Source organism: Cicer arietinum, chromosome 4 (assembly GCF_000331145.2).
Source record: "Cicer arietinum cultivar CDC Frontier isolate Library 1 chromosome 4, Cicar.CDCFrontier_v2.0, whole genome shotgun sequence".
NCBI lineage: Eukaryota > Viridiplantae > Streptophyta > Magnoliopsida > Fabales > Fabaceae > Cicer > Cicer arietinum.
In genome coordinates, this window is record NC_021163.2 from 48,418,423 (window position 1) to 48,482,046 (window position 63,624).

At 34.1% G+C, this 63,624-nt stretch overlaps 3 protein-coding genes and 1 long non-coding RNA gene across 4 annotated transcripts; 1 reads left to right on the plus strand and 3 right to left on the minus strand.

Annotated features, from left to right (window-relative positions):
• The first annotated feature begins 6,846 nt into the window (after positions 1–6,846).
• On the plus strand, positions 6,847–10,914 carry LOC140920093 (uncharacterized). The gene is made up of 7 exons (XM_073367407.1): positions 6,847–6,924; positions 7,162–7,320; positions 7,946–8,157; positions 8,330–8,505; positions 9,819–9,990; positions 10,163–10,324; positions 10,458–10,914. Exons 1-7 carry the CDS (start codon positions 6,847–6,849, stop codon positions 10,912–10,914), a joined length of 1,416 nt encoding a protein of 471 aa, XP_073223508.1.
• A 13,607-nt stretch (positions 10,915–24,521) lies between these two features.
• On the minus strand, positions 24,522–25,867 carry LOC113786136 (uncharacterized). The gene is made up of 5 exons (XM_073367408.1): positions 25,741–25,867; positions 25,460–25,666; positions 25,287–25,385; positions 24,793–25,086; positions 24,522–24,617 (listed from the first exon to the last, which is right to left on the minus strand). Exons 1-5 carry the CDS (start codon positions 25,804–25,806, stop codon positions 24,522–24,524), a joined length of 762 nt encoding a protein of 253 aa, XP_073223509.1. The 5' UTR covers positions 25,807–25,867.
• Positions 25,868–25,893: 26 nt separating this feature from the next.
• LOC113786345 (uncharacterized) lies at positions 25,894–26,817 on the minus strand. The gene is made up of 3 exons (XR_012162809.1): positions 26,618–26,817; positions 26,095–26,509; positions 25,894–26,006 (listed from the first exon to the last, which is right to left on the minus strand). It is a non-coding gene; the product is annotated as an uncharacterized lncRNA (long non-coding RNA).
• A 193-nt stretch (positions 26,818–27,010) lies between these two features.
• On the minus strand, positions 27,011–31,386 carry LOC101492979 (uncharacterized). The gene is made up of 5 exons (XM_004497776.1): positions 31,321–31,386; positions 28,378–30,542; positions 28,015–28,294; positions 27,794–27,898; positions 27,011–27,709 (listed from the first exon to the last, which is right to left on the minus strand). The coding sequence occupies exons 1-5, from the start codon at positions 31,384–31,386 to the stop codon at positions 27,011–27,013; spliced, it is 3,315 nt and encodes a 1,104-aa protein (XP_004497833.1).
• Positions 31,387–63,624: the final 32,238 nt, after the last annotated feature.

A 63,624-nucleotide genomic window follows, 5' to 3' on the forward strand; every position in this document is an offset into this window, starting at 1 on the left:
CTAATCTCGCTCAAGTTCCCCCATATCTGCGAAAATCTACGATACCAAAAAGACGTTCTATGAGAGTACAATATGGCATTGGAACCTCAACGACCTCCACCGTAAAACCATTCTACTTCATCATCTCTGATTCCGAGACTAACGATTCATCTGATACTCCCCTTCACATAACCGCTACAGAGAAAGCAAAAACCCAACCCATCACTCCATCAAAATCTTCTTTCTCCTCCGAACCTTCTCAATCAACTCCTCCAAATCAGAAAAGGAGACTGATCAATGAAGTCTTCTCCTTTCTACATAAACCATCCCAACCTTCCTCTCAATCCAAAAAACCAACGCCACACTCTATGAAAACTAAAACCACCATGACCATCGCCCAATTCCTAGCTAGAAACAAATTCAGAAATCCCCAAAGAAAGAAGACGCGTACACCCAAACAAAACTTGAAACTCACTGAACCTGCTTCTCCAAAAAATTCTCCGTTTCCCCAATGTTCCCCAGCCCTAACTCCAGAACGTTCTTCATATTCCCTCTCCTTCTCCACAACAAAAACGTTCTCCACATCAAGAACATTCTCCTGCTCGACCATCATCTCCTTCACATCCTCAAGAACATTCTCCAATCCTAGAAACTTCCCGAGTTCATACATCTTCCCCTTCACCCAAATCAAAATGTTCTCCCAGTCCAGAACGTTCATCTTCATCCACATCTGAATCATCTGAACCATCTCCACCCTCCAAAAAATAAAAACCAAACATACTTCCTCTTATTTCGCCCAAAAACTCCAAAATTTTCAAAGACAAATGGGCTCAACGCCTTATTGGAATTGGAAGAGTTTTTGTATTTGATAAACTTATAGTCGATGGCAATGCTGTCCAATATCATACTGATGCTCTAGGTTGGACCTCTTTCCTACAAACATATGAGTATTACTCTCCAGATGTTGTAAGAGCCTTTTACTGCAATGCCAAAACCTTCTCCGATAAATCCCTCATCATCTCCACCATTAAGGGAATCGAGATAAGGTTGACTCCAGATATCCTGGCTTCCATCCTTCAACTGCCTACAAAAGGACCTTCTATTTTTGGCAACAAGTGGTACTCAACTTTGAATCTCAAAGAGACTGAAGTACTCTCTGACTTGTTTCAAGAAGGGTCTACTCGCCACCTCTCCACATATCTCAAGCCCATTCCAAAAGTCTTCAACAACTTAAGCTAACATGCTCTCATTCCTCACTATGGAAGCCACGAGTATGTCTCTGCAAATGATGCTTTGATCATCTATCACCTCTTAAACTGTAAGCGCCTTAATCTTCCTCGTGTAATCATTCAACACATGATCTGCACCGCCACTAAAGATTACAAGAAAAATATTGTTCCTTATGGAATGATATTAACTAAAATCTTTAGGCACTTTGGCATTCCTCTCTCCACTGAAAAATCCCTCATAAAACTCCCCAAATTTTCCACATAAAATCTCTCCCACATGCGCAAAACATTCTCCGAACAACCTACCTCCACTATTTCCTCATTTCCAACTTCCTTGAAGAGAAAACGCTCGATAAGAAGAAGAACTGCCACCATACCTATCCCTTTCTCATTTCAAAAATCTAATCATTCAGGAGATGCAGTAATTGAAATTGCTCCAAAACGTTCTCCACCAAACCGAGAACGTTCTCCAGAAAAAATCCCAAATCCATCAACTTTCTCCGTTTTTCCTCAATCATCCACATTATCCTCCACAAATTTCCTCTCATACTCTCAAATACTTCATTCTCTTCCTCATGACTTCGGTACATTACTACACAGTCACCTTGTAAGTACCATGTCTCCACTCTTTGTATCCCCACAAAAAACAAACTCCTCCATCTTCGACATTAGCCAGTTTTTAAACTTTCTAGAAGATGTTGGCCCATCTGTTAGACACTCCACACCATCTGACCCTTTACCCTCCATGGCAACCTCTTTTGCCACTATTCCATCTATCTTCGTTTCCACCATTCCATCCAACACATTTGTTGCTGCCACCTCTCAACAATCCATTCACCTCTATACTCCTCCTCGCATGGCTGAACCTTCAAATAATGACATTATGGCTGCCCTTCAGACTATAATGGCATGTCAGCTTCATCAAGATTAGGAGACTACTATGTTGAAAGCATGGCTCACAGAACAACTCACACCCAAACTAGGAATCGCACCTCCTCCGCTTCATCAAGTTCCCCCTCCTCCGCAAGTTCCTAACCCAGGAAAATCCTTCTCTTTTGAAGGATCTTCTCCGTCACTCGCGTCTTAGGATCTTTCTACTCCTTACTTTTTGTAAGAAAAAGGGGGAGAATTAAGATAGTTTTTATTATGTTTTTAATCCCTTTTGTATCTAGGATTCTCTAATTATGCTAAAAGCAAACTGATGTTCTGTATCTCTTTTGAATTAATGAAAACAACTTATATCAAAATTATATGCATGTTTAAAATTCTATCAACATCACTTACTGTATTAATTGAGGGGGAGCTATTTGATGATTCTTCATCATATGCATATTTTCCCACTGTTTTAGTCTTATTTATCTTTAATCATTATTTAAACTAAGGAGTTATTTGATATATTTTGTTGATTTTTGTTCTTTGATTTAACAAAATGTTTTGTGTTTTTATTTCATTGATTAAGTAGGAATTTTTTTGTAATTTTACATTGCATTTTGTTTTAGTGCAGTGCTGAATTTTGGTGAGAAATCAACATGACCTATGTAGGGTATTTCAACCATATCTGGAGTTGGATGTCCAATTGGAGTCAAACCAAGGGCAAAAGAAGGCTAAGATCCATAGCTACAACTTTCATGAAGACACCGAAACCAAATTTAAACTCTAAAGATGAGTAAAATGCAATATACATCAAACAACAGATGTTGTGCGCCTGAGGCGCATTTCCAGCCTTTTCGCACTGTCCAGGGGCGCTCGGAGCGCAAATTCTGCGCCTGGGGAGCGCGACGCGCATCAGCATTCATAAAAACGCAATTCTTCACTATATAGGGATCTTTTTGACTATTGAGAATTTCAGAGACTTGTGCCCTATCAAAGAAAAAAAAGACGGCTGTTTCTAACGCCATTGGAGCAGTTTTATCAAGAACGATTCATCAATCTTTCTTGTAATTCTTCTCTAACCTCTATCTTTTATATCTCTGTCATGAGTAACTAAACCCTATTTGTTAGAGCTGAGTGTAACAAGATGAAACCCTTATTTTTATGATTTGATTTCTAGTTATATGAATGAGTTTATTGAATTATTTTTCTCATCTCTGTGCTTAATGCTTTTTATTACTTGATCAACACTAAAATGTTCTATGATTTGTATTTTGAAACGGAAGTAGACTTTACGAATGCTTGAGATGAGAAATTCATGAATTTGTAGTCTAGACATAGATGCAGGTCATGAAACCAATTAAATTAGTTGCAGAGGCAATAGTTTAAAAAAAGAATTCTTGTACGGTAATGCTTAATTCTAATCTTAAATCTACTAAAGAATTAGGGGTTACTTTGGAATTAAAGGTTCTATCACTAAGACATTAGGGCAAGAATAATAAAGAGAATTCGACAATAATTCAATAAAGGAATTCAATAACTAGGGTCAAATTAGACACCAAGGTTGGATTCGAAGTGAAACTCATCCCTGACATTTTTCTTATTATAAAAGGTCAATTTTATTTCTGTTATTAATTCTAAATATTGTTTCAACCAACTTGGGAACTTTTGTTCAATTTTAGTAATTAAATATAATTTGATAGTAAAATGCAATCCTTGAGTTTGACACTCGGTACTACCATTTTATTATTACTTGCAACGATTCAGTACACTTGCTGAAACGATATCAAGTTTTTGGCGCCGTTGCCGAGGAATTGCCATATCACTATTGAATTTAATTTATTTACTTAATTGAATTTTTTTGCTTCGCAATAAAATTTCTGCTTTTATTTTATTTCTAATTTAAAAAAAAAAACTGTTTTAAAACTGTTTTGTTTTTACTTTATTATCTATTTTTCTCTATTTTAAAATTGTTCATTACTCACAATTTGTCTAACCTTGTATGCGAGGTCAGTCCTCAACTGAAGTTTTCTTTGATCCAGAAATCGAAAAAACTGCGAAAGCAAATCGTAAAGAGGTTCGAGAAATGAGACAAAGGAAAAGACAGTTAGTAATGGAAGAAGAGGATTTGGGGGTTTTCTCCATATTTACAGAAATGGCTGATCCACCCCGAGCTGAACGTATTCTTAACGAGTATGGGAATCGGAATAGAAATCATGTTCGATTGCCCATCCATAATCAACCGATTACAGTCAACAAGTTTGAAATAAGTCCCGCTCTATACCGAGAGTTGAAGGAAATTCATTTTTCCGGTAGACATAACGAAGACGCCAATAGACATGACACAAATTTCTTTGAATTATGTGAAATAGTGAAGGTGGATGGTTTGTCTAAGGAAGGCAAGAAAATGAAACTATTTCCATTTTCATTGATAGATGATGCTAAGGAGTGGCTTAATTCATTTCCTGGCAATAGCATCACCATATGGGATGACCTTGAAGATAAGTTCTTGGAGCAGTATTTCCCCCAGCTATGTTCCTTAGAAAAAGGCAAGAGATTTCCAGTTACAAACAAAAATAGGGAGAATCATTTCGTGACACTTATAGGAGATTCAGAAACTTACTAGCAGGATGTCCTAATCATGCTTATGATGACACTGCCCAAATGCGAATATTTTGTAATGGTTTGAGGCCGAGCACTAGAATTATGTGGGATGCCACAACAAGTGGTTCTTTGAATTACAAGACCGCAACAAAAGCACGAAAGATTATTGAGATCATGACATCAAATAAACAAATGATGTTGTATGACAGAGGTGGTGGGTCACCAAGTGGTGTATTGGAGTTGAATGTTATGGATGGGTTGGCTCCATGCAGGTTACTCCCAAAACAAATAGAAGAGGTTATCGCCACTGAGATAAAGAATGAGATGACAGCTCTAAATATACAACCCCAAGTGGCCCTTGTCAAATTAATAAAGCATAGTAGCTGTAACCTTTGTGGAGGAGCACATAAAACTGGAGCTTATGAAGCACTGGATGACAATGAGATAGAAGAACTAGAACATGTGAATTTTGTAAGTAATAACGGGAAGCAGAATAATCCCTACCCTAGTACGTACAATCCTGGTTGGAGAAATCATCCAAATTTTTCTTGGAGAGATCAGCAAGGTGGATCTCAGGGTTAACAAGGAGCTCAAACAAACTAATTCCCACCTAGAAAGGCTGCTTGGGAGAGTGCTATAGAGAAATAGTGACAAACACAAGTTCTTTCATTGAAGAGTCAAGAGCCATCTAGAAAAATCACTCTGCATCCATAAAGAATATGGAGACTCAAATGGGTCAACTTGCTCAACAAATGGCACAAAGAACGCATGGAAATTTGCCTAGTGACACAGTTCCAAATCCACGAAATAATGTCAATGCCGTGACAACAAGGAGTGGCAAGGTAAATGGACAAGTACCACTTAAAGCCAAACAAAGTGGAAGTACTTCAAATTCGAACCACTCGGAGGAAATGGCACACCCACATCAGTTGAGGATCACATCGCTCTTGAAAATAAGGAAGAATCTGTGGTACAAAAAAGGGAATCACTGCCAAAACCAGAAATTCGACTTCCGTTTCCTCAAAGATTAAAAAAGGAAGAAACAGAAAAACAATTCGGTAAGTTTCTTGATGTTTTTAAAAAATTACAGATTAACATTCCTTTTGCAAAAGCACTAGAGAAGATGCCAACATACGCTAAGTTCATGAAGGAGATTCTGTTGAAGAAAAGAAAAATCGGTGGTGAAATAGTGATGCTTACCGAAGAATGTAGTGCTATACTACAGAGAAATCTGCCATCGAAGCTCAAGGATCCTGGAAGCTTCTCATTCCGTGCGCCATTGGAAATAGAACTTTTGGGAAGGCGCTGTGTGATCTTGGGGCTAGTGTAAGTCTTATGCCCCTTTCCATATACAAAAAATTGGGCATTGGAAAAGTCAAAGACACACAAATGATGCTACAATTTGCGGATCGCTCAATGAAACACCCCTATGGAGTGGTGGAAGATGTGTTGGTTAAAGTGGATAAGTTCCTTTTTTCAGTGGATTTCGTGGTACTAGACATGGAGGAAGACAATGACATTCCTTTGATTTTGGGGAGACCGTTCTTAGCAACATGGCGAGCTATGATTGATGTAGCAGATGGCACATTGACCTTAAAAGTAAATGAGGAAACCGTCACTTTTAATATTCTAAAAGCCATGGAACACTCAAAAGAAAGAGAAGGGTGCAATCGAATTGAGATCTTAGATGAGATAATCAACGAAGAAATAGAGCATCAAAAACCTAGTTTGCCATTAGGAAGAGTGTTATGCCTACACCAAGATGCTGTTAAAGAAAGTGAAGATCCAAAGATGAAAGAGGTTTAGCCATGTTAGAAGCATCACCATCCTACTCCCCCCGTTTTCCTACTAGATGGGAGGAGTTGAAAGGGAATGAAGATAAGCCCTCGGAGAAAAAGACACCACTGATTGAAATCAAGTAGTTGCATCTTCATTTGAAATATGTATTCCTGGGTGAAGAAGATAAGAATCCTGCCATAATTAGTGCAAGCTTGAGTGAGTTACAAGAAGAAAAGTTGTTGAGAATTCTGAGGAAGCATAAGGGTGCCATCGGTTGGTCCATTGAGGACTTGAAGGGAATAAGTCCGAACTTTTGTATGCACAAAATCCTAATGGAGGACAATCACAAACTGGTAGTACAACCCAAAGAAGATTGAATCCGTCAATGAAAGAAGTGATTAGGAAAGAAGTGGTAAAGCTCCTAGAAGTCGATCCCGTTTACGCCATTTCAGACAGCCCTTGTGTGAGTTTCGTCCAAGTTGTACCAAAAAAGGGTGGATCGACCGTCATCACAAATGAAAAGAACGAGCTAATTCCTACATGAACAGTTACAGGCTGGAGAGTGTGTATTGACTATAGAAGGTTGAACAGTGCTACGAGAAAGGATCATTTCCCGCTCCATTTCATTGATCAGATGCTTGAGCAGCTAGCCGGACATGAGTGTTACTGCTTCCTAGATGGCTATTCGGGATACAATTAGATAGCTGTGGCACCCGAGGATCAAGAGAAAACTGCATTCACATGTCCGTATGGGGTGTTTGCTTATCGACGAATTTCGTTTGGGCTGTGTAATGCACCTGCCACATTTCAAAGGTGCATGATGTCCATATTCTCTGATATGATTGAAAAACATATCGAAGTATTTATGGACGACTTTTCTGTCTTTGGTTCATCTTTTGATAATTGTTTGATTAATTTGTCTCTTATATTAGAAAGGTGTGAAAAATCCAACTTGATCCTAAATTGGGAAAAATGTCATTTTATGGTACGAGAGGGAATTGTATTAGGCCACCGAATTTCCTACAAGGGGATCGAGGTAGACAAGGCCAAAGTTGAAGTTATTGAAAAACTTCCCCCTCCTACCAACAGAAAAGGCATTAGAAGCTTTTTAGGCCACGCTGGATTTTATAGGAGATTTATAAAATATTTTTCTAAAATTGCAAAACCACTCACAAACCTACTTGTGAAAGACACACCTTTCAAATTCAATGAGGATTGTTTGCATGCTTTTAACAATTTGAAAAATAAGTTGATAACTGCTCCCATTATCACTGCACCTGACTGGTCACTACCTTTTGAAATCATGTGTGTTGCAAGTGACAGTGCTATTGGGGCAGTCCTGGGACAAAGAAAAGACAAGATGTTGCATATAATCTACTATGCTAGCCACGTTTTAAATCAGGCACAACACAATTATGCCACAACTGAAAAAGAATTATTAGCTGTAGTTTATGCTTTTGATAAGTTTCAATCATATTTATTAGGATCAAAAGTTATTGTTTACACTGATCATGTTGCCTTCAGGTATTCTATTACTACAAGAATTCGACATTGAGATCCCAGATAAGAAGGGATCAGAGAACACCGTAGCTGACCATCTATCTCGATTGGAGAAAGTTAAGGAGGATGGGGACATTAAACCGATTCGAGACCAATTTGTCGATGAGCACATCTTCGGTATTGTCATGGCACCTTAGTTCGTCGACTTTGCTAATTTTAAGGTAGGTGAGGGAATTCCATCTGATTTCACTTACCAACAACAAAAGAAGTTCATCCATTGATGGGTTGTTGCGAAGGTGTGTGCCCGAGGAGGAGCAAGAAAAGGTATTGTGGCACTGCCACAACTCTGATTATGGGGGTCATTTCAGTGGTGATCGAACTGCAGCAAGAGTTCTCCAATCGGGATTATTTTGGCCTTCATTGTTCAAAGATGCATTCAACTACGTGAAGAAGTGGGATCGATGCCAGCGCACTGGTAATATTTCAAAACGGGATGAGATGTCGCAAAATCCTATATTAGAAGTAGAAGTGTTAGATGTGTGGGGTATTGACTTCATGGGTCCATTTCCATTCTCATATAAAAAAGTTTATATTTTGGTGGCGGTAGATTATGTCTCAAAATGGGTTGAAGCAGTTTCTACTCAAACTAATGATTCGAAACAGGTCATCACATTTCTCAAGAAGAACATATTCACCCGTGGGACCTCACTTTCTAAACCAAAAAATGGATTACCTTCTAAGAAAATATAATGTGCGTCATAGGGTGGCAACCCCATATCACCCACAAACTAGTGGGCAAGTTGAAGTATCCAACGAGCAGCTTAAGCAAATCCTTGAAAAGACAGTGAATGAAAAGAACGAGCTAATTCCTACATGAACAGTTACAGGCTGGAGAGTGTGTATTGACTATAGAAGGTTGAACAGTGCTACGAGAAAGGATCATTTCCCGCTCCATTTCATTGATCAGATGCTTGAGCAGCTAGCCGGACATGAGTGTTACTGCTTCCTAGATGGCTATTCGGGATACAATTAGATAGCTGTGGCACCCGAGGATCAAGAGAAAACTGCATTCACATGTCCGTATGGGGTGTTTGCTTATCGACGAATTTCGTTTGGGCTGTGTAATGCACCTGCCACATTTCAAAGGTGCATGATGTCCATATTCTCTGATATGATTGAAAAACATATCGAAGTATTTATGGACGACTTTTCTGTCTTTGGTTCATCTTTTGATAATTGTTTGATTAATTTGTCTCTTATATTAGAAAGGTGTGAAAAATCCAACTTGATCCTAAATTGGGAAAAATGTCATTTTATGGTACGAGAGGGAATTGTATTAGGCCACCGAATTTCCCACAAGGGGATCGAGGTAGACAAGGCCAAAGTTGAAGTTATTGAAAAACTTCCCCCTCCTACCAACAGAAAAGGCATTAGAAGCTTTTTAGGCCACGCTGGATTTTATAGGAGATTTATAAAATATTTTTCTAAAATTGCAAAACCACTCACAAACCTACTTGTGAAAGACACACCTTTCAAATTCAATGAGGATTGTTTGCATGCTTTTAACAATTTGAAAAATAAGTTGATAACTGCTCCCATTATCACTGCACCTGACTGGTCACTACCTTTTGAAATCATGTGTGTTGCAAGTGACAGTGCTATTGGGGCAGTCCTGGGACAAAGAAAAGACAAGATGTTGCATATAATCTACTATGCTAGCCACGTTTTAAATCAGGCACAACACAATTATGCCACAACTGAAAAAGAATTATTAGCTGTAGTTTATGCTTTTGATAAGTTTCAATCATATTTATTAGGATCAAAAGTTATTGTTTACACTGATCATGTTGCCTTCAGGTATTCTATTACTACAAGAATTCGACATTGAGATCCCAGATAAGAAGGGATCAGAGAACACCGTAGCTGACCATCTATCTCGATTGGAGAAAGTTAAGGAGGATGGGGACATTAAACCGATTCGAGACCAATTTGTCGATGAGCACATCTTCGGTATTGTCATGGCACCTTAGTTCGTCGACTTTGCTAATTTTAAGGTAGGTGAGGGAATTCCATCTGATTTCACTTACCAACAACAAAAGAAGTTCATCCATTGATGGGTTGTTGCGAAGGTGTGTGCCCGAGGAGGAGCAAGAAAAGGTATTGTGGCACTGCCACAACTCTGATTATGGGGGTCATTTCAGTGGTGATCGAACTGCAGCAAGAGTTCTCCAATCGGGATTATTTTGGCCTTCATTGTTCAAAGATGCATTCAACTACGTGAAGAAGTGGGATCGATGCCAGCGCACTGGTAATATTTCAAAACGGGATGAGATGTCGCAAAATCCTATATTAGAAGTAGAAGTGTTAGATGTGTGGGGTATTGACTTCATGGGTCCATTTCCATTCTCATATAAAAAAGTTTATATTTTGGTGGCGGTAGATTATGTCTCAAAATGGGTTGAAGCAGTTTCTACTCAAACTAATGATTCGAAACAGGTCATCACATTTCTCAAGAAGAACATATTCACCCGTGGGACCTCACTTTCTAAACCAAAAAATGGAATACCTTCTAAGAAAATATAATGTGCGTCATAGGGTGGCAACCCCATATCACCCACAAACTAGTGGGCAAGTTGAAGTATCCAACGAGCAGCTTAAGCAAATCCTTGAAAAGACAGTGAATGCCTCACGAAAAGATTGTTTAACGAAACTTGATGATGCACTTTGGGCCAACCGAACAACTTTTAAAACCTCCCTTGGTATGTCGCCATATCAAATCGTGTATGGTAAAGCCTGTCATTTGCCGCTTGAACTGGAGAATCGAGCATTTTGGGCGACAAAATACTTGAATTTTGACTTGGTTCAGGCATGCGAATCAAGAATTCTTCAGCTTCACGAGTTAGAGGAGTTCCAGAATTTTGCATATGAGAACACCAAGATATATAAAGAATAAACCAAGAAATGACATGACAAAAAAATTAAATTCAAGGAATTCAAAGAAGGAGAACTAGTCCTTCTATTCAACTCAAGATTGAAGCTGTTTCCAAGAAAACTAAAGTCAATATGGTCGGACCCCTTCAAGATAATCAAGGTATTTCCATACGGTGCTGTGGAGTTGAAAGATACACACTCAAATCAGAAAATGGACGAAGGCTCAAATCTTATTTAGGGGTAGAGTCAAAACTTTCGATGAAGTCCATCCATCTGATCACCACTTGAAGAGTGGAATGTCAAGCTCAAGACACTAAACGAGCGCTTATTGGGAGGCAACCCAAATTCGTATCCTTTGCACCTTATTTATTTATTTATTTATTTATTGCATTTCAGATTCATTTTACTCCATTTAGTTCCAATTTTAATTTCTAATCGCTAGTTATATTAGTTCTTGATGTTTGGTATGAAGTGATTTTACTATTCAGAGCGGCAACATTCGCACTTGAAGCGCGTCCTGTGCGCTTGAAGCGAATTTCGCGTGATTTCTCATTGTAATTGCGCGCCTGAAGCGCGTCCCGTGCGCTTGAAGCGCATTTCGCGTGATTTCTCAATGTAATCGCGCGCCTGAAGCGCGTCCCGTGCGCTTGAAGCGCATTTCGCGTAATTTCTCACTGTAATCACGCGCCTGAAGCGCGTCTGAAGTGATTGAAGCGCGTCTGAAGCGCTTGAAGCGCATTGTTGGGTTTAAAACCCATGTATCTTCACATAAAGCTCCCCTCCCCCATTATTACCTCTCCAAACCTTCCTCCATTATCATCAAAGGTCAGTTTCCCTCTCTTCACACAATCTCAAGTAAGTTTCCCTCTCATATCCAACATTCTTCCATCCTCAAGTAAGTTTTCCCCAATTGCTAATATCAACTCCTCCTTGTTCATTGATGCATGTGGGTTCTTTAAATTCAAATTCGTGCTAGTATTAAAACTTGTTCATACATGCATGTTGCTTTCTGAGGTTGAATGTGTGTTAATGTTGCATGTTTGTGGATTGTTGATATATTTCATGCTTGTATTCCACCTGTTTGTCAAAATGACACAACCACTTTTGCACCTTAGTTACTGTAAGACCCATAATTTTAAAGTACCCTTTAATGTATTTTTGGTGTATTTTGGATTTTGGCTCGGAGGCTTTTTAAGCCAAAGTTAATAATATTTTGGAGTTTTATAATCAAAAAGATATTTCGATGCCAATTAGAATTTCTCGTCGATAAATAAATTGAATTTAACTGCGGAAAATCCTTTACGGAGAATTTGAGGCGTTTCGGGTGAAACGGTAATTTAATAAATATCTAGATTTTGAGATATTTGTTAAGTTATATTTATTATATTTATATATGTTTGTTTGGAGGGAAAAAGAAAGGAAAACTAGAAGGAAGGAAAAGGAAAAGAAAATAGTATATAAAGGAAGGAAGGAAAAAGGAAGAAAGGAAAAACAAAGGAAAGAAAAAGAAAGGAAGGAAATTTCCAATTTTCCATCTCCTTCGTCAGACCACCGTGAAACCAAAATCCATCCTTCTCCATTTTTCGTTTTCGTTGCTTCCTTTTCTTCAAAGCTAGTGACCCAAGGTTGGGTGAGAGTTAGATCAAGGTTTTCGCAACTCCACTATTCCTCTTTGATTCGAAAACGAAGAAAAACGGTTTTGAGATCCAAACACAAACCCCTCCGTTTCTTCTAGATCCAAGCTTCATTCCGCGAAGAGTTAGAAGGGAAAGTTGCTCACTACCACGCTACGGTGCTAGGGGACCAATTTGGAGGCGACGTTGCGAGCGGAGATTTTTACCGGATTTGCTCGCGGTACCGGAAACGCACGTTAAAGCTAACGTTGAGGTAAGGGCTCCTTCCAAACTTCTAGTTTGCATTTAGGGACTTATCTGTGGTTGTGTGGGAAGGAATTTGTTAGGGTTAAATGTATCGATTTGGGGAAAAACCAAACTAGTGCGTTATGGGTAACAACCTTAGAGTTAGGTTTTGTTTATATTGATGAATGTTTCGTGGTAAATGAATTTGAATGTCATTGTGTGTGATTATGAGTAAATGAAATTTGATGTATCTGTGTGTTATGTTGCTTTGATTTGTGTTCGTTGTTTTTGACATGCTCTTAATTGATATTGATGAAATTTGATATGTGTATGGTTGGATTTGTGAATAAATGAATTGATATGTTTTGATGTGAGAATTTGTTGAGTTTGTGTTGTGTGAAATTTGAAAACCATTAAGTTAAATGAGTATTAAGAATGGGGAATCTCTTAATGTCTCGTTTACTTAATGTGCGTTTGTTTGTGAAAAATCGTTTAAGTTAACTGGGCGTTAAGAATGGGGAATCTCTTAATGTCTCGTTTACTTAATGTGCGTTTGTTTGTGAAAAATCGTTTAAGTTAACTGGGCGTTAAGAATGGGGAATCTCTTAATGTCTCGTTTACTTAATGTGCGTTTGTTTGTGAAAAATCGTTTAAGTTAACTGGGCGTTAAGAATGGGGAATCTCTTAATGTCTCGGTTACTTAATATTTTGTTTTAAAGAAAAATCGTTTAAGTTAACTGGGCGTTAAGAATGGGGAATCTCTTAATGTCTCGGTTACTTAATATTTTGTTTTAAAGAAAAATCGTTTAAGTTAACTGGGCGTTAAGAATGGGGAATCTCTTAATGTCTCGGTTACTTAATATTTTGTTTTGAAAACCGTTTAAGTTAACTGGACGTTAAGGAGGGGGAATCTCTTAATGTCTCGGTTACTTAATATTTTGTTTTAAAGAAAAATCGTTTAAGTTAACTGGGCGTTAAGAATGGGGAATCTCTTAATGTCTCGGTTACTTAATATTTTGTTTTGAAAACCGTTTAAGTTAACTGGACGTTAAGGAGGGGGAATCTCTTAATGTCTCGGTTACTTAACATTTTGTTTTGAAAACCGTTTAAGTTAACTGGGCGTTAAGAATGGGGAATCTCTTAATGTCTCGGTTACTTATTATTTTGTTTGGAAAATTGTTTAAGTTAACTGGGCGTTAAGAATGGGGAATCTCTTAATGTCTCGGTTACTTATTATTTTGTTTGGAAAATTGTTTAAGTTAACTGGGCGTTGAGAATGGGGAATCTCTTAATGTCTCGGTTACTTAATGTTCGTTTTTGAAAATCGTTTCAGTAAATGAGTATTAAGAATGGGGAATCTCTTAATGACTTATTTACTGAATGTTTTGTCTTGAAAATCGTTAAGTTAAATGAGAATTAAGAATGGGGAATCTCTTAATGTCTCGCTTTTTTATGTGTGTTTCGGTAAATCGTGCTGACCCGGGATAGGTGGCACCTTGGTAAACAGTACGGGCCCGTGATAGGCAGTACGTTTACGATTTACGTTTGGTAAGTCGTGCTGACCCGGGATGGGTGGCACCTCGGTAAACAGTACGGACCCGTGATAGGTAGTACGTTTACGACTTACGTTCCTGAGGGAATTGTGTTTGGTAAGTTGTGCTGACCCGGGATAGGTGGCACCTCGGTAAACAGTACGGACCCGTGATAGGTAGTACGTTTACGACTTACGTTCCTGCGGGAATTGCGTTTGTCCGTGAGAGACTGCGCAGGGGTTTGTCCGTGAGAGACTACGCCCTGGTTTAAGTTAGATGAGAATTAAGAATGGGGAATCTCTTAATGTCTCGTTTACTCGTGTATGTTTTGGTAAGTTGTGCTGACCCGGGATAGGTGGCACCTCGGTAAACGGTACGGACCCGTGATAGGTAGTACGTTTACGACTTACGTTCCTGAGGGAATTGTGTTTGTCCGCGAGAGACTACACCCTGTTGATTTGTGAACTGTTGGTTCATTTTGTTTGTGTAGTAATGTGTTATAAATGCTAAGTGTTATGTTTTGGAATTTGGTGATAACATGTTTGATTGCAATACCATTTCGAAATCCATGATGTCGTAGTAATTGTGTTATCAGTGTTAAGTGTTAAGAATTGGGATTATGCATGAATGTGATTGAGTTAGTTTATGAATTTTTGAAAGAATACACAGGTAAATCGATTTCCCAATCGATTGGATAGTAAACAGGGACTTGGCCAAATGGACAAAATCGATTAGCCAATCGATTTTGTAATCAGTTTTTCGAAAATCATTTACGAAATCGATTGCCCAATCGATTGGGCCTAAGTCAGGGACTCATCCATATTCGACCAAATCGATTTGGAAATCGATTGGCCATTAAGTCAGGGGCTCAGCTACCCTGTCAATCGATTTCCCAATCGATTGAATCAAGCCAGAGTTCAAAATTTCACTAAAAACCTTCAGGAAATCGATTTGGAAATCGATTGGTATTAAGTCAGGGGCTCAGTACTCACTCAATCGATTTCCCAATCGATTGATTTCAGCCCAGGATTCTGTTTCATCAAAATCCTTCACCCCAATCGATTGCCTAATCGATTGGCTCAGTGAAAATCCTCAGTTTTAGTTGTATGACTGTTTGCTCATGAAACTATCCATGTCTTGATTTGTTATGTTATAATTAGGGGATTGAGAACCTCATTTTACTTTCATTTTAACTGGCAAAGTATTGTATGAACTTTTCGCATATTGAAAATCCTGCTAAGGTGCATGCTTAGTTGAAAAGTTATTTTAGCATTTAAAACTTAAATGTTATGTGTTAACTGTTATTTTCGGTTGGTGACCTTTACAATTATTGTGGAAATCTGGGCTTTGCCCTCAGATGAGAGTCAGGACGATCTTACCGGTTCGTACCCTACGGACGGAAATGGAGATGGGAACGCTTGACTGCAGCTACGATAGGGGGATCTCACGGGGCGCGTGGAGATTAGTCAGGGTGTTTAATTGTTTTGTAAAATGATCAGACTAGGTTGTCACAGAGGGAACAGATGTCTTTCTTTTGTATTGCATTTATTTTAAAATGGAAGAATGTACCTATACTAATATTGTCAACTTGACATGTTATTTTCGATGGGTTACATGTACCATTTGTTGTTGGGTAAATGGTTTGGATTTATAATTGGAGTAACTTTTCCGCTGCCTGTAAATTATAATGACTCAATTATTTATCCAAAGGCATTTCTTTATTTATTCCTCTGTTTTAGTTTAATTACTTTTAAAAAAAAAATATACCCTCGCTTTGAAAAACGGGGTGTTACAGTTACTACAAAATACATACTGCACTCCAACTGTTTGTTAAAATGACAAACCCAATGTATATGCACTGCTATCATTTAGAGTTTGGTTGGACAAACTCAAGGCCATTCATGTTGTTATTTTTCCAAGGGAAACCATGCTTAAACTAATTATCTCTAACTTGGAATATTTTGAACCCTGGGTGTGAATAATTGTTTTGCAGGACCTAATGGCAATCCAACAAAAAGAAAAACGAACTAAGATCGCAAGTACGTCCTCCTCCCACCCGCACAATACATTCTTATTCAAGACCATGGCAACACAAGAGTTTCATGTCAAACTCCCTACAATCAAGAAGTTTGTGAGTGAGAAAAACTTTAAGTTGGAAGCCAATGAATTTGTTGACATCCAGGCAATGATTGCGGCCAGAGGATGGGAAAAGGTAACCACATTCATCACCACAGCAAGCAAGTCATTAGTAGTGGAATTCTTCTCCAATGCCTTTGATATGAAGTTTGACAACCCAGTTCCACATGATCAATTTGTGAGGGAAAAAATGGTACCCTTCACGCCCCAAGTCATCAATGAAATTTTTGGTCTGTCGAACTATCAGGATTGCCGTTTTCAAGCTATGGTGGACCACATCATAAAAGTAGACACTTAGGAGATCCTACGCATTTTATGCAGACCAGGCACAAATTGGATTCGAAATAGGGATGACTCAGTTAGGAAACTGCGCTCATTGGATATCAACCCAATTGCAAAAGCATGGAGCACCTTTGTTCATCACACGCTACTTCCATGTTCCAATGTGTCAAATATAACATTTCACAGAGCATGCCTACTACTTGCCATCATAAAATGCGACAGAATCAATGTGGGCGTGCTACTAGCTGATAATCTTTGGGGGACAACAACTCTTGATCCTCCGACACGCTACTTCCATCAGGCTTCCCTGATAAGAAAACTATGTGAGCAGGTGAGAGTGTCACCTAAGTAGGTTGAAGAAATGGCGAAACCTGCTACACCAATCACTGCTAAGTGGATAGAAAAACACTCTATGATTTCGACAGACGATCCTGGTGCCCCACCAGCAGCGATGACAGCAGAGGAAAACACTGAACCACCTGAACCACATCACCACCCTCCACATCCATCACAACTCTCTACCGAGGAAAGATGTGGCAGACTGTAAACTATGATGGAACAATTGATGATTGAACAGCGAGATGGACAAGCCATAATAGAACTGGGGATGACCAATCTATATCGAGCCTTTGCTTCTTCTAAACAGACACCAGGAGGCATGTTTTATGCTGATCTATTTGCACCTCATCAATATACTGGCGACCAAACAGGAGCAGATGATCTAAACGAGAACCCCTGAATTTCTAAACCGAGAGAAGTTTTCTTTCCTTTGTTTTTTTTTTTTTTCGTTTTCTTTGTTTTATTTTAGTCTATTTGATTTTCTTTTCCTTACATATATTTTTCTTCTTTTTCCTTTCGCTAAATGTGTACTATGATGAAAAAGTTGTAATATCTTGCACTTGATCATAAAGTTTATGTTTGGGATTTCGAAAGTTAAATTTCATTTCTTAGATTATGTTATTGCTCAAGTCGACAAGCCTTCCTAATGCATACATTCTTGATTAGTGAATGGTTGTAGAAGGCTAATATGCCATCAATTTTTCAAAAATACAATTTTAACTTTTCAGAGGCATGTTTGGCATTATTTTGATTGTTCATACTCTCTATTAATATCATAATTGTGAGTTTTTGAGCCTAAACACTTAAATTCTTTGTTGTGTGATTATCTAGACATGTGTTATCCCTTCAGAACTTGCACTAATTCTGACTTGCATCACTTGTAATTTATGCATACATTGAGGCAATATTATTTGGTCGTTTGAGCCTTTCTAACTACTCTTTGAAAATGTTATCCTTTGCTAGCCTCTTTGAGCCTTGCCATTTTCTTTCGGTAACTAGCCACATTACAAACCAAAGACCCTACTTTAATTACATCACCTTACTTGGAGTTAGGTAGGAAAATTTTGTCTTGTGTTGGTAAAATTCTAAGTTTGGGGTTGCTCATGGGATAACAACCTTTTAAGTTTGGGGTGGTGATTCTCACAAAAAAAAAAGAAGAAAAAAAAATCAGTTTGTATACTGTGGAAAATAATATCTTCTTGGTTCTTTTGTCAATGTTTGAGAATCTCCAGAATGAGAAGGTGAGGAAAAAAAAATGGTAGAATAATTTGGAAATGTATGCCTAACTCCAAGTAGTAAAGCCTACTATCCCAAAATGTTCTACCCTTACCTAAGCCCCATTACAACCCGAAAGTCCTCCAAAAATGTATGTGTTTACTGCATTGTGATTGCTAACTAGAATTTTTTCAAGCCTATGATAGCGTGATGCATGTTCTAGGATTTGAGTGATAAATTCATAACCCTTTCTAAACTCTTGAGAGAAATTTTGGTGAGATTGTGTGAAAAGAGAGTTGAATTTGATAAATGAATGCTAAGGTGTACAAATCTTGTTGTTTTAGTAAACAACCATAGAGCATGATGAATATTCTGCAGTAGTAGGAACTTTGAGAATTGAGTTTGATTTGATTTGATTTGAGAAATTGAATTTAAGTTTGCTTTTAACGGTATCAAATATGAAATTAATTGTTGCTTGGGGACAAAAAATAGATTAAGTTTGGGGTTGTGATAACTCTTCATCAAATGCATATTTTCCCACTGTTTTAGGCTTATTTATCTTCAATCATTAGTTAAATTAAGGAGTTATTTGATATATTTTCTTGATTTTTGTTCTTTGAGTTAATAAAATGTCTTGTGTTTTTATTTCATTGATTAAGTAGGAATCTTATCATAATTTTACATTACATTTTGTTTTAGTGCAGTGCTGAATTTTGGTGAGAAATCAACATGACATATGTAGAGTATTGCAGCCATATCTGGAGTTGCAGATGTCCAATTGGAGTCAAACCAAGTGAAAATGAAAAGCTATGATCCATAGCTACAACGTTCGTGAAGACACCGGAACCAAATTCAGACTCGAAAGTGGAGTAAAATGCAGTATATATCAGACATCAGATGTTATGCGCCTGAAGCGTGCCAGCTGCGCCTAAGGCGCATTTCCAGCCTTTCAGCACTCTCTAGGCGCGCATGGGGTGCAAATCCTGCGCCTGGGGCACGCTACGCGTATCAGCATTCATAAAAATGCAATTCTTCACTACTTAGGGATCTTTTTGACTATTGGGAAGTTGAGAGACTTGTGCCCTATCAAAGAAAAAAAAGACGTCCGTTTCTAACGCCATTGGAGCAGTTTTATCAAGAATCATTCATGAATCTTTCTTGTAATTCTTCTCTAATCTCTATCTTTTATATCTCTGTCATGAGTAACTAAACCCTATTTTTTAGGGATGAGTAACAAGATGAAACCCTTATTTTTATGATTTGATTTCTAGTTATATGAATGAGTTTATTGAATTATTTTTCTCACCTCTGTGCTTAAATGCTTTTTTATTGCTTGATCAACACTAAAATGTTCTATGATTTGTATTTTGAAACGGAAGTGGACTTTACGAATGCTTGAGATGAAAAATTCATAAATTTGTAGTCTAGATATAGATGCATGTCATGAAACTAATTAAATTAGTTGCACATGCAATAGTTTAAAAAGAGAATTCCTGTACGGTAATGCTTAATTCTAATCTTAAATCTACTAAAGAATTAGGGGTTACTTTGGAATTAAAGGTTCTATCACTAAGATATTAGGGCAAGAATAATAAAGAGAATTCAGTAATAATTCAATAAAGAAATTCAATAACTAGGATCAAATTAGACACCAAGGTTGGATTCGAAGTGAAACTCATCCCTGACATTTTTCTTATTATAAAAGGTCAATTTTATTTCTGTTATTAATTCTAAATATTGTTTCAACCAACTTGAGAAATTTTTGTTCAATTTTAGTAATTAAATATAATTCGATAGTAAAATGCAATCCTTGAGTTCGACACTCGGTACTACAGTTTTATTATTACTTGCAACGATTCAATACACTTGCTGAAACACTATCACTATTAAGCTCTTCAAAATTGATATTAGAATCAGAATTAAAATCTAAATTAACATGTTTGTCATCATCAAAAAGGGGGAGATTGTTAAGACAAACTCTCAAATTAAAGTTTTGAAGAAAATAAACAAAGGTTAATTAAAAATGTTAATTATGATTTTAAAATGTTATGTTAATTTAACTTGTGCTTTTGAATGAATTAATTCAAAGATAGGAGTCAAGCAAAACAAAGAAAACAGTTAAAAACTCAACAAATAAAGAAACAAGAATATTATGGACAAAACGGAGAACGATCTCCAGGTTCAAGACTGATCATTGCAACCTCTTAACCAATCAATCTCCACTATTTCAACGAAGCTTTTACCTCTGAATTTTATACTAAGTTCATCAGTACATGGCAAGGAACAAGTAAGATCCATTTTAGTCAAAGAAGATTTTTCAAATCATTAAGATAAAAGGTCTCAAATCAAGCTAGTTGAAACAATTTGAATCTTCTTCAGCCAAACTGTCAAGAAAGTTTAATCAATCTTGATCTGTACAAGACATCATGAAGATATCTAGAATGATCAAAACTGATCCTCCAAATTGATCATTAATCTCCAGAGAGTTCAAACTGACAAAACCAGATTGATAATTAATCTTTGTTTCTGCAGAATTTTAGCATTGATCTCCTTACTTCTGCAAAAGTTTATAATCATTCACCAAACTGTTTTGGACAGAATCAAGGCTCTAGATCGAAGCTGTAACATCAATGATTAAATGAGAAGCTTGTAGAATCATTAAACTCAAAGGCAAATTGATCAAAGAAGTCTATAACAACATTAGTCAAAACAGATTCAAAATGTTCAAAGGTTGTAATATTTTTAATCATATATATTAGTTTTGGTCAAAACTGACAGAGCACTACCAACAGCTCTTTTGACCATTATTAAATGCTCCAAGCGCCTATAAAAGAAAGGTCAATGTCCAGGAAAAATGCAGAAGTTCAAGTGCTATCAAGTCCCATAAATCATTCACATTCACATACTTGGAATTCTCATTTTCAAAAAGAAGAATCAGTTATGAACTTTTATATCACACTGTGTTATTTCTTATTGAATTCTTTCTAAAGAATCGAATCTTAAACAAGAGTTGAGACATCTCAGATTCTATCAAAACAATCTCATCATTATTGTAAAACTCAAACTATAAGAGTTTAAGTATAGTTTGAATAGATTCTAACGAATCCTATCAAGATCGATAGGTGATTAATTTAATTTCTGGGTGGAAAGAAATATAACTTGTAACAGATCAAGGTTGATCTAAGCTAGGTGTTGTAAAATCAAGAAGGTTCTTTGTTTTGAACACTTAGTGGATAATCTCACAGTTGTGAGGACTGGACGTAGCCTGAGTTGGGTGAACCAGGATATATCTTTGTGTGATATTCATTCTCTTATCTCTTTATTTATTAAGCTTAATTGATTAACTGAGATAAAACATAAACTGAATTTCTATTTTTTAAGCTAACCAAGAACGTTCTCCGTTTTCTGGTAAAAACCAAGAACTTTATCTATTTTCTGTTTTCTTAACCAAGATCATTCTTCAATAAAATCTTGAGACTTTTTCAGGAATTTTTAAATAGGTACATTTACAATTCAAACCCCTCCTTTCTTGTAAATCGATATTGTTACTTCAAGGTATACATAGTCGGTACGCTTGGGTTCGTGATAGTTATAGTTAATATATTAATGTTACTAATGTTTTTTAATTTAATCAAAGACTAAAAGTCACATACTATAAAATAATTAATTTAAAAGAAAATATTTGTATATCATTTTAGCTCTCAAATTTTCATTACTTATATAAAAAAAAAATGTGAACAGAATATAGTGTGTGCATTATTTTTTTCTCTTTTATAAGGAAGTTTGTAGTTAAATCAATTAATATTTGGCCTTTGGATACCCAAAACCTTCCAAGTAACTAAGCCTAGAAGCTTGAATCATGCATTATAGTAATATACTCCTAGTAGCTAGCTATTTATATTCCCTAGGTGTAGTACTAGTTATTTATTCTTTTCCTAATTGTTTTTTTTTTTTTTTTTTTTTTTTTTTTTTTTTTTTTTTTTTTTTTTTTTTTTTTTTTTTTTTTTTTTTTTTTTTTTTTTTTTTTTTTTTTTTTTTTTTTTTTTTTTTTTTTTTTTTTTTTTTTTTTTTTTTTTTTTTTTTTTTTTTTTTTTTTTTTTTTTTTTTTTTTTTTTTTTTTTTTTTTTTTTTTTTTTTTTTTTTTTTTTTTTTTTTTTTTTTATGTCTCTCACTTGTTATGTTCATCTTCCTTTTACATATCTCCATTTTTTCTAATTGAAAAAAAAATTCCTAAAGGGGGCGAATTAATTGAGAACCCACACGAACCAAAATCACAAAAATATCGCGAATCGATTCGCAGTTCGTAGAGGGTAGTGGCGAATTCTGTAACTACGACAAGTAGCACAAGTTCAATAGAATATATAGTAGCACTGTTGAACCTCTTCCAAGTTTATTTTCTTTGCTAGTTTTAGTTGATGAAGTTAGTTATGAATTACAATTATGCTATGTTGATTAGGGGTGGGCAAAGTTCAGTTCTGAACTAGAACCGTTTAAAAATTGAACCGAACTGATTTTCAGTTCGAAAAAATGAACCGAACCAGTTTCCAGTTCAAAAAACTGAACCGAACCGGTTTTACAAAATGGTGAATCGGTTTTTTATTTTGAACCGAACCGAACTAGTTTAACTTAGTTTTTTTGTTCATATAGGCCAAATTTTACATAATTACTTATAAAAAAACAAATTCGGTTCAAGTTTTTTGAAATAAAAACCAATTCGGTTCAGTTTTTTCAAATTAAAAACCGGTTCGGTTATTTAAACTGAAAACCGGTTCGGTTCGGTTTTTTAAACTGAAAACCGGTTCGGTTCAGTTCTTGTTTTAAAAAATCAATTCAAAAACAGTTCGGCTCTCAATTTTTATAAACCAGTTCAGTTCAAAACCAATTCGGTTCAATTCAGTTCAGTAGTTTGGTTCCGTTTTTAGTTTTTTTGACCACCCCTAATGTTGATCATGACTATGTGTAATTAAATTCATATGTATGGTTATAGTGGATCTTACGTCTCTTTAATTATATTTTCGCTTTTAATTTCTTATTTGTGTTTCCTTTATATTGTATGAATTAATTCTTGTGTTTAATAAAAAATAAAATAAAAATTAATTGTTGTGTTTGAATCTGAAGAGGGAGTAGCTAACCTTTAACAAGTGGATTAGTTTATTGAAAAATTTGTCGTGGTTAATTAACGAAACTCTAGGATTAATTGGTAAGCAGAATTTGGTATAACTATAACCAAATTTCGTATTTTAATCGGTATTTAGTTACAAGTCTGTTGGTTTTTTATGCTTTTTCTAATTGATTATTTTGCATGACAATTGAAGGTAACTAATTAGGAGAAAAGAATATTATTTATCATCGATGATAATGATTCTTATTAGTAACAAGTAGATGATTGACATCAATAGGAAATATGAATTATAGATTAATTGGGAAGTATTTGTTGGTGTAAGATCTAGCCCTAATTTATTTTAAATATATTATTATTGATATCATTAATTTAAATCATATACTTAATTTTGGTTATATAAACAAGGCACAATTTATTATATTATTAACCATATAATAATAAAGTTCTTAGAATAAATAATCGATTTAAAAGAACATTAAGTGTGACTTGATTGCGAGATCCTATTTAACATAAGAAACACTATTTTTAATGTATCCATAATCAAAATATTATTGTTAATTAAGACGATAATAATACATCGATATTATCATGTGAGTAGACTAATGACCATATTTCACAGGTTATGGATATAACATATCAAATCATCACATAGGTAGAAATATCACTACAAGAAAAAAAACGCTTTGCGGCGGTTAAAAAAAGCGTTTGCCAAAGTTTGCGACGGTTCCCAACCGCCTCTAAATACACTTTGCGACAGTTAGAACCGTCGCTAAAACAAACTCAAATTTAGTTATTTCTGCACAATTACGACAATTATCAACCGTCGCTATATTTATTTTGAGGCAGTTTGAACCGTCGCAAACCTAATAATTTAAAATAAAAAAATATGATACAATTTTTTTCCTATTTTTAATCAAATTAAAATAAAAAAATATTCATAAATACCATCCACATAATTTAAATACATAATTAATAACTATTGTACCTAAATCTAATTTATATAATTTTTTCAAAAGAAATAACACCAATTCATACATTGAAGTTAACTAAAACAATAAATAAAGTAGTTTAAATATTCAAAACATTAGTGGAGTAGCTAACAATACAAAACAACTCCATCAAACTTAGAAGTTCATCCAAATATCTAATTAGTCCTTAATGATGTTGTTCCACGATCATCAGGTTGGTGGCTGGACTTAGATGAACGTCTACCATCTATTGGCGATTCTATGTCCATTGCCTGAAGAAAAAAAAAGTATATATTAACCTCAATGAATATTGATAAATATTGTCAAAACTAATTAACTAAATTTCTCTTATAGCTGTAAGAAATCTTTACACAATTGATATTTTTAATCAAAGACAAAAAGTTCTCACAAGATTTTTAAATAGGTTTGCTATGAAAACAATTTTACCTGTTTGTCTCTAGAATTTTGCATTTGCATCAAGAAAGCAATTTGCTCCTTCAACATATCAACTTCAGAATCTCTTTTCTTAAGCCTATCAATTTCAACTTGCATTTTCTCCATCTTTTCATTAGCTTTAGAGGAAGAAATTGATCTTACAGAGTGAGAAGTAGATGTAGTAATTTGTGACGGTGTTATTCCAAGTCTCATACAACGAACATATGCAGGATGTTCTTTTCCAAACACATTAACAAATGCTTCATTTGGAGAATGAGTCTTCCCAATTTCAGCTTGCAATTGTTTCTGCGCAAACAAATAAAGCAAACTAAATTCCTCTCTGTAACAGAAATATCTAACTTTGCAACTCACTATTACCAAACAAAGAAGTAATTTTATAGCTTTGCAACTCACTATTACCAAAACTAACAGTTGCATCTTTGATTTACAAGGTGGTCAATAACAAATAGTTACAATTACATAACACTTCTATTATTTACAGTTACATATTTTTCCTTGGCTTCGTCGTTGACAAATGACCGATCAGACTTTTTATGACAAATTGAATACATTTCTCTATTTGCAGCATTTTTATCAGCCTTCTCCTGCAATGATAACAAATGACATAAAAAAACTAAACAATAGAAAACAAATGACAACGCAACAAAAGAATAGTTACCATTGTATCTGTCTTACGCCTGTATTGGACAAAAATAGTCCAATGGTCTTCATTAATAGAACGTGGATAATATTGTAGATTTTCCTCCAAAGAAAGATCCCACTTATAAAATTTCTTAAACAACCTACATCGTGCATCTTGCCATTTCTTTCCAAGGCTTGAAAGGATATATTTTTTGTTGTCTTCATCATCAACAACAAATTTTGACTAGCATAATCATAAAAAAAAAATTAGTTTACAATCAAAACAATAAAGAATATTTAGTTGTTTATAATTGATACCTGTATTTTATCCTTAAAATTTTCATTTTTTCTTGTCGATGGAACTAGTTTCCAATTGTCGTACATTATAGGAAAATCCTTAAACTTCCTTGCAATTTCACCCAAAAAACCGCCTAACAAACCAGCAGCTGATACTCTACCGCCTAACTAGTTTCCTACCAGTTGCCCATTTGAATTCCATCTAGTTATTATTCTGCTAACATTAGGAGGAGCTTCAAGCACGTCTGATACCCTTAAGCGTGTCTTTGAAATATGTCCCGCCTCATCTAATACATAAGTCAATGAAATATGTCATATTGCAATCATGTAAAACAATTAAATTTTATAAATATAATTAGACATTAGATAACATACTAATAACTTCTACATCCCAAAATGTAGAATTCCTTGTTTGAGAAATTTCTAGCTCATCTTCTACCACATCTTCAGAGTGAGAGTATGTCTCTTGGAAATGTATTGCTTCTGTCTCTTGCACTGATCTTGGTGTTGTCACCTGAGAAGGTGTTGCTTATGTCGCTTGCACAGTAGTTGGTGTTGTTGTCACCGGAGAAAGATGTGGTTCTATCGTTTGCACAACTAGCGATGTTGTCTCTTGAGAAGGTGGTGCTTGAGAAGGTGGTGGATTTGTCGGTTGCACTGCAGTTGGTGGTGTTGTTATCGGAGATGGTAGTGGTTCTATCGCTTGGAACGTTGGTTGTAAACCATGTCTCCGCAAGTGCTTCATTTTGGTTACTTCAAGATCTCCTGGTAGTATAAGCCTTGGCCGACCCTTCATGAAATGCTACAATCATTTATTATTAATGTAAATAAATAAAAATCAACATATAATACGATTAAGAAACATTTTGTAATTTTAGTATTTTTAGTTATTACTAACCGGTGAGGTTTTTGAAATGGTGGAAGAAGATTTGTGAAGGGATTGAGAGAGATGAGTTAGATTGAGAGCCTCCATCCTTTTTTTATTCTCTTCCATTGTTTTGCGTCGAATATCCTCATATGATGATTCCATTTAGTTCACAAGATTGAGACTCCAAGCACACTTACACTGCAAACATTGATGACAACCAAGTTAGACTAATGCAAATAGCTAAACAAATAGGATTTTCAAAGATGTCAAACAAATAGGATTTTCAAATAGCTAAACACAAAAATGAACACAATAACAAAAATGAGCACATCAAACACAATGCAACAGTAAAAGAAAGTAGTAAAAAAATAACATAGATTGAAGAGTACCATGTCATAAACAACAAACAAGAATTATTAACAATCATAAATTCATATCATGATTGTTGTCATCAAAATCATCATTAAAAGTTGAAGTTTCAGGATCATCATCTGTAGTCATTCTTGCCAATTGTATATGTGTGGTTTCATTAGAAAAAGTGTGTTCCAAATTTTGAGATGGGTATGGTTCAATGGGTGCCATAATTTCATCATCTCCACCCATGTCATACAAGTCCCGTGGCTTTAAATGAATAGGTATGCTCCATCCTTGTTCCTTTTCATCATCCACATAATAAACCATTTGAGCTTCTGACGCTTTAATGTATGGCTCATCATCTTCATGCTCCCCAGTATGTATTAGTCTTGTAAAATTTATAGAGGTAAAACCCAACTTATCTGTCTTAATGCCTCTTAGATTTGTGGTATTCGCCCATTTGCATTGAAACATGGGCACTTTGAAGCCATCATAGGAAAGCTCAATGATATCTATCAATCTTCCATAGTAAGGCACTCCTCCAAATCTCATTTGGGCATCACTATTGCTTGAGTAACTTCGTGTTCCGAACATGCCAAAAACTCCACTATTTGGAGTTTTTAATAAATTATCTCGTGCCAATGTTCGAAATTTGAATCCATTGACATTAAATGCAGTAAACCTTCTAACTTTATCAGAAGGACCTTGAGCAAGACTAATGAGAATATTTTTATCTGATCCACTAATGTTGTCGAGATTGTTGCAAATCTGAACACCATAAAATATACAATTAGTCACATTCTTATTAAAAATCAAAGCAACTCAATCACCAATTTTGTCATGAACACTAACACGATTGCAGAACCAATGAGGAAACTCTCTATGAACCTTCTTGTCTACCTCAGAAGTACTCCTTGCACCACTCCTCATTGGCTTCGAATAATACTTTTGTATTGCCTATTTGGTTATTTCAAATTAGATGTATAGGAAAAAAAACTTAGTGGTAAATAATACAAATATAATAAAATTACTTACCTTAGATAGTAGTCAACTATGATGCAGTTTGTTAAAACGTGTCTATGAGCCTGTAACTTTTCAATTGGTGTAAGGGTGTAGTATGAAGAACCACCAACCGATTTTCCAACTCTAGGAAATAATTCAGCTACACGTGAGTCAGTTTGTATCTCATTAATAGGCTCATCATCTACACGACCAAGTTGATTCCATCTAGTCTCAATGTTTTCTATATACCTTGAACAAAATGTAAGAATCTCTTGTACAAGGTATCCTTCTGCAATAGACCCTTCTGGTCGTGCTTTATTACGTACATACGATTTAAGTATTCCTAAGTACCTATTATTGAACCAAAATAATATTAGTTAGAACAAAATTGTCAACTACTAATTATTGAAGGAACAAGAACACGCATATTTTACCTTTCAACAGGATACATCCATCGATAATGAACAGGACCTCCAAGTTTAACTTCTTCAACAAGGTGAACAACCAAGTGAACCATAACAGTGAAGAATGAGGGAGGAAATATCATTTCCATGTGGCATAAAGTGAGGACAACCTGATTTTGCAATTTTTCCAAATCATCAACATTCAATACTTTACTGCATAATTGTCTAAAAAGTGAGCAAAACTCAATCATTATAGCTGAAACATCATCAGGTAATGTTGCTCGAATGGCTAACGGTAGAAGTTGTTCCATCAATATGTGACAATCATGACTCTTCAACATTCCATTCAACTTAAGATTTTCCATGTCAATGCATCTAGAAATGTTGCTTGAATAACCATCAGGCACAGTGATATTCTTTAAAGTTGTTAAAAATCTCTTCTTATCATTAGTAGTCAGAGTAAAGACTGCTGGAGAAATTCTTCCATTTTCATTGGGCCAAAGGTCAGGTCTTATGCCCATAGCTTTAAGGTCTTTTCTTGCATTAAGATGATCTTTACTTTTTGTGCTATCATTTAGCAAAGTAAATATGATATTATCGCACACATTTTTCTCAATATGCATCATGTCAAGATTGTGGCGCAGAAGATTATCCTTCCAATATGGAAGTTCAAAGAATATGCTTTTCTTTTTCCATTGTTGATTGACACCTTGTGTAGGTCGTCCACCACATATTCTTTTTCCTGGCCTTTCTTTATCTGGCTTTCTACCAAATGTGACATCAATATTTTGAACCTGTTCAAGAATTTGAAGCCCAAATAACATTTTCGCTGGACCACGCATATCTTGTTGACCATCAAAGCGAACCTTGTTCAATCTAAATCTATGTCTCTGATCAAGAAAACGACGATGACCCATAAAACACCATTTTTTGCTATGAGGAAGACGACGAGGAGTATAGTCAATGTTACACGATGGGCAAGCAAGTCCAGTGTAAGTGTTCCATCTAGAAAGTGTACCCAGCCCCAGAAAATCATTAATTGTCCACATCAAAGTTGCATGTAATGTGAACATCTCTTTTTTAAAAGAATCGTATGTATCGACACCTGTTGTCCATAACTCCTTTAATTCTTTTACTAGAGGTTGTAAATAGACATCAATATCATTTCCTGGCATTTTTTTACCGGGAATTATCATTGACATTATAAAAGATGTATGTTTCATGCACACCCATGGAGGAGTGTTGTATGGAATGAGAATAACTGGCCAAATACTATAATTTGTACTCATCATACCAAAAGGATTAAAACCATCACTAGCTAATGCAAGACGCACATTTCGCGGGTCTGATGCAAACCAAGGGTGTGTCAAGTCAAAATGTTTCCATGCTTCAGAATCTCTAGGATGCCTCAACATTCCATCATTCTTACTATCATTTGCATGCCATCTCATATCCTCGGCCGACTTTGACGACAAAAATAATCTTTGTAACCGTGGTTTTAATGGAAAATAGCGAAGAACTTTTGCAGGAACTTTCTTTCGATTATTGCCATCACCAGACACTCCAACTGCACCAACTTTTGCTTTTGATTTCCATTTCGAAGTGTTACAAATTTTGCAGGTCTCCTTTTCTTCATCTTCTTTATTACCCCAATAAAGCATACAATTATTCGGACAAACAGGGATTTTTTCATAATTTAAACCAAGCTTGGTGATTGTTTTCTTGGCTTCATAGAATGAATTTGGTATATTTGCAAATTCAAATGCATCTTTTAATAACTCTAAAACCATTGTCATGGCTTTATTAGTCATTCCACATAAACATTTGATGTGATACAACTTTACCAAAAAAGATAGTCTTGAATATTTAACACACCCTTCATACAAAGGTTTTTCTCCTTCTCTACTTAGTTCATAGTACTCTTTGGCCTCTTCATACCTTTGTTGACTTGCATTTTTCTCCTTCTCTGCATTTGATTCAATGGGTACTTCATTTGCATGAACTTCGACTCCAAAAGCATCGTTAATCATGTTCTGCATTTGATCATCAACGACAACTGTGTCTTGAACTATATTAGAAATACTAATAGGTGAGATAGTACTAGTTTCTCCTATGGACTCTCCGTGATGTACCCAAAGGGTGTATCCCTTTGGAAATGGTTTGCACTTTAAGTGATCATACATTACACTTCTACTCTGCGGTTTTTTGAAACCACAACGTTTACAAGGACATATTATTTTTCCATTTTATAATTCATCTCGAAAGGCAAAATTAATAAATTCCTTTATCCCTTGATCATATTCATCTGATGTGTGTGGCTTCTTAATCCATGATTTATCCATTTCTATAAAGAAAATTAACATATGTTATTTTGACACAGAAAGAACATAATTCAACTTAGAACAAAAAAAAGATTGACCTTAAACATAATAGATTCACTAGGCATAAAGGAACAAAACATAACAACCTCATACTCATAGAAAATAGTACTCGATAAACATTCAAAATATAGAACTAGACCAGGTATACAGGTATATAGTACTCGACAAACAAATCAAACTAGAAATTATTTTTAAAAGCAAACAAACCAATCATTAACGTATGTTATTTACTTCAGTTTATCCATTAAATGCAAACAAATGTTAGAATTGAAAGTGCAGAATTTAGCACTCAAAGTGTAGAACATAACACTCAAACTTAGCACTCAAACATCTTTAGTACAAAAAAAGGAAGAAAAAAATTGTCCATGCTGAATTTTGATTACACTATGCAAAACAAGGCAGTTTGAAATTTTATTTCATTCTACTGAGAAATAAAGTGGTGTTTTGAGTTTTTCATGAAGGAACTTGATCAAACAATAACATGAACTAGGGAATAGAAGATAATCATGAGAGGAAAATGATATAGAAATCATTCCGACTATTTATAGAGGTAAGTATATATACAAGATGATGAAGGTAGAGCTTTAACTACCAATGCCGGCATGGCATAACTGACTATAACAGAAGCTGCCAGCATGGCATAAATAGGCTTGCGCATTTAACACGTGCAGAATAAATACGACATGTATATCTCTATATAACTTTATCAGCTTTTACATAATAAAATTATCTTACCTATTGTGTTATGTTGCGCCGTCGATGAAGAAGTGTTACGCTACACCGTCACCAGAGAGAGGCTGAAAGCAGCGCCGTCACCGGAGATGGACACGAAGAAGCACTGTCACTGGAAACTAATTCAATCAATAAACCAATTATCAACAAACCAATCTGAAAACTAGTTTTAAATGCAAACAAATCAACTTCTTTACTTCAAACAAACCAATCTGGAAACAAACCAATTGTAACTAGTTTTAAATGCAAACAAATCAATCTGTAAACTAGTTTCAAATGCAAACAAATCAATCTAGAAATTGTTTTTAAAAACAAACAAACCAATCTCAAACAAACCAATCACTAATCTATTTATATTTTAGACCAAATTTGTGTGTGATTCTTTTCATTCATTATGATTAATTTCAAAATTAAGATAACACTTGGCGCGCAAAAAAAAATGGAACTAAACAGTTAAGTGGAATCAAAGTTACTCATTTTCCAATCTCATCTCTAAATCTGTCCTTTAAAAAAAATATAATTTAACTTGTATCTTACCATGAAAATCAATCTTTACTCTTGTATTTTAAAATAACTAAATGAAAACTAACACCAAACACTCTCCAGCATGATTGACACCAATAGGTAACTTCTGTTCCTATGCCGAACTTATGTTTGGCACAAATTGTTTTGAATAAAATTAATTTCATAAAAACTTAGAACTGAAAGTGCAGAATTTAGCACTCAAAAATCAATTCCATAAAAACTTAACTTAGAACTGAAAGTGCAGAATTTAGCACTCAAAGTGTAGAACATAGCACTCAAATACCTTTAGTACAAAAAAGGGAAGAAAAAAATTGTCCATGCTGAATTTTGATAACACTATGCAAAACAAGGCAGTCTGAAATTTTCTTTCATTCTACTGAGAAAGAAAGTGGTGTTTTTAGTTTTTCATGAAGGAACTTGATCAAACAATAACATGGACTAGGGAATAGAAGATAATCATGAGAGGAAAATGATATAGAAATCATTCTGACTATTTCAAATCTTTACTATATCACTTTATTCCCTAAGTTGAAACTACAAACAAGTTACTAGCTTTGTAGATGCAGTGAGCAAATAACTTGATTTTGAAATGTAACGCTGTGTTCAATTTCTTAAGGTAAATAAATAAATTATTTACATTACAATCTAAACAAGGGATAAGGTCAAATATATCAGTTCAGCAACATGGGTGGAATTATTGTTCATTTGAGATCCATAAAAAATGGGGCACTATTATCTGAAGCATCTACTGATAGAATTCATTGAAGTGTTGCTCTGCAACATTTTGATTAAATATTCATTGATTTAAGATTTTTATAGAGGTAAGTATATATACAAGATGATGAAGGTAGAGCTTTAACTACCAACGCTGGCATGGCATAACTGACTATAACAGAAGCTGCCAACATGGCATAAATAGCCTTGCGTATTTAACACGTGCAGAATAAATACGACATGTATATCTCTATATAACTCTATCAGCTTTTACATAATAAAATTATCTTACCTATTGTCTTATGTTGCGGCGTCGATGGAGAAGTGTTATGTTGCACCGTCACCAGAGAGAGGCTGAAAGCAGCGCCGTCACCGGAGAGGGGCACGAAGAAGCACTGTCACTGGAAACTAATTCAATCAATAAACCAATCATCAATAAATTAATCTGAAAACTAGTTTTAAATGCAAACAAATCAACTTCTTTACTTCAAACAAATCAATCTGGAAACAAACCAATTGTAACTAGTTTTAAATGGAAACAAATCAATCTGTAAACTAGTTTCAAATACAAACAAATCAATCTCAAACAAACCAATCACTAACATATGTTATTTACTTCAGTTTATCCATTAAATGCAAACAAATCAATCTGGAACTAAACGGTTAAATGGAACGAAATGATTACCTTTGCAAGATTTGATTTTGTTTCTAAGATGATAAATCACCTTCTTTTACAGAGTAGATTTCGTTTGTCTTCGATTTCGTTTCCTTCAAAAGTTTTAGGGTTGACAGAGGTTGAGAGATTTGGGGGTTTTTCGGAAATTTTAGGGTTGAGGAAGGATGTGCGCGGGGCTAAGAAAGGAATACACGCGGGAGTGAGAAATGAAATTACAAAATCTGGAAAACGAAACACAAGAGAGGTTTATTGCCCTAAACGACGACGGTTGATTAAAACTGCCCCAAGAACCGTCGCAAACTGGTGGTGAGGGTGAAAATCGCGTGCTTTATATGGTGGTATGGTGGCGGCGGTTGACGAAAACCGCCCTAGGAACCGTCTCAATGTGGTGGTGAGGGCGGTTATTTCAGAACCGTCGCAGGCCAAGTGTCGCAAACTTCAAAAATTCTTGTAGTGTATTAGGATTAATATTTATGCTACATAATTGTTGTGTAAGTGTCGTTAGTGATTCTCATGTGACCATAGTGAATTGTCTTTCGACTTAAAGTCACTACGATCCCTACAAGGAGAGTTGCAAATTTTAAGGCCATCGAACATTCTTTGTAACAAAATAATCAGAAAGGTCTTTATTAGTGTTGAGACAAAATCTCTCAAATGATTTTAATGATAACAAAATTACTTAAGAGATTATGATTTTGGTTAATGACTAACATGTGCTCTTGAGTGTATTCATATAAGATAATAGGTTATTAATCATTAAGGCAAAAAGAAGGAAAATATGATTCAGGCCTGAGGATGGAAAACCACGTGAGGATGGAAAATGATAAAGATGAACCACGTGAGGATGGTCTGCAAAGTGGAAAAACTCCAGATCTGCCCAAGTTGTGACCTCACCAGTACAAATGCTTTTATTCATTAAAGAAATGCTCAATAAAGTCAAAGAATGAATAAGTAAAAGTATTTGAAATAAAGAAGTTAGAAGGCCAAAAGGAAAAGGACAAGAGCAACTAGATCTAAGTCTAAGAGGATGATAGACTAGGCTGAAGATGGTTCATCAAAGTTGAAAGCAACCCATCAAGCATGTGCAAAGGCTAAAATCAGATCATTTATTGGGCTTGCACGTTTTAATACATGAAGAAGTCAAGTAAACAAAAGGCAACTTCAAACAAGCCAAAAATGGAAGATCACATGTGAAAGCAGATCTGATCGTCGGACTGAGTATGACAGTCCTATGTAATAGGTTGGCTTTTTCTCTCTTGTCAACATCACCTCAAAAGTTGAAATCAACCTAGACCTTAAAGTTTTTTGAAAAGGTTGCAGCGCACATGGTCAAAGAAACAGCTTTGCACTCTTGATAAAAGAGAATAGACAAATACATCTCAAGATCAAGTTTCAAGGAAGCTGGCCTGCATACGCGAGGATGGGTTCTGCCTGGCCTAACAAGCTGAATGGCAGTGCAGTAATTATGATGAAAAACCTTGGATCTTTTGTTATGAGTTCCAACGGTCATCAAAGAGCTTGGACCTCTATAAAATGCAGCAAGCTCTTCATCATAAAACACACAACACAATTGCACAAAAAGATCAAGCATCTTAAAGCTATCAAGAGCAATTCACATCCTCACTTCATACTTTCTTTGATCTTACACTATATCTTTGTATATCCTTTGAGAAAGTATTAAGTATCAATCACTCTCATACTACTTTGTAATTTCCTTGTGAGTGAAGCTTGGAAATATTTGAAAATTGATTGTAAGCTTGGTGAAGCTAAAGAATACACAGTTTGTAATCATCCTCAGCGTCAAGGTTGATCAGTTTGAAAGTTAGTGAAATCTCACAAGGGTGTGAGGACTGGATGTAGCCATCTTTGGGTGAACCAGTATAAAATTGTGTGTGTCTCTCTCATATTCTTCTCTAACTCTTTTGCTCAAGTTAAAACTAAAGGGTTGAAAAAATCCATCCTCAGTGAGAGGATAGTTTTAAAATCACTTGAAAATTATTTTTAAACAGCAAAATCCCTATTCAACCCCCCCTTCTAGTGATATTTAGATCCATCAATTGGTATCAGAGCAAGGTTCTGTAAAAAATACACCTAACAATGTAAGAGAAAAAGATCCAAAAAGAAAAATGTCAAAAGCTAAGTACATTCCTGAAGGAGGATCATCCAGCCAACCTCCCTACTTTGATGGTACAGATTACTACCACTGGAAAGGTAAGATGAAGCTATTTCTCATATCACAAGACAACAACATATGGTATGTGGTGGAAAATGGAGATCATGTCATCAGAACCAACAACGCAGATGCAACCTCTGATGAGAAACCTCAAGCATAATGGACGGCTGATGAAAATGCAAAGGTACTCCTAAACTCTAAAGCTCATTTATTTCTAACGTGTGCTTTGAGCAGGGAAGAATATGACAGAGTTGAAGAATGCAAAAATGCTAAAGAGCTCTGGGATACTCTAAGGATCCATCATGAAGGATCAAGCCATGTAAATGAAGCAAGGATAGACATGGGAGTAAGAGATATCGAACTATTCGAAATGAAGGAGGATGAAACTATTGATCAAATGTTCTCAAGGTTAACAATCATATTAAATAACTTGAGATCTCTTGGAAAGGTATACTCCGTTCAAGAAAGGATAAGAAAAATTCTAAGAAGTTTACCAAAAGAATGGAGGCCAATGGTAACTACCATTACAGAAGCAAGAGATTTGACCAACATGAAATTAAAAGATTTGGTCGGAACTCTAAGAGCTCATGAACCATTGTTGTTGGCTGATAAACCAAACAAAAAGGGAAGAATGCTTGCTCTAAAAACCAGCCAAACAGAAAGCTCATCCTCCAAGAAGAATGAAGATGTCATAACAAAGGAAAACACAGAGTATCCTCTGTCTGAGGATGAGGATGACCTCGCTCTGATTTCCAGAAAAATTCAGAGGATGTTAAACAGAAGAGGACATAATAGAGGACCTCCTCAAAAAGAAAAAATTGACAAAAGTCAAATAACTTGTTATGGATGCAACAAGATGGGACACTATAAAACTGAGTGTCCTTTCAACAAAAGGAACTCTAGAAAATTTCCATACAAAAACAAATCCATGATGATCACTTGGGATGATGACGAGTCATCCTCAGAGCAAGAAAAGGAAGAAGAGGCCAACCTATGTCTCATGGCAAAATCAGAAATTGAAAAGGTAAGTACTTCTGATCTATGTCCTAATTGTGAAAAATTAGAAATTGAATTTGATAGCCTTTTAAATGACTCATACACTTTATCTCAAAAATGCATGTTTCAAAAAAACCAACTTGTTGAGATAAAGAAACAAAATGAGGAGCTACAGAAAAAGAATGATGAATATGTTAAAATCATTCAAGATCTGCAGCAATCTCACTTTCAAAATTCTGAGAAACAAAAAATTCTTAACATAGTTGAAACTCATCCTCCTGACGAGGATACAGAAAAGGAAATTTTGAAAACTGAGGTTAGGGAACTAAAAAATGATATTTCCAACTTTGTCAAATCTACAGAAACATTTCAAAAGATAATGGGGTCCCAATCTGGAATATTTGACAAGGCTGGAATTGGTTTTAAAAGCTCTCAAAAACAAAAATTATATGAAAACTTTTTCTTGCCTAAAAAACGAGAGGATAGGCCTAAATGCACCTTTTGCAAAAAACTTGGGCATACTTCCAAAATCTGTCATGCTAAGAAGAAAGCTAACAATGAAAAGGCAGCATGCTCATTCTGTGGTAAACATGGGCACCATGATTCTATTTGCCATCATAAAAGGAATATCCTCAAAAGAGGAAAAACTAACCAACAAGGACCCAAAGCTATATGGGTACCTAAGTCTCTTTTAAACTCTAAAACAGGTTCATCCTCTAATCAACAAAAGAAAGCCTTGGTACTTGGACAGTGGTTGCTCAAGGCATATGACGGGAGATAAGCACTGCTTCATGTCTTTGGAGATAAAGGATGGAGGATCAGTCACATTTGGTAATAATGATAAAGCTCAAATAAAAGGAACAGGTATTATTGGTAAGAATAATTCTGCAAAAATTGAAAATGTTCAATATGTGGATGGCTTGAAACATAACTTGCTAAGTATTAGTCAATTGTGCGATAGTGGTTTTGAAGTTTTGAAGTTATTTTCAAGTCTACTCTATGTGAGGTTAAGCACTCATCCTCGGGTAGAGTTTTCTTTTCCGGGTTTAGAAAAAAGAATTTATATGAACTTTATCTTGATGATTTACCTACTGAATCTTGTTTTGTTTCCATTGAAAAAGATAAATGGATTTGGCACAAACGAGCCGGTCACACAAGCTTAAACACTATTTCTAAATTAGCAAATTTAGAATTAGTAAAAGGTCTTCCAAAAATTAATTTTGAAAAAGACAAAGTTTGTGAAGCTTGTGTGAAAGGAAAACAAGTTAAAAGTAGTTTTCACTCTAAAAACTTTGTTTCAACAAATCATCCTCTTGAACTCATTCACATTGATCTCTTTGGTCCTATCAAAACTCCAAGTCTTAGTGGAAAAAGATATGGCTTTGTACTTGTTGATGATTTTTCCCGTTTTACTTGGGTTCTATTTTTAAAACACAAAGATGAAGCCTTTGAGGCATTCCACCATTTTTGCAAAAAGATTCAAAATGAAAAAGGTTCAAAAATTGTCTCGGTGAGAAGTGACCATGGAGGTGAATTTGAAAATGAATCTTTTAAAAATCTTTGTGAAGAAAATGGTATTTCTCACAACTTTTCTTGTCCAAGAACTCCCCAACAAAATGGGGTTGTTGAAAGGAAAAATAGAACTTTACAAGAAATGGCTAGAACTATTTTAAATGAAGCCAACATTGAAAAATATTTTTGGGCCGAAGCCATCAACCCTGCTTGTTATGATTCAAATCGTGCATCCATTAGAAAAATTTTAAACAAAACTCCATATGAATTATGGAAAGGGAGAAAACCAAATATTTCCTATTTTCACATATTTGGGTGTTATTGCTACATTCTAAATAATAAAGAAAATTTGGGAAAGTTTGACCCAAAATCTGATAAAGGAATTTTTCTAGGATACTCCACAACGTCAAAAGGTTATAGAATATATAATCTTAGGACTCAAACTGCGGAGGAATCCATGCATGTTATTTTTGATGAGTTTGATGACTTGTGTTTAGAGAAAATGGATAAGGATGAAGAAGATGAAAAATCATCCTCTCAAGTACCCGGTCCTCACGCAGAGGATGAGTCTGACCCAACCTCTCAGCAACTTCCAAGAGGATGGAAAGCAGTCACACATCATCCTCTAGATCTAATCATTGGAAATACTGCATATGGTGTGAGAACCAGAAACTCTCTAAGGGAAAATACTACCAACATGGCCATGATATCACAAGTTGAACCCAAGACAGTTGATCAAGCTATTGGTGACAAATCATGGGTTGAAGCTATGATGGAAGAGCTTTCACAATTTGAAAGAAACAAGGTATGGAATCTTGTAGCCCATCCTTTGGACAAATCTATTATTGGAACTAAATGGATATTTAGAAACAAACTAAATGAGGATGGAGAAGTCATTAGAAATAAAGCAAGACCAGTGGCACAAGGGTACAATCAACAAGAATGAATAGATTATGATGAAACATTTGCACCCGTAGCAAGACTTGAAGCAATAAGAATCCTCTTAGCTTATGCTACTCATAAAGGTATAAAACTATTTCAAATGGATGTGAAAAGTGCCTTTTTGAATAGGTTCTTAAATGAGGAAGTGTATATTCGTCAACCTCCTAGATTTGAGGATGAGAAGAAGCCGAACCATGTGTTCAAACTCTCAAAAGCTCTTTATGGTTTAAAGCAAGCTCCCCGAGCTTGGTATGAGAGGTTAAGCTCGTTTTTAAAAGAAAGTGGTTTATTAGAGGATAAATTGATACAACTCTTTTCAAGAAGACTCATGAGAAGGATTTACTAATTGTTCAAATCTATGTCGATGACATAATTTTTGGATCCACAAATGAAAAGACGTGTAAAGATTTCTCCAATCTCATGCAAAGTGAGTCTGAGATGAGTATGATGGGGGAATTAAAATTCTTCATTGGTTTACAAATCAAACAACGAGAAGATGGTATTTTTATATCACAAGAAAAATACACCAAGGATTTGCTCAACAAATATAACATGAATTCAGCCAAGAGTATGGGAACTCCTATGCACCCATCCTCCATACTCCACAAAGATGATGAAGGAACTCCAATATCTGAAAAGGAGTACATAGGAATGATAGGATCATTGTTGTATCTAACAACCAGCAGACTGGACATAGTCTTTGCAGTCGATCTTTGTGCAAGATTTCAATCCTCTCCTAAAGAATCCCATCTCACTGCAGTAAAAAAAAAAGGATTTTTAGATACCTTGTTGGCACTATAAATCTGGGAATTTGGTACAAGAAGTGCTCCAATCTTGACCTCATAGCTTATTGTGATGCCGACTACGCGAGAGACAAAGTTGAAAGAAAAAGCACAAGTGGTGCTTGCCAATTTCTGGGTAAATCCCTAATAAGTTGGTCATGCAAAAAAAAAGTATCATTGCTCTTTCAACTACTGAAGCAGAGTATGTATCAGCCGCTCAATGTTGCTCACAACTACTTTGGATAAAAAATCAGCTTGAGGATTACTCGCTAAGGTACGCAAAAATTCCCATCCTATGTGATAATACAAGTGCAATAAATCTTTCTAAAAATCCCATTCAACATTCTAGATCTAAGCACATTGAAATTAAACATCATTTTATAAGAGATCATGTGCAAAAAGGGGATTTAGAACTGATTTTTATTGACACTGAAAATCAATTAGCAGATATTTTTACAAAACCTCTCCAAGAGGACATGTTCAAAAAGATCTTGGATGAACTTTCAATTCTTAATTTGTCTAAAATTAATTGATTTATCTTGGTTATATTCCTTTATTATATTATTATAATTTTTATTATTAATAATCTAAAAATATCTGTTGCTCCTTTAAATAAGTATATACAATTTTAGTTAAGCCTGTGAGGATAGCAAAACCACCAGAGGACGAAATGTCATGTTTAGTGAAACGTCCCCTGACTTGGCAGCCTAGAGAAATGTAGCACGCCTTCTCTCTCATTGGGCAGCACGCCTTCTCTCTCATTGGGCAGCACGCGTGGCGCATGCCTCCATGTTTCACGCCGTGCATTGAATGCATTTACGGCCACGTGACTCAGCCTATCCAATCCATCATCTCACTAGCTTCCTAGGCAAAGGGCACATTAAATTTTTCTGTCTTCTCACGTTTCCTCACACGTTCTCCCTGTTCATTTCCCATCCTCGTCTATACGTTTCCCATCCTCTATCATTCTCACTCATCAACCATATGTTCAGAGAACCTTTCTTCACCGAGCAGTTACTTCCCACATCATTTCCTTTCAATGGCTCGAACCAAAGTTACTGCAAAACGCAAAATCTCATATCAAGAACCAGAAGAGAACCAAGATGTCTACTCAAGCACTGAGTCAGATTATCATGAGGAAACCCAATCTGAAGCAACTTCCATGAACACCATCTCTTCATCTCAACCATCCAAAAGCTCCTCTCCTTCTATTACTCCAAAAATCTCCAAAAACTCATCCTCCTCACCCCCCTCCAGGCGCTCTTCCAGAATCATGTCTGGAGCTGTTTCATCCAACAAGGCACCTCCTCAAGACAATACGATCCATGTCATCAATTCTGATGATTCAGAGACCACTCTCCCTGTTGAACCAGCACAACAACCTCCTCTTGTAAAATCAAATTCCAAAACTCCAACTCCAAAAAAGGCCACACCTTCTTCACCAAAACCCCCTTTATCATCCACAAAAATTTCGGAAATCACTTCACTGTTTGTTTCGGCCGAATTAAAGACTGTCTACACCTAAAAATGGCAAAACAAGTCAGTGGTCAATGGTAAAATCATTGACCTTGCTGATATCAAACAAGGAGGGTTCAATGTTGAAGAAATATTTGAACAGCTCGGTTGGACCTCATTTTTCAAAATCGATGAACCACATTACCCTCGTCTAGTAAGGGCTTTCTACGCTGCTTCAAAAGGATCAAAAGACATGACTAATTTTAGTATGGTGCTAAAAGGGGTTCATATGGAAATTAATCCCACCACACTATGTCAAATACTTGATATACATGATGAAGGAGCTCACATCTTATTTGAGACATGGTATTCACAATGTGTCATCACTAGGACCTCTGTGCTCCAAAACACACTCATCAAACCTCCAAAACCATTGGTAGCCTCCAACCCTGTCCCCTTGTGTCGTATCTTTCACAATATCTGTGTCCACTCCATCACGCCCGGGGCTGGCAGTTTTGAGAAAGTTACAGAACTTGATCTCATGATTATTCATCACGTGATTACTGGTACTCCTCTTCATTTGGGTCATGTTATATTTTTACCTTCATGCTGAATGCTGTTGTAATGGGACGATCTGCTCCCTATGGGATGATTTTGACAAAAATCTTCAAATTTTTCAAAATCCCACTTGAGGATGAACACTCCATCCACTTCAACAACACTTTTTCTATGAAGAACATTAAACAAATGAAAATTCAAATGATGACCACCTTGCCTCCAAGAAACGAAAAACTCGTCCTTCCTCCTCTATTTCTAAAAATCTGAAGCTGAAATCACTCAACCTCCACCTGAGGATACACCATCACCACTTATTCCAGAACCCACCTCTCCACTGCGTAACTCTCCTGATACTACTCCTTCTCCTGACTCATCTGTCCCCACAACAACTCAGTCTTCACCAATCCACAAACTGACTCCCCTTCATGAAGCCGATCCTATCCCTGAGGATACCTTCACATCAACTCCTCTTCAAAATATGGAAGATGGTGAGGAGTTATACTTTGATCTCAATTTATCTTATCCTCCCTCTCCTACGGATGTGCCTATGGCTTCTCCTCCAACTGTTCCAGTGGATGAAGATGTGCTCCCACCACTAGATTTTTCGCAACAAATTCCTCCTGCTGCAAACTTTGAAAAACCTACCCAACCGCTCCCTGAGGTCACAGGTGTGTTCAGTTCCCTTGACTCCTTTTTTATTGCCACGACTCATAACCATTCAAAGGACAAGGCTGGGAGCTATCAGAATAAGAGTTCCAGTGTAAATGATCAGCCTAAGGGCTCGGTTCCTAGCACAAGGATTGGGGACATCAAGAATAAGAAGCAGATGAAACTTATCAAATTAATTAGGAAAGACCAGAAGAAAATCCTTCAGCGCTTCACTCACTTTCAGAACTCTTTGGTTCAATTTGGTCTCATTCTTGAATGGGTTACCAAACACTTGGTCCCTACTATTGCTCCTGGAGATCATCCTCCTGAGCTACCAGCCCAGCCACCCTCTGATGTTCCATCTCCTTCATCGTCATCAGATGAACCAGCCTCATCAGATTAAATATGTTGTTGTTTCTTTTTGTTGCTGCCAAATTCAGGGGGAGAATGATTATGCTTTTTGATTATCTAGTTGTTTTGTGTTAATGCTGTTAAAACTGTTTGAATTATTGTGTTGCTTATGGTTGTTAAGTTGTGTTGCCTATGAACCCATGTTTATGTTGTGTTGAACAAATCTTTAAATTATTATCTTATTATCATGATGTTTTATGTATGGTTAAAATCATGTTATTTCAACACTTTGGCATACATTTAGGGGGAGTAATAATTTTTAGTTTTAAAAATTATTACACATATAATTGAGGGGGAGCATAAACATTTTATCTTTGTCTTATATAAAATCATAATCTAACGAATTTTTTCATCATAAAAAAGGGGGAGATTGTTGAGACAAAATCTCTCAAATGATTTTAATGATAACAAAATTACTTAAGAGATTATGATTGTGGTTAATGACTAACATGTGCTCTTGAGTGTATTCATATAAGAAAATAGGTTGTTAATCATTAAGGCAAAAAGAAGGAAAATATGATTCAAGCCTGAGGATGGAAAACCACGTGAGGATGGCAAATGATAAAGATGAACCACATGAGGATGGCCTGCAAAGTGGAAAAACTCCAGATCTGCCCAAGTTGTGACCTCACCAGTACAAATGCTTTTATTCATTAAAGAAATGCACAATAAAGTCAAAGAATGAATAAGTAAAAGTATTTGAAATAAAGAAGTTGGAAGGCCAAAAAGAAAAGGACAAGAACAACTAGATCTAAGTCTAAAAAGATGATAGATTAAGCTAAGTTGAAAGCAACCCATCAAGCATGTGCAAAGGCTAAAATCTGGACATTTATTGGGCTTGAACGTTTTAATACATGAAGAAGTCAAGTTAACAAAAGGCAACTTGAAACAAGCCAAAAATGGAAGATCACATGTTGCTGCCAGATCTGATCCTCAGACTGAGTATGACAGTCCTATGTCATAAAGTGGCTTTTCTCTCTTGTCCACATCACCTCAAAAGATGAAGCCAACCTAGACCTTAAAGACTTCGAAAAATGCAGCTCAGAAACAGCCTTGCACTCTGATTAAAGTGAAAAAGCAAGGACATGTCAAGATCAAAGACTATGCTGCAAGAGGATGGTTCTGCCTAAGCCTAACAAGCTGAGTGGCAGTTCTGTAATTTTGATGAAAACCTTGGATCCTTTGAAAAGACATCTCAAGATCAAGTTTCAAGGAAGCTGGCCTGCATACGTGAGGATGGGTTCTGCCTGGCCTAACAAGCTGAATGGCAGTTCAGTAATTATGATGAAAAGCCTTAGATCTTTTGTTATGAGTTCCAACGGTCATCAAAGAGCTTGGACCTCTATAAAATGCAGCAAGCTCTTCATCATAAAACACACAACACAATTGCACAAAAAGATCAAGCATCTTAAAGCTATCAAGAGCAATTCACATCCTCACTTCATACTTTCTTTGATCTTACACTATATCTTTGTATATCCTTTGAGAAAGTATTAAGTATCAATCACTCTCATACTACTTTGTAATTTCCTTGTGAGTGAAGCTTGGAAATATTTGAAAATTGATTGTAAGCTTGGTGAAGCTAAAGAATACACAGTTTGTAATCATCCTCAGCGTGAGGTTGATCAGTTTGAAAGTTAGTGAAATCTCACAAGGGTGTGAGGAATGGATGTAGCCATCTTTGGGTGAACCAGTATAAAATTGTGTGTGTCTCTCTCATATTCTTCTCTTACTCTTTTGCTCAAGTTAAAACTAAAGGGTTGAAAAAAATCCATCCTCAGTGAGAGGATAGTTTTAAAATCACTTGAAAATTATTTTTAAACAGCAAAATCCCTATTCAACCCCCTCTTCTAGTGATATTTAGCTACATCAATTAGGTCTACTATAAACCATGTGGAGGGGTGTGAGTGATGTAGATATGATTTGTCCCACCTACATAACATAGGTTATGTCTTGAGCCCTCGATAGAATGACATATGTATGATCATGCTAGAATGAATCAATGTATGATATTGAGTCTAATGGTTTACACGTCTACTTTAGGATCGAAAAATAAAGAGTTGAACACTGCATGGATGACGTATTGTGACTTGTGTTCAATTAGACATTTGAACAAAATGACAATTACTACACACTAAATAGTGGTTGCGGTGAGGTTTAAATTGTATCACCCATTTTCTCATGATTTGGGTAGTAGTGATGCACATTGGCGGAGCTTCGTTAGGACGGTCACGACCACCCCAAAATTTTCAATAATTTTTAAAAAAATACTACTATATTTTATTTATACGAGACATTTTATTTTTCATAGTAATCTTTAAAAAAAAATACAAGTACTCTTCTTTTATTTATAAGAGACAATTGAGTTATAATTTTATCAAGATCTATTTGATATATTTTATGGATCAAATCAGGGTCAGACTTTAATCCTTACGTAGGAAATTTGATTGAATGCTTGAAAGTAGTTAAATTTTATATATAAAAAATATTTATGTTAAAAAAATTGAAAAATGAATATTTATTAATTGTGACAAAGTTGTAAAAACCAAATTATATAAGTCTAAAGGATAATTGTGGTTCAATATATGCTAATCAGTGATCATCGATGGCATAGGTTAATAAATATATTAATTAATATAGATATTGTGGTGTATGTTGTTGTAATTTTGAGATCGGTGAATTTTACGAGTAAAATTGTGTTTATGAATTGAATTGTGATTATTGGATTATCGTTGTCGAGATGTATATTTGAGTGTTAAGATCACATGTTAGTATCTTTTCTTGTTACACAAATTAACCTAATCAAATGACATGCATCATTTAGATTGCATCATGTAGATTGTTATATGTAGATCCTCGTTGTCTCATTGTATCATATAGATTGATACGTGTATATGGACTAAAATTTATTTTACTATTTTTTTTAGTTATTAAAATTATATTTTTTTATTAGACTCAATTTTTAAGATTAGAATAGTGTCTCCAAAATATTTAAGATGAACTAAATACACAAATTTTTGTAGACCAAATTATAATTCAGATGTCTATTATAAAAATACCGGAGGGAATAATTTATAAAAAAATCACAAAAACAACTACTATAATTATAAACTAAAATAAAATTTACAACCTAAATTTCAACTAAATTTTAATTATTAAAAATATAAATCAAAATTTGATCTACTATATCTCTCCAATATATGTTTGTAAATTTACAACTTAAAATTCTTATATCCAATATAATATTATAATTTTTATTTATATATTAAAATTTTAAAATTTTAATAAACCCAATATTTTAATGCTTCGCTAAATGTCAATTTTTGTTTATATTATTTTATATTATATAAACTTGCCCTCAAGTATGCTTTTGATGCAATAGTAGCCTTGAAAAACATAAAAATAATTATCTGCGAACCAAACGTGAAAAATAGGGGCGTATTTTCGCAAATTTTAGTGCCATGCAGACCCCCTTGCCTTTTAGCCCCCCTTGCCTTTTAACCTGAGTTATCAAAGCTGGGATACCTTTAGTAGACATGATGGATAAATATTGAGACAGAGTGTCCCCTAAGACCTCGGCATGGATAATAGCACCAACAAGTTAGAGCATCTACAACGGAAGTGAAAATGAGTTCGTCCGTCAGCGTGTAATTACTTAACTTCCAGTTTTCTGTGGGTTCACCGTTGGAGTTGTGCCAAGGTGTCATCACGGTACTGTCAGGAAGTAACGGTGCTTCATAGCAATTACTTTTTTTTTCTTCTTTTTTTTTTTATCTAATTTCATAATTTAATAATAATATAATTATAACCGCTACCTTTTATTAATTTATTAATAATAATAAATTTATCATTTTTTATTAATTTATAGCCGTTAACTTCTTTTTAATTTATTAAATAATAATAATTTTGTAATCATTAGCTTTTTTTTAGTTAATATACTACCGTTAGCCTTTTTTTTCTCCTTTAATTACGATTGTTAGCTCATTAATAGAAACAATTTGTTACTCATACTTTTTCTTCACAATTTTTTTTACAGAAGTTTATTAAAAATTTTATTAACTACTTTTTTATTTATTTTTCCATTTAAATTAACATTTTAAGTTATCATAAAATTAAATATTAATGTATAAATTAAAGTAATGGAATATAATATGATTTTTTAAAAGTTAAACTGTAAAAAATAAATGAGTTGATTTAGGGTGATGTGGCATAGTAGAACTTGAATCATGTTGAGTTCACCGTTGGAATAGAAAATGAGTGAATTGCTTCAAGATGATGTGGCACAGTGGACCCCGTCTAAAGAACCTATATTGAGTTCACCGCTATAGATGCTCTTACTAATTCACTGTGACAGCGTAGTCAACAATTTCAAAACATAATATCACCCAATTTTCACGATATTGAATGAACTTAATTTTCATGAATAGTGTTAAAAGTTAATTTTTCATTGTTCAAGTTTTCTATCTTTTATGGCCTTCAAATTGACATTAATTCTTTTTTTAAGTTGATTAATTGAACCAAATTATAACATGGGTTCAATTGTTGAATCAACCGATCAATCCATTTTGACTAAATTGTCAATTCATAATCTTGATTAATTTTTACAAAACTGCGCTTTGATTGAATCAAATAGCTACATTTACTATTTTCATAAAATAATCACTTTCGCTTAAAACCTTAAAAAGAGACGTGATTCTATTCAATCTCATTCTAAATTCTTAGTATTATCTCGACTAGGAAGTGACATCAAGAGTTTGGTATTATGTTACAAGTCTAATCGACTTGAAGAGAACTAAAATGATATTTAATATAATTTTAGAACCTTATAGAGTATATAATAAAATGCTATTTTATAGAGATGACGATTATTTTGACACCTTAAATCCCAAACTAGTTTTTTTTTTTTTTTTTTAAGTATTACATTCTTGAATAAAATTTTGCTTTAAATAAAACTGTTTCACACTACAAAATATCACGACAGAAACAAACTCATCACATAATTGTAGAATAAAAAGTAGAATAAAACCATCATGTTCATATTTTATTCAAAACAACCCATAAAAAATAGTCATAGTAGAAGTAACTCAACCCCAATGTCACCTATCAGAGTTATTTCCAATAAGTTTGGACATACACAACGTAATAAATCAAATACATCCAAATGGCGTATGAAACAGGGTCTTTACGAACATGTCGCATAACAAAACGGTTCTCACACAATGATGCAAGATTTATTGCATCTCACACTTGATCCTCGCTTCGCACAACAAAACCAGTATTTCTTGTCATAATGCATTGCTCTCAAAAATATTCCGACTGTTACTCATTGCACGACGGAGTTAGTCAAAATAGCTTTAGTCGGTCTCCATTAATTAATTTAAAAGAAATACTTATTCTAATTACTCTACTAATAACACATAACATTTATCACTTTCACAAATATTATATAAAGAGTTCACATGAAACATAAAATAACGTAACATTTCTCCCAACGTAACAGAAATTTCGTCTTCAAAATTTACATGATGTGAATAACACTAAAAATGAATCACGATTTTGTCTATTTTCTTCCAAAGTGGCACTTCTCGAATCTGGTAAGCTACACAATCAACACAACTCAAGATTTGGTATGGTATAATGAGGTATAAGTTTTCGCAATTTTAGTGTCTGACTATCGCTAGTGGTTGGAGTACCTCTCTAAAATATATGACCACCTTATTGAAATTCAATATCATTTTTTTTTTATCTCTTTTCAGGGTAGCTCTTATATCTGCTTTATGCAACTTCATTTTTTCTTGTATCATTTTCACTTTTTATGTAGTATGCTAATCCACATCTGGTCCGACACCAAATGATCCTTAGTCTCAAACCAACACAAATGAGTTCTACACCTCTTACAGTATAAAGCTTTAAAAAGTGTCATCCCAATACTATAATATAAGTTGTTATTTTAAGTAAACTTTATCAACAATAAGAAATTATTCCAAGTCCTATTCCAAGGCCTACTCTAACACACATGCTTTTAGTAATTCATATAAAGATTGATTAGTCCTTTATGGCCATTAGTATGACGATGGTAGGCTGAATTCAACCTAAGCTTCGTGAAAAGCGTTTTCTGCAATTCTTCCCTTAACAATTGGTATTTTTTTTTATAACTAGTTTGATTTGTTTTGTACGGTTGGTTGATTCCTATTTTTCTTTTAGAAAATCCCTCTTATTTTTCAAACAATAAAGGAATGACAAGAAGCTGTTTGTTATTACGAATTAAAATTGTGTAGGTTAATAATGGACAAGCATATATTACTCCTTATAATTTCAATTTCACATTTAAAATCATTTTGACTTCAAAATAATTTTTTTCTTTAAATATATATAGTTTTTCACATCAAAAATTATTTGTTGATTTTTGTTGTTTAGTCACTTTTCAAACCCAATTTAAAGTTCTAATACATATTTAGATATTAAACAATAAATTATGAAAAGTAAGGAAATATTTGAACAAGTGATTAGTCAAAAATATAGCTAGAAGTTTAGTTAAGCTTCATTAATCTATATTCTTGGTCTATGTTATAATTAACAATGTTGTTTATATCTTCAAATTTCTTCAATATTTTTTTTAATGATTTGGAGTCTTCCTTAAGAAGAATAAATCAATCAAAGGAGAAGAATTAAAAGACTAAAGCTGAAATTCATCTTATGATGAAAAAAGTTTTAGATTACATCAGAAAAGTTGATGCAACTCATGTAACCATGAGAAAACATTTCAACATTTTTATGACTAACCAAGTAGAAATAAGTTGTGTATTAAAAACATCTATGATCTATGTGTTGTTCTATTTGTTTGTAACGAAGCCTCTATATAAAGAGGATTCTTGAGGACTCTCTATATAAAGAAGTCAAAGCCTGATGAACAAGTTTTTCAAAATCATACTATGGTTCATGTGATAGTATCGATAGTTGTTCAAATCATTTCAACCTTATTCTAAGATAAAGTTCATTGTACAATCTTGGAGAATTGTACAATCTCTCTCTCTCTCTCTCTCCTCAAATCATCCTCTTCCTCTTCATCCGCTCTTCCTTTTCGACCCACGTTACGTTCTCTCTCTCCACCTTCCTACTCATTCGTATTCTTTTATCCTTTTCTCTTTTAGATGCAGAAAGTAACAGCTTTGTGAGATCCTAAGATCTCAATCAAATATCTTCTTATGAAAACCTGCATTAGAGGCCTAGAAAATTAACTTTACAAGTAGAAGATAGTAGGATCGCCAACAATTTTGTCTGAAAATGTTAGGATCAAATTCAATATTATATTTTATCTCAAGTGCATCATTAATCATTTGCGTTGATTTTTCTTAGTGATGGAGACAATTGCTTTAGTCACTTAGAAACATTCAAACTAGGATTGTTTAAGACATCGACTTCTTCCTCATATGCTCAAGAAAGAAACTTGAAGAAGGACATTACTCCTCGAATAATGTATTAGAGATAGTATTGCATATTTAGAATTTGGCAATTCAAACCTAATATGTAATTTACTATGCGGTGCAACTAGTTTAGAAAGCTCTAGAACAACCTTAGGATGTTATTTCATGTAAATCCGTTTTTACATTTAACCTTTTTGTAATAAATATTACATATTACAATTGTAATATTAATTATAAATTGAATATGTTTATTCTTTTAAAATGTGTGTTATTTACATCATTTTGGTTACTGTCTTTTTCTCTCGTCTATTAATTTGCTTTAGACTCATAGGATTCCAAGGAATTTTCTTTTGTATTCAATGATCATCAATCATATTAAAAGAGGGAACAAAATTTGTCATTATTGATGAGGGGATTGGATGAAAGTCACAAGCGAGGACGGAATGGTCGAATTAGAATAAAATCTAGTATAGATTATTGAAAAGTGATTTTTGATCAATGTAAAAAGTTTTTTGCACAATTGTTGATTAAGATTATTGATAAATTTTCTTATTTAGTTGTGTGTAGAAAATTGCTTCACAATTGGTGAAAAACAAAATTTCAAGATACGTGAGGTGAAATTTTTTTATTGATGTTCATCATAATCTTTGCATCAAAATTTCAAAATTACGTAATTGAAGTCTCTCTTCAATTGGAGAATTAATACATTGAACCATTGTTATTAAAGTCTATTATTTTGCAACAAATCACATAGTTTATATCACTAGTTCCAATAAACATAACTTTCTTTTCATGAAAAAATTTAAAAATAATATCCATTGTGTGCCAGAAATTCATTCACCCCTCTAGATTCGGGGAGCCACCGGGTCTTAACACCATCTTTATCTTTCCTCTCCAATTTTTCTAATCCTTTTAACTTCCCTCGTGTGACATGATAGTTAAGTCATTATGTACACTTTACTCCCTCTGTTTAAACTTCCAATGAAATCACTTATTTCATTTCTTAGATAAAACTATGTCTCCAACTCTCTCTCTTTCTCATCATACTAAAAGGTGATATGAAGATGATATACCTACTAAAAGGCGAAAGTAGTCACAACAATTTCAATTTCTTGAAAAGGAGAAAGCAAAACACCATTTTCAAATCTCTTTGATCACATAGAAAAGATTAGTTAAGATCAAATAAGGATTCAAGAATCAATACAGGAAATCAAGTACAAGTCGAATGAACTCTACAACAAACTTGAGCAACTTACTAATGTCTTAAGACGTGTTTGAAGTAGACTACTCTATAACAAGCTCTTTTCTCATTATTCTTTCTGATGTAATCTTTTTTCCTGTTAACAATGTAATTGATTTTTAATCTAAATAATGTAAATATATTGGTGACAATGTTAACTGAAGATGCAAACACGAGAATGAAGGTTGAATTGTGTTTGATAAAGTTGATAACTTTTTGCTAATTTGATGACGGCTGGTTGATTTTTATGAATTAGTGATAAGAAGCAATTAGATTCAGAGGTAACAAACAATGAAAGCTTAAATAATTTGACACATAGATTTATCCTGGTTCACCACTAACTTGGCTATATCCATTCGCCTCATTCAAAAAGCTTTGATCCACTAATTCAATTATCTTGAATTACAAAGCATTTGACCCTCCAAGCCAGTCTTCCCAAACAGTCTGACAATATCAGACTTTTGAGGAACTAACCACCTTGACCGTACAAGTCAAGTCTTTTCCTAACAACCTGACAACCCAGGTTAAAGAAGGAACTAAACTACTGTCGGGTTGGAGACAAAAGATTGCAACTTAAGCAGTTGCTTCTAATAAAGCTGATAATAATAATAACTCTCACATTCTAAGAAAAGAACACTCAAAATATTTTTAACTTGAACAAGTGTTTCTCTCTTTGAACTCTAAGATTACTATTTTCTGCTTTTCGATGATTTTCTTCTTCAGCATTGAGTGTCTATTTATAGTTAAAATTTGAACTTCAATTTAGTCCTTGTTTAATTCTAAATTGTATTTTGTTCATATTGTGTTTGTAAATTCTTAAAATTGATTATGTTCCTTTTTTTTTTTTGTTAGTTTGAGATTGTAAATTCTCTAGATTGATTTTGTTTGTATTTTGTTCAGATTGTGTTTGTAAATTTTAAATCTTGATCAAATCTTCTACAAAATATATCTTATTTTTAACTTGGTCAAAAAATTTCTTCAATTGTAAATTTGAATCAAATCTTATTTTAGATTTTATTCAAAAATATGAATCTTCTTTCATACTCATTGAAGTCAAATATATTATTCTCATAAAATACTTTTTTTAATATCAAAACTCTAAATGTAAAACCAACTTGTTTCCAACATTAACTCTTCAATACCTTTCGTTCCCTATTCATTCTCTTCGTCCTTTATTAACTTAACTTTTATGTGAATATGTACTGATGTTTATTTAATTTTGTTACATGCACATGTGGTTGTTTATAATTAGAGCAATGATATTTGAACACAATTTTAAACACAAATACAAACACAAATACATGTGGCTCCCACATAATCTCTCTCTTCATTTAATTTCCTTTTTTTTTTATATTCCCCTTTTTTTTCACTTTTTTTTTTGTATTCCTCTACAAAAATAAACCTCACACATTAATCTTTCATTTCTTCCATAATTTCTCATTCTTCCTTTCTTCCATAATTTCTCCTTCTTCCTTTAGACAGAAATAATTCATTAACCACTATTTGTACGTCGTTAACCAATTATATTTACACTATTAACCATTAACAAACTAAGAAAGACCCGTAATTAGCACACCATTAATAACAAAAATAAACTTCACACATTAATCTTTCATTTCTTCCATAATTTCTCATTCTTTCTTTCTTCCATAATTTCTCCTTCTTCCTTTAGACAGAAATAATTCATTAACCACTATTTGTACGTCGTTAACCAATAATATTTACACTATTAACCAAAAACAAACTCAGAAAGACCCATAATTAGCACACCATTAATAATAAAAATAAACATCACACATTCATCTTTCCTTTCTTCCATAATTTCTCCTTCTTTCTTTCTTCCATAATTTCTCCTTCTTCCTCTAGACAAAAATAATTCATTAACCACTATTTGTACGTCATTAACCAATAATATTTACACCGTTAACCAGAAACAAACTCAGAAAGACCCATAATTAGCACACCATTAATAACAAAATATGAAATATGTTAGACCTATCAATAACAATAACAATTATGAAACTTAATTTTTATACCTATCTAAGAAGTGTAGATTTGGAGAGTAATGTGTAAGAAATACATCTGAAAAACAAAATATAGGTCAACACAAGAGTAAGCTTATTGATCCAAAAGGAAAAGAGAGAAGAGAGAGAGTGTGGTGTTTGTTTTTTAATTTGATTTTATTATTAATTAATGAAGAGAGAGTGATAGGAGTATATTAATGGAGAGAGAATATAAAATTATTAAAATGACTAAAATGTCCCTTAAATATGTACATGTATTTAAGTATGTATACATATACAATATATGTGTTTGTATTTGTGTTTAAATATACATGAGAACCTTCCATTTTAGCATATGCATCAAAAGAATTTTCAAAGTGTCAAAATGCATGAGAGAGTGTACAAATACTAAGTCAGTAGCTAAAGCTGCACTTTTGTACTCAACTACGAGATGGTGTAGCCGAATACAAATACTAAGTCAGTAGCTAAAACTGCACTTTTGTATTCGACTACAACATGATGTAGCCGAATACAAAACCAAGTCAGTGGCAAAAATCAATCATCTGTATTCGACTACAAGGTGTTGTATTCGAATACAAGGTTAAAATTTTCAAATAAAATTGAACGTTACAGAGGTGTATTCGACTACACTTCTGCCGTAGCCGAATACAACTATGAAGCAATGCAATTTTTCAGTTCAGATTCAACTTGGATCATTGCATATGTTCATCAAATCTCTAGGAACGATTTCCACTGATCGGAAGTGATATCTAATGAGTATAAATACCTCTTAGATTTAGATTTAACAAAACAATCTTTTCAACAATCTTTTCTTCAATTTTAGAACAACTTTGAACAAACTTTCTGAAATATTTTAATTTATTCAAAGTCTTACTTTCAAACTTCAAGTACAGATTTTACATTGTCATATCATTGAAAAAGGTTCTCTATTATACTTGAAATTATATTAGATTGTTATCATTGTACTCAATTGTTATACACTCTTGATTTCAGTCAAAGTCATTGTTGTAAAATCATTCAAGTTATTGTTTAAATTGAGGAAAGTTGTGTACTTTCTTCGAGTGTTGTAAACTAGGATAGTGGTATGCTATCTTAGAGTGATTGTTAGAAGTTTGTAACAGATGTCTTAGAGTTAGACTTGTACTTATTCTAAAAAATAGTGAAAAATCTCTTGTGGTGTGCAAAAGGATTGGATGTACCCTTGGTTGTAACTTGGTTGTACCTTGGTTGTACCTTGGTTGTAAGGGGAACCAAGATAAATTGTTGTGCTCTTTATTTTTCTGTCATTTACATTTTTCCATACACGAATCCTAAACAGAAAAATAATCCACTAAGTCTCTAAAAACCATAAAATTTATATATACCTAATTCACCCCTTTCTTAGGTGCGTCTTTGTACTGACAATTGGTATCAGAGCAGGTTCTGGTAATTTGCTCCTTGATCCTTATTCATGGCTTCCGCACAACCAGTTTTTGGAGATGGTGGTAGTAGCAACAAACCACCTGGCCTCGTTGGAGAACACTATGACTTTTGGAAGATACACATGTAGGAATAACTTAATGCACAAGGAGATGATATTTGGGATGCAGTAGAAAATAGTCCCTATGTCCCAAAAATAGTCACCGACAATAAAGAGGAAATAAAGATAAAATCTTCATGGGCAGATTATGACAAAAGGAAAGTGTTGCTTGACAAAAAGACCAAAAACATGTTACAATCGGCACTTGGAATGGATGAATTCTTCCACGTGTTTCATTGCAAAACTACCAAAGAAATCTAGGATACTCTTGAAGTAACTCATTAAGGAACTGTTTTGGTAAAACGTTCTAAACTCATTACATTATCTCAAGAATATGAATTGTTTCGAATGCAGCCCAGAGAATCTATTATGGACTTGAATAAAAGACTTTCTCATCTGACCAACCACTTGACGGCCCTTGGCAAGATCTTCACTAATGATAAATTGAACCTTAAAGTTCTAAGATCATTAACAAGGGCTTGATAACCTAAAGTAACAAAAATTTCTGAAAAGAAAAGTCTATCAAAGATGTCTCTTTCTGCACTTTTCGAAAAACTTCAAGAACATGAAATTAAACTTGGAAGGCTAGAAAAGAATGAAATACAAGAAAAGAAGCCAAAGAACATTTCTTTTTAAAGTAGAGTCAAAAGAGAAAATCGATGATGAGAATTCAGATGGAGATGACAACATCACATTCCTGATAAATAAATTTGGTAAGTTCCTTCAAAACGATAAAAAATTTAAGAAAAGGAAAACTTTTAGGAAGAATGATGTCTCCACTACAATCAAAACTTCACTTGTTTTGAGTGTGGCAAACAATGACACATAAAAGTGGAATTCCCAAATATTGTCAAGAAAAGGGGTCTAAAGAAGAAAGAATTCAAAAAGGCCTATATAGCATGGGAGGACAATGAAGTTAGTTCATTATCGGATTCGAAAAGTGACGAATGTGCAAATGTTGCTTTGATGTCATCACACCAATCTGACGAAGAAGAAGAGATTTGTAACAAATATTCTTCTCATAATAATGATGCTAATAATGAATTAATTATTGACTGTAATGATGCTCAAAATGCAATAAAAGAATTACTTATGGAATGCAAAATTTTGTACAAAACAATGTCAACTTGAAAGAAACAAATTTAATCTCTTAAAGAAAAAGTTGACATTATGGAAAAAAGACTCTGAAAAATTAAAATATAATTTTACATGCAATAAGTGTGATTCTCTTTCCTTTAAAATTTTCCAACTAAATAGAGTTATTGAAAGATATGAAAAGGGACAAGTTGGATTGCAAAAATGTTCTTAATATGCAAAGATGTTTCAATGACAAGAGTGGTCTTGGTTACTCAAAATTGGATAAACCAAGTATTAAGAAAACCATCTCTGTTAAGGAAAGTGATCAATCCAATAAAGAGAAAGTTATAATTATGCAAAATGATCATCATTACTATAAGAATAATTTTTTTCAAAAGAAATCTCATATGCCTAAATATAGAAGTAAATATACTCCTACATGCTTTTATTGTGGTCTAAAAGGCCACACACCTAATGATTGTCATTTTAGGAATTTTGGTGATCCAAATGGACATTATGTGTGGGGTCAAGAAATGTACTAATACTCAAGGACCCAAAGCACTTTGGGTACCTAACAAATTATGACCTTGTTTTGTAGGAATGCATAAAAAGTACCTCTAATATGTGGTAATTGGATAATGGATGTTCAAAACACATGACCGGTGAAAAAATAAAATTTTCAGCTCTAACTCTTGAAACAAAACGCTATGTGATAAATGGAGATAACAACAAGGGTAAAATTTTGGGCATTGGAAAAGTTGGTGCAACCCCATTTCCTTCAATTGAAGATGTTCTATATGTTGAAGGATTAAAACACAATCTTATTAGCATTAACTAGCTTTGTGACAAGGGTTACAAAATATCGTTCAACAAAGATGAATGCATTATCCGAAATAAGGTATCAAAGGAAACCCAATTTGTTGGTAAGCATTTTAAAAATATTTTTATAATTAATCTTGATGATATATCCTTGAAAATAAAATGTCTTATGGTAAGTGACAACAATGATGCATGGCTATGGCATAAAATATTTGCACATATCCATATGGATCATTTAAACAAGTTAGTCAAGCATGAACTTGTTGTAGGCTTACCAAAGATGAAATTCATTAAGGAAAAATTATGTAATGCTTGTCAAAAAGGTAAGCAAACTAAGGTTTCCTTCAAACTCAATAATACTGTATCAACTTCACCACCACTTCAATTGATACATATGGACTTGTTTGGTCCATCAAGAACTAAAAGTCTTAGTGGAAATTCATATGGACTAGTAATTGTTGATGATTTCTCAAGGTTCACTTGGACCTTATTTTTGGCAAATAAAAATGAAACTTTTAAAGCATTTAAAAATTATGCCAAACTAGTCCAAAATGAACAAGCAATCAAAATTGTATCAATAAAAAGTGATCAAGGAGGAGAATTCCAAAATATTTCTTTTGTAGAATATTGTGAAGAAAATGGAATCTTCCATAAATTTTCTGCACCAAGAACACCTCAACAGAATAGAGTTATTGAGAGAAAGAATAAATCATTGGTGGAACTTGCAAGGGCCATGTTAAGCGACTCAAGTTTACCAAAACACTTTTGGGCAGATGTTGTAAGTACAAGTTGTTATGTATCCAACCGAGTAATAATTCTATCAATCCTAAACAAGACTCCATATGAACTCTATAAAGGTAGAAAGCCAAGCATCTCCTACTTTCACATATTTGGGTGTAAATGTTTTGTGCTGAATAATGGTAAGGAAAATCTTGGAAAGTTCGATGAGAAAGCTAATGAAGCTATCTTTATTGGTTACTCATTATCTAGTAAAGCTTTTACAATTTTTAATAAGAGAACTTTGTTAGTTGAAGAATCGATGCATGTATATTTGATGAATTTAACCCCTTGAAAAAGGATAAAATTGTCTCTTATGCTGATGATGATTTTATAAGTGATGATATAAGCAAAGACAATCAAGTTGATCAATCAATTCAAGAGAATGCAGTCAGTATTGAGCAGCAAGATCAACATAATGATCTCCATAAAGAATGGAGAACCCATCGAGATCACCCCATTGACAATATTATAGGTGATGTCAACATAAGAGTTACTAAAAGGCTCAAACTCCAAGATGCTTGCTTGAATATGGCATTTGTTTCTCAAATTGAACCTTCAAAGGTAGGTAAAACACTTAAGGACGATCAATGGATACTTTCCATGCAAGAATAACTAAACCAATTTGAAAGAAACAAAGTGTGGTAACTTGTTCCTAATCCTGGCAATAAACATATCATTTATACCAAATGGGTGTTTAAGAATAAGCTAGATGAAAATGGTATTGTTGTTTGAAACAATGCAAGGTTGGTTGCTCAAGGATACCATCAAGAAGAAAGGATCAATTTTGATGAAACATTTGCTTACTCTATGGATTTTGAATTATTTTAGATGGATGTCAAGAGTGCTTTTCTCAATGGCTTAATTAATGAGGAAGTATATATCAAATAGCCACCCGACTTTGAAGACTTCAAGAATCTTTCAAATGTCTTCAAATTAAAGAAAGCCCTTTATGGTCTAAAACAAGCTCCAAGAGCTTGGTATGATAGGATAAGTAACTTTCTATCTGAATGAGGATTTGAAAAAGGTAAAGTTGACAAGACATTATTCATTAAAAGAATTAATGATCACACTTTACTTGTTTAAATATATGCTGACGATATCATATTTGGATCGACCTATAATGAAATATATGAATAATTCTCATTAATAATGCAAGGAAAATTTGAAATTTCCATGATGGGTAAGTTAAATTATTTTCTTGGATTCCACATCAAGCAACTCAAAAATGATATATTCATCAATCAATCAAAGTACTGTAAGGAATTGTTAAAGAGATTTGAGATCGACAACAACAAAGAAAGTGAAACTCCTATGGGCTCCAAAACTTATGTAGATAAAGCTGAATTTGGTAAATCAATAGATATATCAAAATATTGAGGTATGATTGGTTCTCTTTTATATCTAACGGCCATCCGACCAGATATTATGTTTAGTGTCTGTTTATGTGAAAGATTTCAGGCAGATCCTAAGGAATCACATCTTGTAGCAGTAAAGCGAATAATGAAATATTTGAAAGGAACAACCAATGTTGGCTTATGGTATCCAAAAGGAAGCATATGCAATATTGTTGGTTATTATGATTCTGACTATGCAGGATGTAAAACAGATCGAAAAAGCACAAGTGACACTTGTCATATCTTAGGAAATGCATTAGTGTCATGTTCCTGTAAAAAGAAAGCATGTGTGGCTCTAAGCACTGCCGAAGCAGAATACTTAGCAGCAGACAGTTGTTGTGCATAGATTCAATGGCTCAAGTAGCAGTTATGTCACTATGAACTTGATCTCGGATGCATCCCAGTAAGATGTCACAATACCAGTGCTATCAATATCTCAAAGAACCCAATCATGCACTCTCAGACTAAACACATTGACATACATCATCACTTTCTGCGAGATCATGTGCTCACAGGCAATGTTTAAGTAACATTTGTGGATACACATAATCAATTAGCAAATATCTTCATAAAGCCATTGCCTAAATATTCATTCTATAAAATACAAAGAGAACTTGACATTCTAAATAAAAATGATCTCTAATACAAGGTATTGATGTTTTGTAAGTTATTTCATTTAAATTCTTAAAATTGATGATGTATGACTTAGACATGTTTAACTTTTAACTATGTTTTTGATGTTATATTCCTTACCTTGTGATATGCTTTTATTCCCTATATACCTTGTATGCTTGGAATATGTGTATGTTGTTTTTTCTTCCTTTTTGATCATGTCAAAAGGGGGAGAAAATTGTATGTTGTTGTTGTTAAAGAATTTGTAGGTTTTCAAAAACTTTCAAAACATGATGACAAGACCTCAAGATCAAAAGGGGAGTAAGCATGTATTACGGGGGAGAAAAAGCAAAACGATCAAACGCTTTGAAGTCTCAACAACAACAGGGTTTTCTCATCATCAAAAAGGGGGAGAATGTAAAATACTTATGTTTTTTATGAAGACAAAGACCAAGGAAAGTGATCAAGTTGCAAACTCAAAAAGAAGTCAACAATCAAGTCAACTATGGTCAATATGCTAGAAGTCTAATAATGTAAAGTATATGATGCAATCTAATATTATTATATATCAAATGCACATGAAAACCTTCCATTTTAGCATATGCATCAAAAATATTTTCAAAGTGTCAAAATGCATGAACAATGTTTGAAAATTACGTTTTTGACAAAAACCAAAGTTGTATTCGACTACAACATGTTGTAGCCAAATACATACTCAAGTCGGTAGCAAAAATTGAATATATGTATTCGACTACGAGATGGTGTAGCCGAATACAAATACTAAGTCAATAGCTAAAACTGCACTTTTGTATTCGACTATGAGATGGTGTAGCCGAATACAAATACTAAGTCAGTAGCTAAAACTACACTTTTGTATTCGACTACAACATGATGTAGCTGAATACAAAACCAAATCAGTGGCAAAATTTAACCATCTGTATTCGACTACAAGGTGTTGTATTTGAATACAAGGTTAGAATTCTCAAATAAAACTGAACGTTACAAAGGTGTATTCGACTACACTCTTGATGTAGCCGAATACAACTGCGAAGTAATGCAATTTTTTAGTGCAGATTCAACTTGGATTATTGCATATGTTCATCAAACCTCTAAGAACGATTGCCACGAATCTGAATTAATATCTAATGAGTATAAATACTTCTTAGATTTAACAAAACAATCTTTTCAACAATCTTTTCATCACTTTTAGAACAACTTTGAACAAACTTTCTAGAATATTTTAATTTATTCAAATTCTTACTTTCAGATTTCAAGTACAGATTTTACATTGTCATATCATTGAGGAAGATTCTTTATTGTACTTGAAATTATATTAGATTGTTATCATTGTACTCAATTGTTATACACTCTTGATTTTAGTCAAAGTCATTGTTGTAAAACCATTCAAGTTATTGTGTAAATTTAGGAAAGTGGTGTACTTTCTTCAAGTGTTGTAAACTAGGATAGTGGTGTGTTATCTTAGAGTGATTGTTAGAAGTTTGTAATAGAAGTATTAGAGTTATACTTTTACTTATTCTAACAAATAGTGGAAAATCTCTTGTGGTGTGCAACAGGACTTGATGTACCCTTGGTTGTAAGGGGAACCAGGATAAATTGGTGTGTTCTTTATTTTTCCACCATTTACATTTTGTCATACATCAATCCTAAACAGAAAAATAATCCACTTAGTCTCTAAAAACCAGAAAATTTAACTCCCTTCTTAAGTGTGCCTCTGTACTAACACATACCATAATGGAAATACATATAACCTTTGTTTAAGTGAAGTCTGATAATTTAGAGAAGTTGGTGATAAAGACCAAAGAAATGAAAGCGATGTCCAAAACTTGTAATACCTCTAGCAAACAACATATGTATCATTTGGTACAATGATCATCAATTGCAACACAAAGTTTCCTCTAAAACAACCTTATCTCTAGTAAAGTATTGCATGTGCCTCAAAGGCCAAGTTGATGAAGCAAAGTAATACGTCAAACGAAGTGAAATGTCAAATCTTACGAAAAGTACAAGATATATCCTACAAATCTAAATAGTAAGCTATGTAAAGTCAATTGGCTATATGTACTTTTGCGACACGTTTTATGCACATCTCAAACGACTTTTTTCTCAACGGCTATATCTTCATCACTATTTAAGGAATATCATTTGAACTGAAGAAGGTGACAGTGGTCATCATCGTCGTGTCCCATGACAACGTCTAAGAAGATTTATGATTAAATGACCATTTTCCAAGTTAAAATGTTCTGCTAAACATCTATGGTAAGAAATAAAAGAAAAAGGTATGTTCAACAAAAGAATATTTGAAAAAGCCTTGAACAAGTTGTGAGAAAATGTAATATCCTCTCTGTTGAGAGTTAGTAGAACTTGTTGTAAATCAACCAAGTATGTTTACATTGAAATCTTAACTAAGTTACTTTTTATTAGATTGACATAAGATTTATATTGTAATATTCTCTCATTAGAGAGTTATAATCCTACAATGACTTTGTGTTCATATTTTGGCACAAATTCAAACTATTGTAATCTAGTCTAGTAGTGGCAACAAAAGTTGTTAAAGGAAAACCTCGAAAGGGACTGTATAAACTCAACTCAGGAAGAAAGTGAAGCCAAGATTCTAAAGACAATCAAGATATTGTACTTCTTGTGAGTTTGAAGAGACCTTAACTAATACTTAGTTTGAAGAGGCAGAGAAAATGATACTCAACTTAATAGACAAGTGATGCCAACATTCTCGAGGAAATACATATATTGTACTTTTGTGGGTCTTAAAGTGCCTTGAATAATACTTAGTCTAAAGAGGTAAAGAAAAGGATATTTAACTCAAGAGGCAAATGATGCTAGATTTCTTGAGGAATTCCAGAAACTATACTTCTTGTGGGTCTGAAGATGCTTTGAATAATTTTTAGCCTTGAAAGGTATATAAAGAATATTCAACTCAAGAGGCGAGTGAAGCCAATAGTCTTAAGGAATCTAGATAAGGCACTTTTGGTTGCCTATTGAAGCTTCATTATATGCTAACTACATAGGCTTTGGTAAGAAATACTAAACAAATGGAGAGGTGGTTAATATACTCTATTTTTAGTGGATTAAGTCCTTAACTATACTATGGTAAAATCTATGTAAAAGGATGACTAGATGTAACAACAGTTATTTGTGAACTAGTATAAAAATACATGTATGTTTTCTCCTCTCTTACCTCTTTATTTTGTTTCAATTATTTATGTCTTATCTTTAATCATTGTTTTACTTAGTTTTGTTAATGAAGATAAATTTTTGATAAAGAACGGATTAAAAGAAAGAGTTTAAAATGATCAACATAATTCAAACCTTATTTTCTTGTGTTTTCCAGTACGTTCAGATTTCCCCTCAACTCAATCGGTAGAAGTGATCCTAAGAACATTTTGACACACAATGATAAAGGATTTTGGATGTTTACAGAGTATTGGGAAATATTTGGTTTGTGATTTTACCGATTTTGAGATGGTTCTTTTGTAGTTTCTTCCAAAAATATGATTCTAGTCTTTAAATATTAGTTCAGATGTTACGCGTTGCACTGCGATGTGATGCTCCACATTTGTAGATTTGTAATGTATTGCACAATGACTCATACACTAACACGAATATGCCTAACAAAGAGTTCATGATTCTAATTTTTCTTTCATCCATAGAGAGACTTGTTAGTGCAAAAGTAGTTTTAGCTACAATCCGCTTATTGATATTTTGATGATAAAAAAACAATAAGAACAATTATCACCTAACCATTTGTTAAATGTGTTTATTAAATTAGAAGATAAAGATTTATATTGATGACTATCTATTTTTAGGTAGCATCAATTATGAGTAAGTTAGAAATGATAAACTTTTT

Bases quoted from the DNA above. Each gene is read 5' to 3' on its own strand.
- LOC101492979 (XM_004497776.1), bottom strand. From the start codon at position 31,386: ATGCGCAAGCCTATTTATGCCATGCTGGCAGCTTCTGTTATAGTCAGT. The intron at 28,295-28,377 runs GTAAAATATGCG...GTTCAATAATAG, and splicing joins TGGATGTATCCTGTTGAAAG to GTACTTAGGAATACTTAAAT. The intron at 27,899-28,014 runs GTTTTAACAAAC...ATAACCAAATAG, and splicing joins AGTTACAGGCTCATAGACAC to GCAATACAAAAGTATTATTC.
- LOC113786136 (XM_073367408.1), bottom strand. From the start codon at position 25,806: ATGTACGACAATTGGAAACTAGTTCCATCGACAAGAAAAAATGAAAAT. The intron at 25,667-25,740 runs GTATCAATTATA...TGATTATGCTAG, and splicing joins ATTTTAAGGATAAAATACAG to TCAAAATTTGTTGTTGATGA. The intron at 25,087-25,286 runs GTAACTGTAAAT...TTGTTTGCGCAG, and splicing joins ACGAAGCCAAGGAAAAATAT to AAACAATTGCAAGCTGAAAT.
- LOC140920093 (XM_073367407.1), top strand. From the start codon at position 6,847: ATGAAAGAAGTGATTAGGAAAGAAGTGGTAAAGCTCCTAGAAGTCGAT. The intron at 6,925-7,161 runs GTGAGTTTCGTC...GGATACAATTAG, and splicing joins CCATTTCAGACAGCCCTTGT to ATAGCTGTGGCACCCGAGGA. The intron at 9,991-10,162 runs GTTCGTCGACTT...GGGTCATTTCAG, and splicing joins GGTATTGTCATGGCACCTTA to TGGTGATCGAACTGCAGCAA.